We start from the raw sequence: 60,948 nt of genomic DNA, 5'->3' as shown, positions 1-60,948 counted from the left end.
GGGTGCCCACTGTGCATGCACGAGTAGTGCTGCGCTTCCTGAATGGCCGTCTTCTGGGACCTATCACGTGTCCCACAAGACTACAGGGAGGGAGGGGTAGGAGGACAACTTCCACTTCAGATCACCTAGGTGATCGCAGCAGAAGCGGGTACCTGTCAATTTCAGGTACCTGCTCCCCAAGGTGCCAATCCTTAATGGGGAGCAGGGGACCAATCGTTAAAGCGAAACTTCCCCTTTTTAGGTGGAACTCCGCTTTAAGTTAAAAAGTTAATTCTGCTTACAGTGAGAGTGGTGTGAAATATACACCTGTCTTGTTTCCTGTATTGCTGTGTTAGACTGCAGCTTCTTATCACATGAATAGGGTGTGTGAAACTGCCCTTCTCTTAGTGTGTGAAAAACATTGGGTGGGACTGAACACCTGGCTTTGATATTCATGACTGAGTAGTTTGTGCTCTCCATGCACCAAACTACCTGCAACAAGGCAATTTTAAGCAGTAGGACAACGCATCACACTGCGGATATGCTTGCTTAGGAAAAAAAAACAAAAAAACAAAATTATATATGTGCTGGAAAGGTACATGTTTCTGGGATGCTTTTAAAAACGTAAATTTTCAGTTGTGGGTGGTGCATACCTTTGAACTTTTTACTACTAAACACACTTACCTGTTAACAGTTTAACCAATAAACACTGTAAACAAATCTGATAATGTAGATTTAGGCATCTTTATTTCATAACATACTCAACACAGAGTCCCGCGTTAACTAATCCCAAAGTAAACAAGTCTTTATTTCCATGAGAGAATGGAAATCAAGACGGCATCAAATGGAAGAATAGGTTTAAATAAAACGTCATTCATTCAGTAAAATCGCCATCGGAAGTTCATGAAACAGCGGTAGGCAGGTTGTAGAACTGTGCACAAGATTTCAGGGCTAGTAGAACAGTTCACTTGCTTGGAAATGTGCAGGTTGATGTAACTGGGATGATTCTTGGTAATCCATTGGTAGGACTAAGGAAGGCGTATCCATAGCACCAGTCTTTTACTAAAAGTGCTGGAGGACACTTCACTGGCTCTTTACTGCCTCGTGGAAAATTAAGGATCAGAGCACAGGAAGTATCAGAAAAATTCATAAGTCAGTTTGTTGCTCACATTACTATAAGTATTTTCGAGCCACATAGTTTAATATTCCTCCTTGCTTATAGAATGTGATTTCTGCCTCTTTATCAAAGGCGGCAATGACATTGAATAACTTTCCACTGGTTGTCTGAAAGGAAACAAATGCACAAGTTTAATGAATGTTTGAGCACTGTCAGAAGGTTATAAATCACAGGTACCCTAAGGTTGGAAAAATGACTCACAGTTAGTGTATAGTAAAGTTCTTATTCACATTAGGCTTTTGTATGTCTAATGTGACAATCTGTGGTGGAGATAAGTTGTACTGGAGAAGAAATACCGATTCATGCGAAGCAAGGCTCGCAGTAGTAAAGAAACTCATTCTACACCTATGCATTATACTGTAACACAAAGTTATCTGGTAAAAAAAAACTCTGATGGCAGTGGGCAACAACATCCAATTATTAATAAGTCTAAAATAAACCACACCCAGTTTATAAAAGAAACATAATCAAAATATTCACCTTGATTTCCATTGTGTCCCCAGGAGCCAAACTGTCAGGAATAGAAAAAGAATACTGCTCTTTTCCTGAAAGGCCAAGTGATTCGGCACTGTCTCCAGGTAAGAACTGAAGAGGAACAATGCCAATTCCAACCAACTGGTCTTTATGGATCTTCTCATAACTTTCAGCTATCACAGCCCGAACACCCTGTTGCAGATGATAAACATTAGGAAGAACACTCAGTTCATCCTGGCATTTCACATTTGAGCTTTCAAACATACCTTAAAAGTCTTGGGGAGACCAGGTAAAATGTATAACCTCACTTTCTTACCCAACCACTTTTTACCTAGTACCTACAGGTAAGGCTATAATAATTCACACTTGAAGCAGCCAGTGAGGTCATCGATGAATGCGCACTGAACTCTGAAATGATGGCTTACTCAGTGTGCTGTCAATTCAGAGTGCTGTGTCATGGACGTGACATCATCATGGCCTGGCCATTCAAAAGGCCAAAGCCTGTGAATCTGGAAGACCAGGTGAAGATGGAAGCCTTGTCAGTGGTGACAGTACTCTGATGGAAGGCTTCATTTTAAAACACGTCTGTCATAGCTTAAACTATCCAGGGGCCCACATTTTTTTTTTCTTCCAGGAGTTTACTACAGCTTTCATTTCCTTTTTCTCACCTGATACAGTATGTGCAATTTTTTGCAAGACGTAGTATACAATACCATGAATAACTAGTTAATATGACAACATAACACTAGAATAAACTATTCCTAGAATGACTGACCTACCATATAAAAATAAATTTTCTAAAACATTCCAAATTTAGAACATCTGAAAACATACCAACAAAAATGGTCCTTTGGCTGCCCAATCTCTTGAGTTTCCTGATCCATACTTTTTGCCAGCTATAATAATAACTGGAATATCTGCTTTTTGGTAAAGTTCTGCGGCATCAAATACATCCATCTGCAACATAATATCCAATTAGCATATTATATATGTACATGAAAAGCATTAATGAGTTCCTCACATACAACTGCTCACTTTGCAGAGGAAAAACCAAATACTGCAAATACATTCAGACACAAGACAACGGTTAAGCAAGTCAAACCAAACATAAATGCATCAACATATATATCTCAAGTACCCACCGTCTGTCCAGATGGAAAATGAATGGTCTTAGGCCCCATTTTGACAACAAGTTTATTCTGAAGCTTCATGTTTGCAAATGTGCCTCTAGTCATCACTGCATCGTTGCCTCTTCGGGCTCCGTATGAATTAAACTCCCTGGGTGCCAGGCTTCAAGAAATGATAAACAATGGTTTGTCAAAATATGAAATCAAACTAGCACAGACAATAAATACAGAGCATTACACAAAGAACAACACTTCATAAAACAACTCACTTCCTTTGTGCTAGGTACTTGGCCGCTGAGCTGGCACGAGGGATGCTTCCTGCAGGAGAAATGTGATCAGTAGTCACTGAATCTCCTAAATAAAGCAGCACATGGGCTTTCTCAATTGGCTGAACAGGTGCTGGGATATTGTCCTAAAAAAAGCAAAGGGCAAAACATACTCAAAATTCTACACTGGAAGAAAGGATGCATGAGTTGAATGTGAAGGGACAGAAAGTTAAGTTGAAAAGGTTTTAAATTTTGCTGTATATACGCTTTTTTTCAAAGTTTGAATTTCCAAACAGAAATCAAGCAGTCATAATAAAAAAACCCACAAATTTTATTGAATATGTTTTCTAGCAGAAAGTAAAAAAATGTTTTTACATTTTGGTCTTTCGTTTATAGCACAAAAAAGCCTATAAAGCATTGCACCCATGATCAGCAGATCAAAGGTTCAGTGTCAGTCTCCTGCTGACTGTCAGTGTAGCGGCCTGCCTGTACCTCTGATATGAACAATGACAAGAAGCTCAATGGACTAAAAGAGTGCTCTCCAGCACTTTTGCAGTTCATTAGTTCATTGAGAATTAAAAGCCATCAGCTGCAAAGGTTGACAGTACTTGTAGGCATTCATTCACAGATCTCTGTGAATGAACGACATGGCTATGTGAGGAAAGTCCCCAACAGCCGTGCTCTTTTCAAATTGTGACAGCGGATGCAGGGGATTGCTGCAGATGAGGGAACAGGTCGCGTTGCACCCTAAAAATGGGTGGAACATGTTAAACACATTCTCAAAGGTGAATTTATTCCTTAAGCACTCATTCAGGAACTGCCTGAGCAACAGATGCTGTTTCTAGCAGCAGGATCCGCAGTGTTTCCTAGTGTCCATGACTTTCCAAGAGATCCGGAGATTCTTAAGGCTCCTTTAGCTGCACCCCCATGCCCCTATTTCCAAGTGACTTCACAAGTGGAATCTCCATACTCCGTGTTACCCAGCCTATTCCTAGTGACTCTGTTTCTGCCTGTAACCTGTATCTTTGCACCTATTGTCTCCTCTGAGCATTCCAGCATACGTACAGCTTTGGCTGTACTACCTTCTGACCTTTGATCCCAGCATTTCAGTGCTGCAAGGACCTCTTACCTGTAGCCTTAACTTCCCAGTAGCAGCTTGCTCGGGTGAGTCAGAGGGCCGCAACTTGGGGACTCTGCAGTGTAGCCAAACCCCACTTTCAGGAGCTCTGGAAAAAACAAGGCTGTTCCTTAGACTCTGTGCCTTGGCACATCCAAAAGGTCCCTCATCTTCAATGTGCGAGTGTGCTCCCCCATTGGTGCCATAAGGTATCGTCTCTGTTCTAGACCAACTGTATCTTGTGTATCTGCATTCTCTCCGACTCCCTTCTCCCAGTGAGCCCAGAACCCTGTGCTGAAAGCCTTTATTTACTAGTACGCTTACCTGTCTGTAAGGCCAACACTCCCGCACAGACCTGCACTAGCCTACTGCCATTCCTGAGTCTAGTATTTTATGCTTTCCCAAATTCTCATCCCGAGTTTTCCCATACTGTGGTCAGCTGTAGCCTGCATGGGTCCACTCTATGAGCACACTGCGATCCAGGGTGCAGGCTGCATGGAGGTTCCACGATCCCCAAACATATGCAACAGTTGGTACACAAAACAGAGTAACTTTCAAAGACTTTACATATAATTCCCTATGTCATTAGGCCCAGGCAAGCAAAATCTCTAGAATGAAATTTAGGCATTGCAAAATCTGCCATGACCTTACCAAATCATATCTGACACTATTCCAAGTGAAGGTGATCTAAGAACAATACCACTTAAAGGTTGTAGTGTCAACAAGGGTAACCCAACCATCTGCATTCAATCTGATATGAAGCAAGGACAAAGTCTTTCCTAAGTATTGATCTGAAGTTCAGATTTACTCACTAGTTTGTAGAAAAAAGGTGGACTTCTGATATAGGTGGATCTGTGATCCCAAGGGAACACAGTGCTATCAGGTGCTTCAAGAAGGTTCCACCTTGTATTCTGCTTCTGAAAGATAAACAAACATACTGAATGTTACCAGTCCATAAAGACAATGTTCTACACACAAATACAGCAACAGTCATTTTAAAATACTCAAAATCTTCTGCTACTCTGATATGAACCACAATAAATATCAAGTTTCGCTTAAAGGGGTTGTAAACCTTACACATACCCAGTGAAGTGACTAGCCTCAGGTGACAAACAGATGAAACAAATAATAATTTGTACCTGTATCTGCAGTCTTCTCTTCTCAACATTTGTTTAAAGTCCAGAATTTACAAAGTGTGCTTGAGAGTTCAGAAAAAAAAGGGGGAGGAGAGCTTAAATTACACTCTGCAAAGCTCAGCCAGGACAGCTCTGAGAACTTACTAGCGGAAGGGACACACACCCCTTGACACCGCTCACAGGAACAGAGCTGAGGCTGTCAATCTGCTGGAGGTCCCTCCACTGTCACCATTTTTCTCTTGGTGTCAGGAAAACTTGTCAGAAGGGATTCATGCTGATAACAGGAACAAAGCAGCAGACAGAAATTGAAACAAGTACACACTAGAAAGGGATATGCTTTAATATTTCATGTCAGAGGTTTACAATCACTTTAAGCGTTCATATGCACATAGCCATACGCGGGTCGTACAGCATGCAAAGCCCCAGTAAAGTCTCTCCTGGGACCTAAAGCCTCCCATTGGGATGAATCAGATGCAACTGTATACGTGTTTTTCCCCAGGATTTGCATAATGCACCCTTATGCACACTGATGTGTCCAAATGCAGATAGCGTGCAACTGGAGCATATGTCAGTACGCATGGGGGTGCCTTACACAACACCCACAGCATAACCCTCTACAGCTGCATGTTAGAAATCTCAATAGACAACTGTACGCGGCAGCAGCAGGTCTTGGAGAGTCATTAAGCAAGATCTGCATGCTGTAAAGCCATATGTATTAAGTCAAAGACTGTCCTTTCGTACCTCTATTTTAATTTTTAATTCTTTAAACATAGATGGAATGACTACATTTTCCTCCACTTGTAGAACCTCCTCACGGCTAGGCCAAATGTCCTGCAGGAAGATCTTCTTGCCCTGAGCATTCTCCCCTAATACAAAACACAAATAGAAAAAAAAAATGATTTCTCACAGCAATTATGTGGCTGTCTGCATATACATTTGATCCACTATTCATATCGGATATATGGTTGTGCCCTAAAGGGACACTGTACCCTGTAAAGTCCCGCAAAGATCAAACTACCACCCTTTTTTTTCCATTTCTATGAGATATGTAGGGGTAGTAAAAAGGGAGGTAACATGCTATTTATGTGTGTATAGTAATCCTTTAAAGCTTTAAAGTAGGGATGCAGCGAGATTTCAGTGGCTAAAAATACCCCTTTTGGCCGTTGGCCGAAAAAAAAAAAAAAAACCTCCGCCCCTCACTGCCATCCGTCGCTCGGTAGTTCTCAGCCTTACCTGGGAAACCATCGATTCCGGGGCTGGGCATAGAGATGAGTGAAAAAAAGATGGCCGCCACTCATCTCTATGCACTTGGAGGACCTGAGAGATGCAACTTCCCGTCCATTTTTTTTTTTTTTTCTTATTAAAGCACTAGATCAATGCTTTTTTTTTTTTGATCCAATGCTTTACATTGTAGAGGAGAGATGTAGGGTCTTATTGATCCCATAACTCTCCATAAAGAGGAACTGTCACTAATTATTTCTATCACAACAGATGCATGCAATTCTTGTGATAAGAATAAAGGTGATAATTTTTTTTTTCTAAAAAGGGACACTGCAAAAAACAAAAAAACATAAAACAAACCCTTAAAATACATTTTTTTAACCACCTCCCGATCGCCATATAGTACAATGATGGGTGCAAGGTGGTTCTCTCGTTCTGGGAGGACGTCATATGACGTCCTCCCATTCTCACCGTGCATGCGCAGCTCAGGGAGCGCGCGGCGATCAGTGGTGCGCTGTGTCCCTCGGACACAGCGGATCACCGATCACGGAAAGAGCCGAAGATGTAAACTCAGTCATGTGATCAGTTGTGTCCAATCACAGCTGATCACATGTAAACAGGGAAATGCCGGTTATCGGCATTTCTCTACTCTCGAGCTGCCACGTTGACAGCTCGAGAGGAGAGCCGGTAATAAGCTTTCCGCGGAGGGGACATGTACACTGATCATCAGGGTACTGATGATCAGTGCCACCTGTCAGTGCTCATCAGTGCCTCATGCCAGTGCCTACCAGTGCCCATCAATGACATATCGGGGCCCATCTGAGCTGCCTTTCAGTGCCGCCCATCAGTGCCCACTACCAATGCCTCATCAGTACCCATCAGTGCCACATATCAGTGCAGCCTATCAGTGCCTACCACTGCAGCCTCATTAGCGCATATCAGTGAAGGAGAAAAATCACTTTACAAAAAATTTTAAAACAAAAACTAAGAAAAAATGTTTTTTTTTTCAAAATTTTCAGTGGTTTTTGGTTTGTTTAACCACTTGCCTACCAGGCACTTATACCCCCTTCCTTACCAGGCCAATTTTCAGCTTTAAGCGCTGCCGCACTTTGATTGACAATTGCGCGGTCATGCAACATTGTACCCATATGAAATTTTGATCATTTTTTTCTCACAAATAGAGCTTTCTTTTGGTGGTATTTAATCGCCACTGGGCGCTTTACTTTTTGCGCTATAAATTAAAAAAAGTGCAAAAAATTTGAAAAAAAAAAAAGTTTATTTGTTTCTTTTATAAAATTTTTCAAACAGGTATTTTTTCTCCTTCACTGATTTGCGTTGATGAGGCGGCACTGATGGGCAGCACTAAAGGGCACTGATAGGCAGTACTAATGAGGCGGCACTGATAGGCGGCACTGATAGGCGGCACTGATAGGCGGCACTGATGATTGGTACTGATAGGCGGCACTGACTGGCATCACTTCTGGGCACTGACTGGCGGCACTGACTGGCACAACCCCTGGGCACTGACTGGTGGCACTGACTGGCAGCACTGCTGGGCTGCACTGGTGGGTGGCACTGGTGGGCAGCACTGGTGGGCGGGCACAGGTGGGTGGGCACAGGTGGGTGGCACTGCTGGGCACATGTAGGTGGCACTTCTGGGCACAGGTAGGTGGCACTGCAGAGTGGCACAGGTGGGGGCACTGCTGGGAACGGGTGGGGGCACTGCTGGGAACGGGTGGGGGCACTGCTGGGAACGGGTGGGGGCACTGCTGGGAACGGGTGGGGGCACTGCTGGGAACGGGTGGGCGGGGCTAGTGGGCGCACTGCTGGGCGGAACTTGCGGGTGTCACTGCTGGGCACCGATCATCAGGGCACTGATCATCAGTGCCCTGATGATCAGTGCCGATCCCCGCTCTGACAACTGCCGGTTCTCGGCAGTACTTTCCTCACGATCTGACAGCGTGAGGAAAGTGCAGCCGAGAACCGGCACTTGCATTTCCCTGTGATCAGCGTGTCATTGGACACCGCTGATCACGTGGTAAAAGGCTGGTGGGATCGGCCTTTCACCACATCACGTGATCAGCTGTGTCCGTAGGACACAGCGATCACGGAGATCGCCGGGTGCGCGCCCCAGAGCGCGTTCTGGGAGGACGTCATATGACGTCCACTCAGAACTGGCCGGCCGCGGTGAAGCCGTCATTCGGCTATGCGTGGTTGGCAAGAAGTTAAGAAAAAATAAAAAACCCAAAGGTGATTAAATACCACCAAAAGAAAGCTCTGTCACAAAAAAATGATAAAAATTTCATATGGGTACAATGTTGTATGACCGCACAATTTTCATTCCAAGTGCAACAGCACTGAAAGCTGGAAATTGGCCTGGGCAGGAAGGGGGTATAAGTGCCTTGTAGGCTAGTGGTTAAAAAAGGTTTAAAGTGCCCCCGTCGCCCTGTGCTCGCACGCAGTGGTGAAAGCATACGTAGGCCATGCCCACATATGTAAATGGTGTTTAAAGCACACACGTGAGGCATCACCACGAACGTCAGAGCAGGAGTTCTTGCACTAGACCTCCTCTGCAACTTTACACTGCTAACTTGTAGAAATTTTTAAGACATCACCCATGGAGATTTTTAAGTATCGCAGTTTCACGCCATTCCACGAGCGTGCACAATTTTAAAGTGTGCTATGTTGGGTATCTATTTACTCACTGTAAAATCCTCTTTCATATTTTACTAAAAATTGGGATATATATATATATATATATATATATATATTTATTATTTTTTTTTTAAACAGTGTATTTTTTTCCAAAAATTATATTCATTTTTAAAAACTGCGCATTTCGGTGTCGGTTTTCGGCCAAGTGCATTTTGAATTTTCGGTTTCGGCACCAGAATTTTCATTTCGGTGCACCACTACTTTAAAGTTTAATGTAATTGTTCTTAACCAGGCAGTAAATGAGCCAATTGAAGGCTGTTCACAACATTGAAACATGCTCAACAGATCCCATAGTTTAACCTCTTGCTGAATGGCATTATTGGCCCATCTTGGTGAAGGAATAAATTAACTCCTATGCGTATGTGTAGGAGTTATGTCGTTCTGGCACCTGCTAATCAAGATGGCTGAAGATGCCAAACCCAAGGGAAGACCAGGTGAAGAGGTTTGTGCAGGGGAGCTTGCGGATATCACCTAACTGGAGGGACAGCAAGTACTGGCGATTTTAGTTCGGATTTAAAATTGTTTCTCTGAAATGCAGCACAATTTCTCTCTCTTTCATAAAAGCCGCCATTACACAAAAATTCCACACATGGTTGACAGACTCTCCAAAATGATGTCTTCAGGTTATTCTACAGCAACCAGCTCTGTCCAACACAGAGCACTTCTGTTGTCTGACCTCTCCAAAAACTGAGGCATCTCAAGAAGGTAGAATTCCTGCCTAACACCATAACTAGCCTAAAAAGTCACCTCCCCCCTCTTGGTACAGAAGAAAAGAAAAGAAAAAAGAAAAGAGAGAAAGAAAGAAAGAAAAAAAAAAGGAAAAAGAAACAAAAAAAAAAGGAAAAACAAAAAAAAAAAGTGTGTACTTAGCTATTTTTAGCATGTTCTGATGTGGTCACGTGAACCTGTGTCAGTTAGTGGCGACTGCAGGGGAGAGGATAGAGCGCTCAACAGCTGAAAATTCCAAGCATGGTGACGTCACCCATAGGCTCCTATGTCCCAGCTGTTGTCTATGGTCCTGCCTCTCCCCTGCAGCTACCATTGACCAAACCAGAGCAGGATGAAGTGTAGATTATTTTTTTTTTTTAAACACACAAGTTAGTCAGCATAGGTACCAGGAGGGGGAGGTGACAAACATATTTTGATAATGTAGAATTTGAAAACCAGTAAATGCCTGAAGTACATTTTCCCCATACTTTGCATGGCCTATTGAAGAATCATGATCACTTGATGGCAGAGGTTAGAAGCTTAAGCTGGAAAGGGACATTTTCAATTAATACAGTAAAGTGTACATTGTAGATAGTAATAACTTTTTTAAGGCCTGAGGTGTGCACTTCCACAATCTCACAAGGTGCCACATACAGATGTATGTACAGCATACTCTTCTACACATAAAGCAGATGTACTAACCATGTGTTTTAGAAATATGCATACTTTTAAAATATTATAGGCTCACCCAAAGCTTCTGTTTGCAGATCTATATTTACAGTGCCTGCTAGAGCATAGGCAATAACCAAAGGTGGAGAAGCCAGGTAATTGGCACGAATGCAACTGCATCGGCTGCCTTCAAAGTTTTTGCTTCCAGAGAAAATGCCACAGGCTACCAATTCCCCCTGGAAGTTAAAATTAAAAAAGTTTGAGAATATCTAACATTCATGCAATTCAAATTTAGCTTTATAAAATTTACAAACACATAATCAACATACCTCTTTAATAGCAGTGACAATTTCCTCCGGTAGCGGACTGGAGCTGCCCACACATCTTGAACATCCATAACCAGTAATGTCAAACCTGGTTCAGAGGTTATATATATATGTATAAGTAGGTGTAATATCAGCTATTAATTCAGACTATATATCTTACAATCCTGCTTTGTTCCTCAAGTGGATATTAGGATCTACGTTATGTATAATTGCGCTTGTCTCTGCAGATGTGATTGCCAATGTTGGCTGGTCTGATGCAGGTACCGCCAAATGAAATTACAAGGCTTAAAGTATAATTTTAGCCAAAATGTTTTCTTTTAGACCAAAGAAGGATCATAACCTCTCATGTTTATACTACTGTGTGTGCCCCATGTGGGGAGACAATATCATTGGGATAGAAAGGGTAATAATACACACACGCTTTTTTTTTTTCCAGGATGGAATTTCTCGAACATACAGAAAAACAGGTGCCAAGAGCAGCCAAGCATTTATCTGCAACTAAAACATTCACCAACCAAGTAAGAGACAGCTTTTTTGAAGCTGTGTGTGCCTTGTCTTTTTCCAAGTCTGAAGTTAAGTAAAAGAAATAACTTACCCTAATTGGTTTAAGAAATGCAGCACACCACTAGCAGTGAGGTAATGAGTGACGGTACCACTTCCAGGAGACATGCTTGTGTTTATATAGGGCTTCACCTTGAGTCCCGCTTCTACAGCTTTCTTCGCTAAAAGCCCTATCAGAAATCAGACTACATGTTAACCTGCTGTACCTTACCACTACTATTTCAATAGCCAGCAACCAAGTAAGTACGCAGTGTTCATTACACAAGGTAAATAAGAAATTAAGAGGCATATTCAATATGTGGTTCAGGGTATACCTACACCAATTTATCCAAAGGATTTGGGGATATTACTGTGTATATATACACAATTTATTACATATTTCATCTTCCATGGATGAACAGGAATTTTTGTGCTTGCCATAAAATCTGTTTCATCGTGAGCTCAGTGGCACACAGAAGACCTATGGGGTACTAGAGTTGCACAAACAGGGTCACAAATAGAATGAGCCTTCCAGAAGTGAACAGAGATGTCAAGATACATACAAGATTGTGGATAAACACCACCAAGTTGAAAGTCACCCCATAATGGTGAGTAGGCGATACACAATGAATGTAAAGCAATGTCCTCGCTGATATGGAACGAAGAAGCAATTTTCAAGAAAAAAAAAAAAAAAGATGACTAACAGCCTTAAAAATGTAGACCGACAAGGTAAAGCTGGGTACACACGATTCGACTATTGTCCGGTTCCTGTTGAACAGGCAGAGATTCAGACCATGCATGCAGCTGTCCTTCCGACAGAAGCCGGTCTAAGGACCAGGTTTTGTTGAAGGGACAATCAAGAAGACCAGAATTTGATCAGCGCTTGCAGCCAATGTCCCCCTGTCAGAACATAATGACACAGTGGGAACGATCGCTGTAATAACATCGCTTGCTTAGTACCGTGATGGTTTTTTTTTTGCTATTTTGTTTTTTCAGTCAGCCTGCTGGGTTAAACAGAGAAATAAAAAAAAAAAAAGAAAAAAAAAGAAAAAAAAAAAAAAGAAGTGTGTATCAGGCTTTAGACCGTTAATTTACACTCCCCACAAGGCTGAAGCAATTGTCACCAAAAATATGACCCTTAAAGCAGAACTAAACTCTCTTAATAAACATTAACTATTTTTAATTCATATGCTACTAACATTAGTAAATATATAGGAAGGTATATTATATTTACTTGTTTTAAAGTGTTACTAAACCCATGACCCTGCATTCACTAAATCTGGTCTCCCACAGTACACGGAAATGCAATTATTTTAGCAAATCTCTGCTAAATACCTTTTCTCCCCAGCAGTATATACAGTGGATATAACAAGTCTACACACCCGTTAAAATGTCAGGTTTCTGTGATGGGAAAAACACAAAAAAAAAACACCACAAATATAAATCATTTCAGAACTTTTTCCACCTTTAATGTCACCTATAAAACTGTACAACACAATTGAAAAACAAACTGAAATATTTTAGGGGGGAGGAAGTAAATGAAAAAAACTAATATAATGTGGTTGCATAAGTGTGTACACCCTCTTATAACTGGGATGTAGCTGTGTTCAGAATTAAGCAATCACATTCAAAATTATGTTTAAATGACAGGAGTGTACTGACTCCTATTTTAAGTGCCTCAGATAAAGTTCAGCTGTTCTAGTAGGTCTTTCCTGACATTTTCTTAGTCGCATCCTACAGCAAAAGCAATAGTCCACAGAGAGCTTCTGAAGCATCAGAGGGATCTCATTGTTAAAAGGTATCAGTCAGGAGAAGGGTACAATAGAATTTCCATGGCATTAGATATACCACGGAACACAGTGAAGAGTCATCAAGGGGAGAAAATATGGCGCAACAGTGACATTACCAAGAACTGGACGTCCCTCCAAAATGGATGAAAAGACGAGAAGAAAACATGTCTGGTAGGCTGCCAAGAGGCCTACAGAAACATTAAAGGAGCTGCAGGAATATCTGGCAAATACTATATCTTTCAGCATGACAACGACCCAAAGCATAATTCCAGATAAAACAAAGGAATGGCTTCACCAGAAGATGATTAAAGTTTTGGAATGGCCCAGCCAGAGCCCAGACCTGAATCCGACCGAAAATCTGTGGGGTGATCTGAAGAGGGCTGTGCACAGGAGATGTCCTTGCAACCTGACAGATTTGGAGTGTTTTTGCAAGGAAGAGCAGGCAAATATTTCCAAGTCAAGATGTGCCATGCTGATAGACTGAGTGCTGGAATAAAATCAAAAGGTGCTTCAACAAAGTTTTAGTTTAAGGGTGTGCACACTTATGCAACCATATTATTTTAGCTTATTTTTACTTCCCTCCACCTAAAATATTTCAGTTTGTTGCTCAACTGAGTTGTACAGTTTATAGGTTACATTAAAAAGGTGGAAAAAGTTCTGAAATTATTTATTTGTCTCATTTTTGTTACATCACAGAAACCTGACATTTTAACAGGGTTGTGTAGACTTTTTATATCCACTATAGTAGTCTTCTGATTTCTATCAATGTCTGGCCAAGCACTACTTAGAGGAGAATGAAAACTCCTCCTACAAGCTTTGATTGTCCTATTACAAAAAAAACCCCTCTAGCAATACACACTAAACTGAGCATGTGCAGAGTGACTCCTAGAGCCCTGTACTATCAGGAGATGGATTGTGGACAGAAGGATCAGGAAAAACAGGATCGAAAAGGCTTTTTACACAATGCGGAGGATTAACCCCTTAAGTTCCACAGCGAGTATAACAAGCTTGCTTTACTGCATACACAGACTGATTTTACGGTTGTGGGTTTAGCAGCACTTTAACTTCTGTTTTTGTTTTTATTACATTTCTTCAGTTGCTTCCTGGTTTTTGGTGTAGGCCAAAATTATGCCATACAACCTATTAGTCTCCATGTTTTTTTATCCGATTTCATCTGGGAGGACAGGAGAAGGAGCTCTCTCAGCTAAGCACACCCTCCTGCCTGCATGCTCAAGCTAAAGGTAGATGGATTCTAGGGAGTATGAATGCCCTTACTCAAGATGGCCACAGCTGGAAATGCTGGGGGTGCTTTTCCAGACATGGATAGATAGGCGAGTTTTCTTTGAATATTAAATGACATAGAATTTTTAGTTTGTGGTGCTCAGATACAGTTAAGTTCTGGTTTAAAGTAGGTCTTAAGCTGATAATTTATGATGTAGTTTTGGATGGAATTAGTTCTCCACAGGACAGAGAGGGAAAATAAAAAAACAAACAAAAAACACACACATAAAAGGAGATGCAGCCTTTCCCTTCTTCATCCAAAACTAAAGAAAGTTTTGGCTACACTTTATGGTAAACAAAAAGGGAGAAGGGTAGAACCAAATAATCCCTAGCTGCAATTCTTCAATAACAGAAATAAAATTGGCCCTTTACACCACTTCAGCCAATATAGGGAAATGCACCTATAGTGGCTAAAGTGGTCAAAAGGACCGATTTTGTGGAAGTTATCTTAAGCCCTTTTGTCGCCCCAGGAGAAAGGGGTATGTGCATCTTACCTATAATGTTTATGGGTCCTCATTTGAAGGTGAGGGCATATTTTGCACAAGGTGGAGCAATTTGAGTTAAGATTTGCTGTGCAGCACTGGAGTTGTGGTGTCACAAGTTTGATACACTTAGAGGACTAAGAGGACTTTTTTTTTTTTTTTAAGTCACAAATGCACATTATATTTGAATTGCTCTGATTTACATACACTATAATATTGTACCAATTTGGTTTATTATTTACACATTTTGCTTGTCCTTGTTTCTCACATATATGGTTTGTGGTGTATTGGTAAAATACAGTATATCTTAGCAGCGTGTCACCATGTTATAATTACTAAAAAAGAGAGAAGCGGTTGAGGGGTGGACCCTTTAAAGACAAAGGACTTTAAGGTCTAAGGGCTAGTTCATGCCAGATGCAGTTCAGTGTGTTTTTTTTTCTGCATCAAAAATGCATGCACAGTGCTTTCCATGTATTCCAATGGCCCTAGTTCACACTAGTGCAGTCAGTTTCTGGTGCAGAAAAATAAAAGAACATTCTGAATTTTTTTCTGCACAGAACTGTACTGGAATACAGCAAACTGCATCAAAACTGGACCAGAGTGGAGTGTGGTGTGAACTGTAAGCAAAAATGTATCCGGAATGCATCAGGGTGCATTTTTGTGGTGTGAACTGGCCCTAAAAGGTGATGTTTTAGCCTTGCAGGAGGAACAAGTGGTGCACCTTATGCATAGGGATTTGGTCAGGGCACACTAGAAAAGCACAGGTGAAGCAGAAACTTGACAGTTAATGAAACGAGAAAGCCAAAAAAAAAGGAGTAAAATTGGCCAAGACACCTCCCCTGGGATGAAGCTGTAATTGACTACCTGAAATAGGAGTACCATTTACAATGGTAGACTATCCTGCATAAAGGTCTACAGCAGGGTTTCGCAACCAGGGTTCTATGGAGCACTATGGTTCCTTGAGCAACGAGCAATTTCTGCCTGTCAGATAAGTTACCACTGATCTTTTCAGCTATCTGCAAGGGGGTTATTCTCCCCAATGACCACAAGTGTAAGAAGAATTCTACCCACTGACCATCACACTAATTTTTCATGGGTTGTAGATAATTTTTGGCAGGGGTTCCGTAAGACCGGAAAGTTATTTCAAGGGTTCCTGTTTTGAAAAGGTTGAGAAAGGCTGGTCTACAGCCTCTATAGCCCCAAAGCATAATGTAAAAAATTGTGTTAAAAGTGTCCTCACTTCTTCAAAACTAGGACGTTACCAGTTATGCCATTAAATTTAAAGAATGATGGAAGTGATGCAGCGGTCCTTGAGTGTAGCTCAAGACAGTACAGGAAAGGCCAAGGGAAGCCTGCAAAATTTAAAGTACTAGGAAAGCCAAAGCCATTGCAGGACCACTAGGATCCTATTTTGTCCATATCCAGGATATCCAAGCAGCTGTATTCATGGTGGAAAACATCTGGGAGAAAAGTCCATTATACTCATATCAAAAGGTTTAAAGTGTAAGGTCCAAAGAAGTCTGATAGATAGCAGCAGTGAGGCCTTAGTGCAGTACTAGCAGAGGTATTCCAACCTTGAATCTGTGAGTTAATATAGCCAGCAGGAATAACCCCTATAGCTAACCCAGGAGGGTTGCTTAGCATTTACTTCTACTGGGGAACATTCTTTAGTAGATGATCTTGATTTTTTTTTTTTTTTTTTAAGCAGCAGGCAGGGTCATGCAGCCACTTAGGTTACTCAGCTATACATGGGGCTTCAGCTATATCAAGGGGGGAGCCGATTATAGAAGGAGGAACTTTCTACTTACTGCACTACACTTTTTCTTTCTCTCCATTCTAAACGTGGTCAAAATGTTTCACACGAAACCTATCCATATTTTAAATCTACATTTAACCCTATAGAAAAAATACAATTTTACAAAATAACAAAAAAAAATAAATAATCTGAATTATCTGGAGTATTACGGCAAAAGCATTTCTATTATTCCCCAATAAACACCAACAGTATACAGATTGAGCATTTCCTAAATTTTAGCAATTGGGAACTGGTGAATAATTACAGTATTTTGATCTTTGTTGTATGCATTACCTGCAGTTAGCATGACAGAAGGATTGCAGTTGTTGGTGCAGCTAATCACAGCAGCAATAAGGACACAGCCATGTGACAACAAGTATTCAGAGCTTCCATAGGTAACTGGGATCACTACTTTCTGCTTTTCAGGTGGAATTTGGAATGCTTTAAAGCCCACCTAGAAAAAGAAAAAAATGTGTTACCACCATCCAAGATTATCAAGGTATTGCCAAATGAATTTTTAGGTAGTAAATATAGTTGTTCCCATGCAAACCTGCCAACATACAAAACCTACCCAAACATAGTTTATCCACAGTTCAGCTTGTAGGCCATCTATTAACATTAAAATTACTGAACACTGACAATGCTTAGTAACCACTTGCCATTCGCCCTATAGCAGAAGTACAGCTACAAGGCAAAATGGATGCGCAAAATCACATGCATATACGTGATTTGCATTTCCGGTAAGGGGGCACGCACGCCGGCCTGCCCACGCAGCTATTGGCGACTGGGATGTCAATTATTGGGTCCTAACTGGCACAGCTGACAGGGGAGAGACCTGTACGCAAATACGTCTCTTTCCTGTCAGCATGGACATGCTGCTTTGTATCTCTCTGCACAGCAGAGATACAAAGCAGCATGTCTCCCAAGTAAAACAGCACACAATGTAAAACACACACAGCACACAGTTAATCCTTTGATCGCCCCAGATGTTAACCCCTTCCTGCCCAGTGGTTTTGACAGGTACCCTCTCCCACTTCCGGCTCACTTTGCCGCGGCGAAGTGAGCCAGATGTTCGGCCCCCTCCTTCCTCCTGCAGTCTCCTGGGAACTTTCATAGGTTCTAGAAGACTGCCAGACCAATCAGGATGCGAAGCGCAACTTGCAAGCGGTCACAACCTGGTGCCCACAGTTCAGATGCTGGCGCCGTGAAGAGAAGGAGAGAAGGGACGGCACGAGTGAGCACATTGCTGGACCCTGGGACAGGCAAGTGTGTGTTTATTAAATGTCAGCAGCTACAGTTTTTGTAGCTGTTGACTTTTAATAAAACACGAAAACAGCTGGAACTCAGCTTTAAATAGATGTGCAAGGAAATCAAAAAGAATCTATGTGCTGGAGTAAAAATTTGTCAGTTTTACTCAAGTAGGGTAAGAGAAAGAAAAAAAATACACTGTAGCAATGACCAAATGAAGCTGCACTTTTAAAGTATACATGTACCCTCGCCTTCATTAGAATGGGCATCAACTGCATTGGATCACACCAAAAAGTAGTGCAAACACTACCTTTCAAAAACGCACTGTACCAGATCGCATGGTTCTGTGGAACCATGCAATCCAGCGCAGAGAAATGCACTGCATTTGTGATCTGCATTTCGAGTGTCATCAGGGACACACTGACACTTGCAGATCACACACCCAGTGCATCTTGAATGCACTGAGGGCAACGATTCAGTGATTTATTTGCCAAGTGTCCAACCTACTAAGAGCTTATACAACCAAAAGGGATCCTTCAATGAACGAGAAAAATTACACTAATATCTGTAGTCTCACGCACCTTTTCACTTAGGCATGCTTCAAAATCTTTTTTCATATCAACTATGGATACCCGGTCTTGAGGTCTCTTGGGGCTACTCACATACGGCACAATGGAATTCAAGTTAATTTCTATGATCTTGAGGGGAAAAGAAAAAAAAAATATATATATATTATTAGTTCCTTAAAAACCTAAAAAAGTTTGCATCTGACACATTCCTAGAGCAGAAACAATTGAAGCATACCTATCACACAAAATACAAATATTGCATATTCACGACAGCCGATATTATTGTATTTGCTCCATGCACAACTTTCATAATAAAAGTATCTGCAGTAAAAGTCTATCCCATTTAACTGTGTAAGAAATGAAATTCCACTGCTGTATGTTATCATTCAAAAATCAGAGAGGAGTAAGCGGAGCATCCTTGAAAAAGTATTTATACCTCTTGAAATTTTCCACATTTTGTCATGTTACAACCAAAAACAAATGTATTTTATTGGGATTTTATGTGAAAGACCAACACAAACTGGCACATAATTCTGAAGTGGAAGGAAAATGATTTTCAAACTTTTTTTTACAAATAAATGTGAAAAGTATGGCGTGCATTTGTATTCAGCCCCCCGGAGTCATTACTTTGTAGAACCACCTTACCCTGCAATTACAGTCTTTTTGGGTATGTCTCTACCAGCCTTGCATATCTAGAGAGCGAAATGTTTGCCCATTCTTCTTTGCAAAATAGCTCAAGCTCTGTCAAACTGGATGGAAAGCATCAGTGAACAGCAATTTTCAAGTCTTGCTACAGATTCTCAATTGGATTTAGGTCTGGAATTTGACTGGGCCATTCTAACACATGAATATGCTTTGATCTAAACCAGGGGTCTCCAAACTATTTCTAAACAAAGGGCCAGTTTACTGGCTTTCAGATTTTAAGGGGGGGTCGGACTATGGCCATTGGGAGTAGAAATCGTCCTGTGTCACTGGGAGTAAACCATGCATCTTTGTCATTGGAAGGGGGGGGGGGGGAAATGGCACCCTATTCTTGGTGTAGGTTGGATAAATAGTGCCCCATCATTGGTGTCAGCGGGAGGAATAGTGCCCCATCATTAGCGTCAGCGGGAGGAATAGTGCCCCATCATTAGTGTCAGCGGGAGGAATAGTGCCCCATCATTAGCGTCAGCGGGAGGAATAGTGCCCCATCATTAGTGTCAGCGGGAGGAATAGTGCCCCATCATTAGCGTCAGCGGGAGGAATAGTGCCCCATCATTAGCGTCAGCGGAAGGAATAGTGCCCCATCATTTGTGTCAGTGGGAACAGTGCCCCGTTGTTGTTGTCAGTGGAAGGAATAGTGCCCCATGGTTTGTTTCAGTGAGAGTAATAGTGACTGTTGATGTCAGTAGCAGGAATTACACCCCCTTGTTGGTGTCAGTGGGAGGAATAGTGTCGTGTATCAGTGGGAGAAAAAGTGCCACAAGGGCAAGCAGTGGGCCACATCTGGCTCCTGGGACATAGTTTGGAGACCACTGATCTAAACCATTCCATTGTAGCTCTGGCTGTATGTTTAGGGTTGCTGTTCTGCTGGAAGGTGAACCTCTGCTCCAGTCTCAAGTCTTCTGCAGATGCTAACAGGTTTTCTTCTAAGATTGCCCTGTATTTGGCTCCATCCATCTTTCCTTCAATTCTGACCAGATTCACTGTCCCTGCTGAAGAAAAGCATCCCCACAAAATGATTCTGCCACCACCATATTTCAGTGGGGATGGTGTGTTCAGGGTGATGTGCAGTGCTAGTTTTCCACCACAAATAGCATTTTGCTTTTACGCCAAAAAGTTACATTTTGGTCTCATCTGGCAGAGCACCTTCTTCCACATGTCTGCTGTGTCCCCCACATGGCTTCTCGCAGACTGCAAACGGGAATTCTTACGGCATTCTTTCAACAATGGCTTTCTTCTTGCCACTCTTCCATAAAAGGCCATATTTGTGGAGTGCATGGCTAATAGTTGTCCTGTGGACAGATTCTCCCACCTGAACTGTGGATCTCTGCAGTTCCTCCAGAGTTACCATGGGCCTGTTGGCTGCTTCTCTGATTAATGCTCTCCTTGCCCGGCCTGTCAGTTTAGGTGGACGGCCATGTCTTAGTAGGTTTGTAGTTGTGCCATACTCTTTCCATTTTCGGATGATGACTTGAACAGTACTCTGTGAGATGTTCAAAGCTTGGGATATTTGTTTTTTTCTTTTTATAACCTTCTCCACAACTTTATCTCTGACTGGTCTGGTGTGTTCCTTGGCCTTCATGATGTTGTTTGTTCACTAATGTTCTAACTAACCTCTGAGGGCTTCACAGAACAGCTGTATTTATATAGAGATTATATTACACACAGATGGACACTTACTAATTAAGTGACTTCTGAAGGCAATTGGATCCATTAGATTTTAGTTAGGGGCATCAGAGTACACTGGGCTCAATACAAATACACGCCACGCTTTTCAGATATTTATAAAAAATTTTGAAAAACACTAATCATTTTCCTTCCACTTCACAACTATATGCCACTTTGTATTGATCTATCACATAAAATCCCAATAAAATACATTTACGAATTTGGTTGTAACATGACAAAATGTGGAAAATTTCAAGGGGTATGAATACTTTTTCAAGGCACTCTATATTGTTTGTTGCAACAATCTCAGTGGGGCAGGGTTCTTTAAGATGTAAATTCACTGTTCACACTACCACAAATATATCTTTGCCTAGCTGAGTATTAAACAAAACAAACAAAAAAAGGGCTGCCACAGATCATGTTAGTTTTGTATTACCTTGGAATACTCAGGTCTTCCCACACACTTCTCATCTCTAAACAATTGGACTGCTCTCAAGTAGGCTTCACATGTTTTTAATTTTTGAGCATCAACACCTGTGTAGACAAAAATAATTGGGAATTTTTTTGGGCTGTACACTTTAAAGCTCAAATCCAGGTAAATAGCTAAACAATATACACGTGCCAAAGAACATGTAATGTGTAGACAACGTGCAGCATAGACAAGAGGTTGAAAACATTTTAACTGTTACAATTAAATTTTTTTTTACTCCCCATCTAGAGGCTTCTGATTGGACAATTCAGAAACAGAAATAATATAAATATATAAAGTGAGCACTACACTGTGTGCACAACTAAGCAAGTTGTATTTTTGAGGATAATTTCATTACTGAACAACTACAGTGCTCTCGGTCAATCCAAAATATTAAACCTCAAACCTGAATATTTAAGAAGGTAAAAAAGAGGTTTTGGCTTTCTTAGGAGAATACCTATGTATGCAAAATTATTGGGCAGCTATTAATGTGCACTATGGGTGGAACTGCACATAGGGGTGCATACTACAAAGGTAATCAATGGAGTTTGTTATAGGCCTCCCAGTGTTAATGAGGAGATGGAGACTCCTTGCACAGATCAAAAGGGGTGCAAGGGCAGGGACAGTGATAATAATGGGGGATTTTAACTACCCAAAAACTGACTGGAGTAATGGTACTGCAGGAACAGTTAAAGGGCAAAACTTTTTAGACCTACTACAGGACAATTTTATGGTACAGTTCATAGAGGCCCCAACTAGAAATGATGCTCTGCTGGACCTGGTAATCTCAAACCATGCAGAGCTTATTATGAATGTCCATATAAAAGTACATCTGGGTAGTAGTGACCATAACATGATTTCATTTATGGTTAGCTGTAAACATCAAGCACAAACGGGAAAAATAAAAAACGTTCAACTTTAAGAGAGCCAATTTTCCAAGGGTGAGAGCTCACTTAGACTGGGAGGGAATATTGGCATCGATGAACACAACACAGAAATGGGAGTTCTTTAAAAAGACTGTATGTGAACACACTGCAAAATATGTTCTCATGGACAAGTTTAAAAAGCTAAAAATCAAACCTATGTGGCTTACGGCCAAAGTTAAAAAAAAAAAGCTATTGATAATAAGAAAAGAGCTTTTATTAAATATAAAATGAAGGAATGCTATCATCATTTAAACATTACAAAAAATATAACAGACTATGCAAAAAAGGAAATAAAGACCACAAAAATTGAAAACGATAGATTGCAAAAGATAGCAGGACAAACCCCCAAAAATTCTTCAAATATATTAATAGTAAAAAAAGGTCCGGTCCGAGCATGTAGGCCCTTTACAAAATCTAGAGTGGGTGACTGGGGACAAAGAGAAGGTAAATTAAATACCTTCTTCAGCTCTGTGTATACAAAAGGAGCATGGGGGAGATCTTGTCCATAATGGGCATGGTATTGACACAGCTCCAGATGATCCACATTGGCTCACAACTGATATGATCCAAAAATATTTAGACAGAATAAAGCACCTGGACCAGATGGCATACACCCACGGGTCCTTAAAGAATTTAGCTCTGTCATTTCAAAGCCATTGTTTCTAATTTTTAGGGACTCTTTAATGACTGGCATACCATCTTTGGATTGGCGTAAGGCCAATGAGGTGCCTATATTTAAAAAGGGGGGACAAAATCTTTACCAAGTAATTATAGATCTGATTAACTTCTATAGTTGGGAAAATACTGGAGAGTTTAATTAAAGACCACATAGATGAGTTCTTGCTGGAAAAAAATATTTTAAGCAACAGCATTGATTCATGAAAGACAGAAGTTGTCAAACAAATCTGATTTCTTTTTATGAGGTGAGCAAAACCTTGGACAGAGGAGTGACGGTGGATGTGCTATACTTGGATTTTGCAAAAGCGTTTGACTTAGTTCCTCACACACGGCTAATGTGCAAGATAAAATCTACAGGCTTGGAAAAATCTGTATGTAAATGGATAGAAAACTGGCTAAAAGATTGTATTCAAAGAGTAGTGGTTAATGATTAATACTCTGAATGGTCTAGGGTTGTCAGTGGTGTACCCCAAGGTTCAGTGTTGGGACCCTTACTTTTTGATATATTTATAAACGATATAGGGTCTGGGATTAAAAATCCCATTTCAGTCTTTGCAGATGACACCAAGCTGTGCAGTGGAATATCGTCCTTACAGGATGTCTCCAACTTACAAGCCGACCTCAATGCACTGTTTAATTGGGCAACTATGTGGCAAATGAGGTTTAATGTTGATAAATGTAAGGTTATGCACTTGGGGCTAAGAATATGCATGCATCATACATACTAGGGGCATCATTGGTGGAGAAGGATCTGGGAGTTCTGGTAGATCACAAGCTTAATAATGGCATGCAATGCCAAGCTGCAGTTTCTAAAGCGAGCAAAATCCTCTCTTGTATTAAAAGAGGTATAGACTCCAGAGAGAGATATCAGATTTCCCCTGTACAAATCATTGGTAATACCTAATCTAGAATATGCAGTTCAGTTTTGGGCACCAATTCACAAAAAGAACATTAGGGAACTTGAGAGGGTACAGAGAAGGGCAACCAAACTGATAAGAGGCATGGAGGAGCTCAGCTAGGAGGAGAGATTAGAGGAACTGAATTTATTCTCTCTTGAGAAGAGGAGATTAAGGGGGGATATGATCAACATGTATAAATACATCAGTGGTTCATATAGTGAACTCGGTGTACAGCCATCCTGAGGCCATCACAGAGGACAAGGGGGCACTCTTTACGTCTGGAGGAAAAGAAAATTTAATCTCCAAAACAAGGAAAGGTTTCTTCACAGTGAGAGCTGTGAAAATGTGGAATAGACTCCCTCAAGAGTTGGTTCTGGCCAGCTCAGTGGATTGCTAAAAAAAAAAAAAAAAAAAGGCCTGGATTCTCTCTTAGATACACAGAATATAATTGGATAACATTTCTAGGTAAAGTTGATCCACGGTATATCTGATTGCCTCTCGGGGGATCAGGAAGGAATTTTTTTCCCTGCAGGAGCAAATTGGATCATGCTTTGCTGGTTTTTTTGCCTTCCTCTGGATCAACTGTGGGTATAGGATTATAACTTTTTTTTTTTTTCTTTTTTTTCTTCAATGGTTAAACTGGATGGACTTTTGTCTTTTTTTAGCCAGACTAACTATGTAACTATATGTAAAAATGCTAGCGTATAGCAATTTCACTGCGATATGCAATCATGGTGTGTAAAAAAAAATACTGATCACAATACTGGTAACATTACATTACTCTGGTCAGTGTGGCGATTTTCTTTTGTTTTTTTTTTTTTTTAAAACAGTAAAAAAACATTTTTTTTCCCTGTATGGTCACCAGTCAGTGTCCAAGATCACCACCACACCAGTTATTGGATGATGCTGTACTGCACTGGGGCCGGATTTTTAATAAATGCTGAAATTTCATTTTAAAAAAAAAAAAAGACAAAATTACTAAAAAAAAAAAAAAAAAAAAAAAAAAACCCAAAACCTTGCCATGCTTCTTACTAAATACTTCAGACCTGCCTACTTTCCAAAAAGGGGTAATTTGGGGGATATCTGTACTGTCCTGACATTTTTGAGCCTCATGAAATGATAGGTCATCAGGATTAATCAATTTTCAGATATATACCATAGTGTGTGGACTATAACTTTCCTACAGACTAAATATACACCGATTTGGGTTACTTTCACCAAAGAAATGTAGCAGTATACATTTTGGCCTAAATTTATGAAGAACATTTATTTGCAAAATTTTATAACAGAAACAAAGAAAAACTTGTTTATCTTTTCAAAATTTGTCATTTTTTCAATTTAGCAAAAAATAAAAAAACCCAGTGGTGATTAAATACCACCAAAAGAAAGCTCTAGTTGTGTGAACAAAATGATAAAAATTTTGTTTGAATGACAATTTTGCAGTCATGCAACACTGTACCCAAAGTGTGACAGCGCTGAAAGCTGAAAATTGGCCTGGGCAGGAGGGGGGTAAAAAGTGCCCGGTATTGAAGTGGTTAAATCTGAGGTGCTTTTAGGAATGTCTAGGACTTTTAAAAACAAAAAGGGCTTTATGACAACTTAAAACGTTTAATATTGTTAACATTGAACTGTTCATCTTCTACTCATCTTCCTGTCTGTCTCCATCACTGCACCAGGGAACTAGCAGGGAGGGGAGAGACCGTGCAGTAATGAGCACCAATTGGGTGCTAGTCAGGAAAGGGGAGTTACGGCTCTTTTAATGCTCAGCAAAAGCGTATCTGCTGAGCGAGTAAAGTTGGTGCCGGCCCCAATGAGGGGAAAAACACAAACAAACAAAAAACTCACCTTTAGTCCTTCAGGTTGTCGTTGCACATGGAAGCACTTGGGTGCTCAGTATTGGCGCCTGTTGAGCAGCAAAATCAAGCTCTGGTGTCCGCTCCATTAGGCCCCGTTCACTCCTGAGTATTTTGGGATTGCAGCACAATGGGTGCGATTCTGCCTCCAATCTCAAAATGCAGGTTAAGGTGTCATTTTCAGTGGCACCCAAAACACAGTGCAGTTTTGCTGTGATCGTCTTGTCAGCCAAAAATGAGCAGGAGCCACCAAGTTTTAGGTGCCATTGAAAACAATGGCACCTGAACCTGCATTTTGTGATCACAGATAGAATCGAAGTGATTCTGCAGGTATCCCAAAACACCCAGGTGTGAATGGAGCCATACCCTAGTTCACACTTTTCAAAATGCACAGATTTGCATGACAGGCTAGATATTATGTGTTCCTATCAAGGTGGTTCACACAGATGTGATCCACACACATTGGGTTTTGAATGCCATTACGAAAAGGATCCTGTGCAAGTTTGTAGCGGTGTATTCTAGACTTGCAAGTGATAGAGTACATTGGCATGCGGAGGTAAGTGTTTACATAGGATTGCTATTGACAGGAGTATTTGCATTGAAGTTAATAAAGGGCGTTTTCGCATTGAAATCAATAAGAGGCGTTTTTGCATTAAAGGCTGTAGTCACACATAGGCGTTTTAAATCGGGGGCAGAATTGCCCTGATTCTGTCTGTGATTTCAAAATCGCTCGGTTGTGAAATCACACATCACCGTGTTCAGGTGCTATTCATTTCAAATGGCACATGAAAAATGTGGGGTGATTCTACTGCAATTGTCAGGCAATTTTTTCACGAGGCGTGCTGCCCAAAAGATGTTGTGGAACTTCTTTTGAGTGACACACATCGCGTGATTTTGTTTGTGCAATTGCAGCACAAAGTTAAACGAAAAAAAAAACCAAAAACAACAGTCTTGGCAGAAGAGCCCCGCAATTTTCAGGTGCCACTGAAATAAATGGCACCTGAACACACTGATGAGCAATTGCACATTTTAATAAATTCATTTTGAATTCGCAGGCAGAATCTCAGAGATTCTGCCCACGATTCAAAATGCCTATATGTGAACGATGCCTGAAGTGAATGGGAGGCGTTTTTTTTTTGCACTGAAGTCAATGAGAGCAGGGTACCGAAATCACATAGAAACCAGAATGACATTGCAATTTCAGTACACATATCTGTGAACCCAGGCTAAAGAGGCTGCCCAACACCTGAAACTGTATATCCCAGGCGTCGAACAATATAAAACTTGCATCCCTGTATTCAGTTCATTTTTATATCTGCCAGAAGCTCGGCTTGAAAGAGTAACTCTACTTTTTTCAGATTCTGAATGGAAATAACATTCCTTTTAATCAGCTGGTACACTCAGTGTTCTGATGAGAAAATTTGCAATATCTGCATCTCTTTAGAAGGGATTAAGCCTTAGGGATTACCTCACCAAAAGAAGAAGAGAGAAGGACAACGCCGCGGAAGTGGGAGCGGGTACCTGTCAAATTCAGGTACCCGCTCCCCCTCCCTCCCCAAAGGTCAGCAGTCTCTGGTCATCCCCTTTACTGTCTGCAGTCTCTGGTCATCTGTACTGTGTCCCTGGTATTTTCCCTGTACTATGTCCGCAGTCTCTGGTCATCTCCTGTACTGCGTCCGCAGTCTCTGGTCATCCCCTGTACTGCGTCCGCAGTCTCTGGTCATCCCCTGTACTGCGTCCGCAGTCTCTGGTCATCCCCTGTACTGCGTCCGCAGTCTCTGGTCATCCCCTGTACTGCGTCCGCAGTCTCTGGTCATCCCCTGTACTGCGTCCGCAGTCTCTGGTCATCCCCTGTACTGCGTCCGCAGTCTCTGGTCATCCCCTGTACTGCGTCCGCAGTCTCTGGTCATCCCCTGTACTGCGTCCGCAGTCTCTGGTCATCCCCTGTACTGCGTCCGCAGTCTCTGGTCATCCCCTGTACTGCGTCCGCAGTCTCTGGTCATCCCCTGTACTGCGTCCGCAGTCTCTGGTCATCCCCTGTACTGCGTCCGCAGTCTCTGGTCATCCCCTGTACTGCGTCCGCAGTCTCTGGTCATCCCCTGTACTGCGTCCGCAGTCTCTGGTCATCCCCTGTACTGCGTCCGCAGTCTCTGGTCATCCCCTGTACTGCGTCCGCAGTCTCTGGTCATCCCCTGTACTGCGTCCGCAGTCTCTGGTCATCCCCTGTACTGCGTCCGCAGTCTCTGGTCATCCCCTGTACTGCGTCCGCAGTCTCTGGTCATCCCCTGTACTGCGTCCGCAGTCTCTGGTCATCCCCTGTACTGCGTCCGCAGTCTCTGGTCATCCCCTGTACTGCGTCCGCAGTCTCTGGTCATCCCCTGTACTGCGTCCGCAGTCTCTGGTCATCCCCTGTACTGCGTCCGCAGTCTCTGATCATCCCCTGTACTGCGTCCGCAGTCTCTGGTCATCCCCTGTACTGCGTCCGCAGTCTCTGGTCATCTCCTGTACTGCGTCCGCAGTCTCTGGTCATCTCCTGTACTGTGTCCGCAGTCTCTGGCCATCTCCTGTACTGTGTCCGCAGTCTCTGGCCATCTCCTGTACTGTGTCCGCAGTCTCTGGCCATCTCCTGTACTGTGTCCGCAGTCTCTGGTCATCTCCTGTAGTATGTCCGCAGTCTCTGGCCATCTCCTGTACTATGTCCGCAGTCTCTGGTCATATCCTGTACTGTGTCCGCAGTCTCTGGTCATATCCTGTAGTATGTCCGCAGTCTCTGGCCATATCCTGTACTGTGTCCGCAGTCTCTGGTCATCTCCTGTACCGTGTCCGCAGTCTCTGGCCATCTCCTGTACTATGTCCGCAGTCTCTGGCCATCCCCTGTACTGTGTCCACAGTCTCTGGTCATCTCCTGTACTGTGTCCACAGTCTCTGGTCATCTCCTGTACTGTGTCCACAGTCTCTGGTCATCTCCTGTACTGTGTCCACAGTCTCTGGTCATCTCCTGTACTGTGTCCACAGTCTCTGGTCATCTCCTGTACTGTGTCCACAGTCTCTGGTCATCTCCTGTACTGTGTCCACAGTCTCTGGTCATCTCCTGTACTGTGTCTGCAGTCCATTGGTTCAGAATTTTTTTTTTCCTGTTTTTCGCCTCTAAAACCTAGGTGCGTCTTATGGTCAGGTGCGTCTTATGGAGCGAAAAATACGGTACATTTTATGCTAAAACAACTGTCTAGCAGATGCAGATTTCTTACCGGTCTGCTGTAGATGACTAAGGGTCACTTGGTCCACTGGAAAAAAGGCCACTGTGGCCCCATACTCTGGACTCATGTTGGCGATTGTGGTGCGGTCAGCTACCGAAAGAATAGAGACACCATCTCCAAAGAATTCTACAAATCTCCCAGATATCTCTGCTTTTCGTAGATGCTGTATGGAAAGATAAGCTAGATGATCATAAAAAGCAGACATAAAACGGGTCTAATCCTACCTAGGGAGAGCCACGTACAAGGACATCCTAATTTTATTAGAACCTGCATGTGACCTCATTACAAATAATTTTGTTCACTTTCTGTACCTGAGATGCCCATACAGTACATTGAGGAGTGTGGTTGTCACCAGAACAGCAATAAAATTATTGCTAGAAATTACAACTATTCCTCACTCTGGGTCTTTTAGTCTATGTTCCAATTCCTGCTAGGTAGTGAAAGGAAAATTCCCCAGTACAGAACTGACAGATGGTTTAACCTAACCCATGTAATAAAAACATTTCAGCTGGAATTGGACTTTAAAGTGGTTGTAAATGCTCAAGGTTTTTTACCTTCATGCATGAAGCCTTAGCTCCCCCAATACTTACTGAGCCCTATCACGATACAGCGATGAGCACAAGAGCCTCGAGGACTCTCCCCCTCCTCATTGTTTGTCAATCACAGCCAGTGAACTAATGAGGACAGAGGCGGAAGGGCCATGCTGTGACCGTGTGTGAATGGACATGCAGAGCAGCAGCTCGGGATGGAGCCTGCTTGGGTGCCCCCATAGCAAGACACTAGTTCTGAGTGCACTCACCAGGGAAGAGGGGCCAGGAGCACCAGTGCAGGACCTGAGGAGGATTGGGGTTGCTCTGTGCAAAACCACTGCACAGAGCAGGTAAGTACAACCTATTTGTTTGTTTTTTTATTATTGCCTTTAATATCACTTTAACCGTTAATGACATTGTGAAATATCTTGTGATGCGATTCAGGATAAAGGTATTAAATCAGTAGTTGCAAGAAGTTATTCTGCTTGCTAAAAAAGGAAACAGAGTACACACAGTATTCAACATCTCTCACCTTGGTGATGCTTAGAACAACATCTATAGAAGTAGCAAATGGACTGATTGAGCCAGTCAGCTCACATCCAACAACTTCAGGCAAGGTTAATGTAACGGGTATCCCCAACATAGCAGCTTCAGACTCTATTCCACCCATGCCTGAAAGATAAATATGTTAAAGTGCATCTATAGCCATAACGTTGAATATATTTAGTTTATTTTTAACTGAGGAAAGTGTGGAAAAGGATTAGAATTTCTGTCAGGTTTCACTGCTGTCCATGGCCCTGCTAGAGAAATTTACCCTCCCTTTCCTGTCAAGGGGAACAACGTTTTTACCAAACAGGAAGTGAAGGAATCTCTCCAACAGTAACACAGACAAAACTAAACATTCTTTTAGTAAATTAAATAGGGGACTGCTGGGGACCAGTCAGTGTTCTCCAGTTGCAGATTTTTCCCTCACTTCCTGTCTGGTAAAACGCAGTCCCCAAAACAAGAAGTGAGAGAAATCTCTCTAAATTAATCCCTGAATAGCAGTAAACCCTGGTGAGGGGTTCTCAACTTTTCCCATTCTATCCAAAACAAAAATAAAAAACAAACAGTAAGGTTTTGGGCATAGAAACACTTTAAATATATTGGTGTACTGAAAAGCAACCAAATGCAAAATTTAAATGCAAACCTCTATAGAACGTGTAAATGACATTTATGAAGTGCCTGACTGACAACCAGCCTGTTCCATTCTCTCTCAGTCAGTGTCTCTTACACATTTAAGCTTGGCCTAGTAACTTTACACAAATGCTAATGTGCTTAAAGCGGAACTTCACTCTCTCAATCAACATTTTAGTGCAAATTTTAACTTATTTTTTCACATTTCTTTAGTCATTTCCTGGTTTCCGGGCCTAGGCAAAATGATATCACACATCCAAGGAGGTATTTTCTCAGCTAAGCACACCCTTCTGCCTGCACAAAAGGACAGATGCATTCGATGAAATCCTACATTAATCATCTACCCTTACTAAAGATGGCCATTAGGAAAGGTTTTTCAATTGATTTGTCAGAAAAATACAGCATTGAGAAATGAATAGGTGGTGGAGTGTGCATTGAATATTAACTAAATAGCGTTTCTGGTTTGTGGTGCTCAGATGCAGTGTGGTTCTGCTTTAATGTAAGGTCTGGATCACTTATATAGTGGCTGTATCAGCACAATCCCACTGATGAATCAGGAATATTGCTAACAAACCTAGCTTATATCAGGCAATCCGTCTGCCTGAAAGCACTAAAATTTTTATATGAATCAAAGTTGCTTACTGTGGTTAAAATTCCTGATGTCTAAGGAGCAGCACTTACAGCACACATATGTACATGACCATGCTCGGGGTAAATGCAAATGGTTCCTGCAGTAAATTTTTTCGAGCAAGCATGTACGATACTTCTCCCCAAAATGTGGCAATTTCACATTTAGGAAGAAGCACCATGCGCAAGGTAGTGTACAGATATTTGTATTGACAGCTGTATGTGGCACACACAGCTCCCTAGACACCAGAAAGGGCCAGAGATGTCACACCTCAGCACACAGAACCTGCGAAGAGTCTGCATGAGGCCTAAACATGAAAGCCCACTGTAATGCTAGTACACACTGTACTGTTACCTATTGGTAGGGAATCAACCACATTCACCAGGCCAGTTAAATTAAGAACAAAAAACATTTGATTTAAAGCTGAATTCCAGGCATTCATAAAAGCACAACTTACATTTAAAAATGTATTACAAAACAAAAAACACAACAACATACAACTGAATATCAGATGTGTATTGGTGGTGCTTTGCATTGTAATTTTTGTTTTACTTTAATAAAATGACATTTGACCAACAACTTCGGGTGATGGTTTCTGGTGTGAATGGGGAACATAGAAACAACTGTCTTCTAGGGGAGTTTGTAGTGACTCACCTTCAAGTGCAGAAAAAAAAAAAAATGCAGGTTTCAGCACAGGGTGAAAACAAGCCCTAAATGTTTTTGAATGCAAGTATTTTAACCGGTTTTGATATTAGCCTCATGCAATCCACTTTATTAGGTACACCTGTTCAATTGCTTGGTAACACAAATTGCTAATCTGCCAATCACAAATGCAGCAACTCAATGCATTTAGGCATGTAGACGAGGTGAAGACGACTTGCTGTAGTTCAAACCAAGAATCAGAATGGGGAAGAAAGGGGATATAAGTGACTTTGAACATGGCATGGCTGTTGGTGCCAGATGGGCTGTTCTATTTCACAAACTACTGATCTACTGGGATTTTCACACACAAGCATCTCTAGAGTTTAGAGAATGGTCTGAAAAAGAGAAAATATCCAGTGAGCAGCAGTTGTGTGCACGAAAATGCCTTGTTAAGGTCAGAGAAGAAATGTGCAGACCGGTTGCTGCGACATTCAGATGTAGGGTCAGAATTTGGAGTAAACATGAAAGCATGAATCCATCCTGCCTTGCAGCTGGTGGTGTAATGGCGTGGAGGATATTTCTTAGTATTAAGTGCAAGGTGTACCCAATAAGTGGCCAGTGAGTATAGGTCAGTCAGGCTCTGCTGTGTGAACATGTGCCAAGAACAAGCTGGAGAAGAGATGATTTAATTTGCCATTCCTTGAGCTTGTCCTCTAAAAGCTGTGCGAGTGTGCAATCACCTGAAGGTACACATCTATAACCCTACGGCTATGAAAATTCTGCTTCTGTTCTGTACAATTAAGATAGATGGGTATTGCATACCTCATACAAATCAGTAAAGACCAAATCAGTGGTGTCTTGGAGTAGCACAAAAAACAAAAAAAAAAAAATTCTTACCCAAAGCCAAAATTCCAAGACCATTCACCATAGTAGTGTGAGAGTCAGTACCAAGTATAGTGTCTGGATATAAGAGATCTTTCTGATCCATCACAACTCGGGATAGGTACTCCAGATTCACTTGGTGCACAGTTCCAGTTTCTGGAGGAATCACAGTCACATTCTGAAAGGCCTTTGAACACCACTGAACAAATAAAGCAAAACAGACACACATTATGTTAAACCAATACAGCATATAAAAATATTAAAGCAAATAGTCAAAATACCAAATTTTTCTAAAGTGAACCTGTACTTTAATCACGCAGGGCAAAGAAACAATTTTATTTTAATGTAGCCCCCACTTCCAGTAGGATATACTCTTCCCCATCCTCCCAATTTTCTGTTCAGCCAATGGGTGCTATTTGCCTTGCACAAGGGTATAGACTGACACGTGTCAGCAATGACTGGCCCAGCACTATCACATGTTCGTCCACACCCATATATTCAACCAACATATTCTTGGTCGCCTGACACTGGACAGAGAGTTGGGACAGTAGAGGAAAGTTAAGTATATGCTGTAGGTATGTGTGAGAAGAAAAGAACAGGCTTGCTTTAAGTATATCTAAAGCCAAAAACTTGCTTTTCATTTTGGATACATTGGGGGAGAGAAAACCCCTGACAGTTTTATTTTGGCCATTTGTGTCTCATTGGGGAGATTCCCCTTCACTCCCCTGTCCTGTTGACTCAACAGGAAGTGAAAGGACAGTTATGTGTACAAGTGTCACCAGTGGAAGTTTTCCCCTCCATCCTCGTTTTGGTGGCAACCCAACATTTTGAATATACCCCAATTTTCATTCTGGATGACATTAGTTATCAAGGCAATTAGAGAGTGCAAATCTCTAATGGGCACCCAGGCAGCAATAAAATCCTTACCAGGGAAATATCCCCTCAAACCTAAAACAAGTTATGCCTTAACTAGTAATATGAAAGAGCAGCAATAAAACATTTGTCATGTCACCCCCTACAGCGAAAGGCCTATGATTTATAACTTAATTTTGACGGTTTTCCCAATACTGATAGAGAGCAGAGAGTGACCCTCTAAACCATAGGTCCCAAACCAAGTCCCATCATGCCTCTGACTTTGGGAGTCATGTTTTTAACTGTCAGCCTTGCAATGCCTCATGGGACTCATGGTTACACAACAGCTGGAGGGCCGCAGTTTGACACCCCTGCTCTAAACCCTTCTGCACAGGTTACTTAGGTTTGTCTGTGCAAGAGTCATCATCTTATCTCCAGTGGGTCATTCACTGGGATCACAGCTTTTTAAACATTTTAGGAATTCTGCTTCACAACGCTATAGGGAAGACATGGGGCTGACAATCTGGTCACACGTCACACATAGTACCATCTCCCTTCTCTAGAACCACATTTGATGCAACTTGTTCACACTGCCTGTCTCTTTTGTTTATAATAATTTAGCAGAATGCATTATATGCAGTAAAAGAAAGTTACTAATAAATAAAGCTAGACAGTTTTACCTTTTGTTTAATACAGCTTTAAATGGAACATGTCAAAACAACAATATGAGTATTGTTAAGGCTGACTTGGTACAGAAAGTGCAAACTGCAAATCCGTAATCTCACTGCTACAGACAACTATTTGTATATTTATGGCAGAATACACAAGCTTGTTCTAGGTCACTGGTTATCATTGCTGAAGGCTATATTCTTCATGATGTGCCATAAAATCTGGATACTGTAAAAGATATTTTAATGGAGTATAAAAATGTAGACGTTTGAATTTAGGGCGATACCATTTATTGCCCAACTAAACAGCTTCCAGTAAATCGTTTATTATACCTTTAAAAACTGAAGTCTCTCTTTATTCCTGTTAAATTCAATCTCAAGACTTTTCAGTGCAGCTTCAGGCCTATGACAGCACCAAGGAAAAAAGTGTTAACATAACGATTATGCTTTCTGGAAACAAGTTTAAATTAGGACATATGCACAAAGCCATTCAGACTTACTCGGGAATGGGTTGTAAATGAAAAGGACATAGCATTGGTGTGTTTTCAATCTGCTCCTGAGAGCTCCTGTTCGTTGCTCCAACATTACAGGCTGCCCTGCATCCACTCTGTCCTCTACAATGAGATTTAGAAACTGACGATTTGGCTGGAGAAAGCTTGGATGTGGGTCTGTGTGAATCCGCAGAAGCTACACTTGGGGCATTCTGTGCCACACTGGAATAAAGAAAGAATTTATAGAGGATTAAAACAGTATGCAATTTTAAAGTCTCAGCCTCAGCTCCATCATTAGGATAGCCTTATCAGAATACTTACATTTACCTAAAGCAAACAACCAATTTTCTGTACTGCAGGATAGTCTGAACAAATTTAAATGGATAGTTATTGGAGCTGCACTAAAACCTATTTTCAATAACAGAATTGTACTATTGTGAGAGAAGAAGAATCCTAAAGACTAAGACTAGAAACAGCTCTAGACCTGCTTTTCAGAACATAAAACACAATATCAGTACCATATTGACATGGATTTTCACTGTTGCAATATCTACGTGTCCTTCATTTTACACAAAACGTTTTCCCAAGAAGTTCTCACTCTACCCCTCTCTCCCTGTCTGGACAGTGCTGATTGGCCTTGTGCTGATCACATGCACCCTCCCAAAGAAAAAAAAACAAAACAAAAACTCCAGCAATACATGTGCAGAGTGCCTCCTATGGCTCTGTACTATCAGCAGATGGATTGGGGACGGTTGAAGAAGGGAATGATCAGAGAAGATAGGATCAAGCAGCCATTTTAAAAGATTAACCCCTTAGGTTCCACAGGGAGTAGCACAAGCATGCTTTACTGCATATACAGACTGATTTTACGGTTGTGGGTTTAATAACACTAAGTTTCACAACTGTTAGGCAGAATTGACACATGGAAAAAAAAATTCCCCCTGGAAGCTAAGAACATAATGTGCTAGTATAGATACAAATCAAACAGGTGATTTTAATACTTTAACAACATCTAACACCACCCCTTTCTTACCTTCTGTATAAAACAGAATGTAATAGTACATTTTGGGAGAAGAGATACTTTAAAACAGAGCTTGCATCCTGTGAATCTTCCTGCATATTCAGAGTTAATTTTTATTTTTAGGGTGTCAAAAAGAAATATTGATAACAATATAAATGTCAGAGGTTTTCAATCAACAGCCCTTTATTAAATATTTGATGAACAGCTAATCAAGAAGAGCCCCTAGAATGATTTCAATATCTTGGAAAAAAAAAAACCTCATAAATGTAATTAACATACACATAGAATATTTACACAGAAATGTGCAATACCATTTAGTAAAATCCAGCTGTAAAGAATGGTCTGCAATGAGGTCTGTGGCACAAACTGGGTTGATTAATGCAGGATCTCTATTCATTTTTTTCACAGCATCTCTCATGGCAGCAAAGTCAACCATAGCGGGAATACCCCTAGAATAACAAAAATACAACATTTTTAAAAGGAGGTATTAATGAGCAATGAGAAAGAACAAGCATACTAGTTTGTAGACAAAAAAAAATACCTTAGGAAATATTTTAGCTGTTACTTAGCAAATGCGTGTCAATTCAAGAACAAGAAAAAGTTTGGAATATGAATGTTAGGTTGAGTTTCATCCATACACATGTTATGATGCATATTCATAAACACTGAAGAAAAAAAACAAAAAAAAAAAAAACAACCCTGAAATCTTTAAGTGGAACTAAAGTCTGCAAAGGGATGGGTGGACTTTTGTCATAATGTTCAAATATGAATCTGGAATGTAGTTAAAGTGATTGTAAACACCGGACATAAAATACGAACAAAGGATATCCCTCTATAGCGTGTACCGATCTCAATCCAGAGCACTAAGTGTTTTATTTCTTTCCACTGCCTCGCTCTTCTGCTATCTGCATGCGTCACTTCTGACAATTTTTCCAGACACCAAGAGAGAAATAGTGACTGGGAGGGCACAGCCTGTGATTGACAGACTCAGCTCTGTTTCTGTGCTGTGTGGAGGGGGGAGAATTGTGCCCCTTTCCGCCAATCAGCTCTTGGAGCTCTGCTTACTGCAATGTGTAATTTAGCACTCTGCCCCCAGCTCTTCAGAGACAGAAAACCTGTGTAAAATCAGCACTTTCAACAGATGTAGAGAAGACGTCAGATAGACAGGTATAACCCAAGTAGCAGGGTTTGTTTCATCTCTGTGTATCACCTGAGGCCAGTCAATTTACTGGGTGTACGTAAGGGTTTACAACCACTTCAATTTAAACTAGGCCTCACTTACACAGAAGCAAAATGTATTCCTATTTTGAAACTTTTTTTTCAGAAGTGTAACAGGTGTTTTTGTATTGTTTTGTTTCCTGGGCTGGGCAAGAAATAAAAAAAACACCTAAAATATGCTCAAGAAATAAAAAAGCTCAAAGTTTTTTGAGCATAGGGCATACTGCACACAAGTGTGAACAGGTGTGAACAAATACAGTTAGAAAGATTAGGGTTCTGCATAATCACAGAGGAAAACTAGCAGAAAAATGTTCGTGAATGGGGGCTAAGGTTTTACTTGGACTTAAATGTATAGCCATATCAAAATATAGAAGAATTATTTTTTCATGTTCAACTTGAAATGCTATGCTTACTTGGGGATATTGACGAGAAGAGCTTCCCTCCAGAGACTAGAATTCCTATAATATGTGCGGTTTATTGCCCTCAAACTGATAGCTATGAAGTGGTGCATACAAAGTGAATAATACCCTACATAATTGAAAAACAGATCTATATCAATACAGGGGCACTCATTTTTTTCCCAAAATTATGGGAACCATGGCTTATGGTACCAGGACTTGCCCCTTTCTCCCTGGTTTAATTCTGGTTGCTACAATGTTAACTCCAATAGCTGGGGTGGTATCATTACAGAAGTAGGCAGGTTTCACATTTCCTTGGCTTGAGTTACACACCCTCCTGAATAGTGGTGAGAGCTAGAGGTTTAGGCACACGTGGGTACTTACCTACAGGCTTTTGGGTGTATGCAGACACTTTTTTGGTATTGGTTCTATTTTGGTTGTTTGACTGTTATATACAAGTAATGTTGAACTTTGATAAAACCCTTATATGTACTTACTTGCTGTTGGAACAGAGATAGACTCCCTGTGTGTGCTTTGTGTGTTTCAACATGATACTCTGCCATGTATAACTAACATGCTTCTATTGGAAGTACTTACATTCATACTACTTTTCTTTGTGATATATTTTTGAATCACAAGAAAAAAAAAACAAAAAAAAACTTTTCTAATAAAAATATAAATTTGATTTAAAAAAAGAAAAAAAAATGCAAATAAAATATTAACGTTTTGTTTTTTTTTTTTTATATTTATTCATAGTGAGTGGATACCACAGTACTTTTCCCCTTTGAAGGATCAGAAAAGGAAGACTAGCTCTCTACTGTGAAATGCTGTAATTATACTATAGAGGCTAGCTCCTTTTTAAATTGAAACGCCCATAAAGCAGTTATGTTACTTACGTGAAATCCTGCAAAACTACACGAGCTGGAAGGAAGGGCACCTCTTGATTTTCACATTTACTCTTCCATTTCAAGACTTTGAAGACATCCTCTTCTTTTACCAAGACACCATCACAGTTTCGCACCATAGTTTCCAGCACCACACGTATACAGTATGGCAAAGTGTCTGCAGTGAGGAAATAATATGCACAAACATTTCACTTTTTTTCTTTTAATATTTGTTCAAATAATGAAAAGATAAGAAAGGCCTTCAAAATCAAGAAAAAAAAAAACCTCAATTGTAGAAACCAACTTACCATAATCTGATGTCTGCAGTTTAGATACATTAAAGAATGTCTTGTTAGGACTGCAATCAAGAGATTCCACCAAGTACTTGAAAGGATTCTCTAACGAAGTACAAACCCACAGTCAAAATTATTGGCAAGTTTAAAGTGTATTTACACAAAAACATTTTTTGGTAATTATTTTGATAGAATTGCAAATAGATAGAACCCATCAGATTTTACTGCTATCCATGATTTTGTTAGATTGCCCCTTACTCGCTGTTCTGGGGACAACCTTTTGACCACTCTACCTAACACTAAAAAAAATGTTTTGGCTATATGTACATTTTAATAAAAGCCTTTCAAAATAGGATATAGGAGCTACCATTGCTGATGCTGACAAGTTTTAGGGCTGTCATATTTACCCTTGGAAACACTGAAATCAGTGCTGAGTCTTTGTTCTAAAAGAACAGTAGCATAATTAATCAGTACTTGTATCCAGAACAAACGAAACTGCAGCTCCCCCACACCACATACAGAAGTTAGACGCATAAAATGAAAATAATAATAAAAAAAAAAACAAACAAACAGCAAAAAGATTGGGAAGGGCACCAATCTGGTGCAATACATACTAACACTTTATTAAAGTATTGACCACTCCCTGCCCATTGTCAAATGATGACCATGCAGAACTTTCATCTTTTCGGGTGGATGTCATATGATATCCTCCTGCAAAGTGGCCACACTGCACGGCCAATGGACACAGCAGATGACAGATCGCTGTACCGGGCAGCTGCTGGTACCATGTGATCGCTATCACTAATCACAGCAGATCACATGACAACTGTAAACAATGAATGGCTTCAATTCATGCCATTCATTGTGTACAACTGTGTTGCTAGCTGTGATTTGTCACAGTGGGCACATGATACAGACAGGGCTAATCACAGCCCATCTGTACCATGCGATTAGCTGAGGCCAACCACAGCTGATCACAAGCACACACACTGAATCAATTCTATTCAGTAAAAAATGGTTGCTTATACCAGTGAGATTCACTGGTACAAGCAATCAACTTGTAAAAAAAAATTTTCCCCTACATACTGTCACCAGTGTCCCTGATCACCACCACACCAGTTATATGATGCTGTATTGCATTGGCGACAGTATGTAAAAAAATAAATACATAAACAATTGTGAAAAATAAAAAAATTAATTTCATAATTTTCCAAAAAATTACAACTTCAAAAACAAAAAAAAAAAAAAAAAAAAAAAAACTTGCCATGCCTCTTACTAAATAACGTGGACTGTCTACTTTCCAAAAAAAAAGGAGTCATTTGGGGAATATTTGTACTGTTCTGGCATTTTTGGGCCTCAAGAAGTAGGACAGGCTGTCAGTACATCAGAACTGATGGATTTTCAGATATATACCATAGTCTGTGGACTTTGCTACAGACTAAATAATAAACACGGATTTGGGTTATTTTCACCAGAGAATTGTAGCAGAATACATTTTGGCCTAAATTTATGAACAATTAATATTTTGCAAAATTTTATAACAAAAACAAGAAAAACGTGGGGTTTTTTTTCCCCAAAACAAACGTTCATTCATTTTTCGTTCATTTAGCTAAAAAATAAACCCGGTGGTGATGAAATACCACCAAAAGAAAGCTCTATTTATACCCATATGAAATTATCATTCCCCCCCCACACAGTGTTGCATGACTGAGCAATTGTCAAACAGCGACAACTGAAAACTGGCCTGGGCCAATTTTAATACTCTATTAAAATAGTATTCGTGTTTATTGCACCAGATTGGTATGCATCCCCATTTTCTGTTTACATGTTTATCCTTGCACCGTATTGACCTCTGTGAGTCAATGATCATATGTATATTAGGCATCACAACACCTTATCGTCTGCATATTCGTTAAAGACTAGAAATGCAGGAAAGCAAGGATTAGGAAAAAGTATGCAGCTTAAAAAACAAACCAGCAGTTGTAGCTCCCATTTCCCTGTCCTGATAGGTTCCCCTTAAAGAAGAACTATAGTCAAAACTTTCTTTTTCATTTTGGATAGAGTATAGGAGGGTTACTCCCGTCAGATTTTTTTTTTTCGTAATCTGTTCTGATTTCAATTCACTTTCTGTCATAAGCAAAAAGGAAGTGAGAGGAAATCTCTGCATATTAAGGGAATTCCTTTAAAATCTTCCGTAATGGAAGTTTTCCCCTTTATTACTTTTCTGGGGACAACCTAACATTTATGTTTTTCTTTTACTTTCAATATTAACGGTAAACAGAAGGGGAATCTCCCTAATGTGGGAACAGACAGCAATAAAACTGACAGGTGTTCTAATCCATCTTCACTCTATCCAAAACCTAAAAACAAGTCTTGCCTATAGTTATATATAAGTACACAAAGAAAGGCCATCATGTTTTAAATAAAAAATAATGCATCACATACCTGTCAAATTGGTTGTGAAATCCATCATCTTCTTATCTGTCTGCTCAGATCTGCTACCAACCTAAACAAAGAGCACACAGAATGCTTACATTGAAGTATTCATTGTATAAGCCTAATACGTAACACTTCACTAATTAAAGTGGTTCTAAAACCTTCAGGTTTTGTACCTTAATGCATTATACACATAAAAAGGTAAAAACAAAAAACCACCACACCTTCTGTTGCAGAGGATCCCCCTCTCCAGCCCCCTTATACTTACCTGAACATGATCACAATCCAGCAATGTGCATGAGAACAGTGGCTCTCCCAGCTCGGTCACTCCTCACTGGACAGATTAACAGCAGCAGGAGCCACTGGCTCCCACTCCTGTCACTCAAACCCTGTGACAAGGGAGCAGGGGTGAGCAAGAGTTTGTTCTGCTGCCATAGCAAAGCAAAGGAGCCAAGAGCATCAGCAGGGAGCCCCAGAAGAGGAGGATTGGGGCTGCTCTGTGGAAAACAAATGCACACAGCAGGTATGTATAACTTTTCCGATTTTAATTTTTTTAAAATTGGAAGGTTTAATATCAATTTAACCACTTGCCCTCTTAAGGCTTTACCACCCTTCATGACCAGGCCATTTTCTGTGTTACGGCAATGCGTTACTTTAACTGACAATCGCGCAGTCATGCAACGCTGCACCCACATGAAATTTACATCCTTTTTTCCCCCCACGAATTGAGCTCTCTTTTGGTGCTATTTGATTGCCTGTGCATTTTTTATTTTTTGTGCTATAAGCAAATTAAAAAAAAAAAAAAAAAAAAAAAAAAAAAAAAAAAGCACTGACACTGTACTAATGGCACTGGGCAGGAATGGGTTAATGTGAGGGGCGATCAAAGGGTTAACTGTGCGTTTTACTAGGGGGCGTGTTCTTCACTGTAAGCACACTGATTGGGATGGCTTTACTGTGCACAGCCATACCGAGCAGTGTGCTTGAGCTGACGGAGGAAGATTGTTTTGTTTACAATCTTCCTCCCCGTCGGAGATGCTCAGTAATCACCGGGCGCTGGCGAGTAATTACCGGCCAGGACCCGGTGATTGACATCCGCGGCCCCGAATGGCGGCGTGGATAGGGCTCGTGCACCCCCTACCCGTAAATGCAAAATCACGTATATATGTGATTTTGTGCACAGGTGCCGCCCTGTAGCAGTATATCTTAAGCGGTTAAGTACAGTCTTTAAAAACAATATTACATTCCTTGGTCTAGAAGCATAGTGCTTACACCTGTTGAGCGACAGCTAATTGTTACACTAATCTTGAAAGAATGATGGTTTGTAAACAGGAGTACCAAGACAAAGGGCCTTGAAACAGACAAAGAGGTTTTAGAAATGGCCTTGGGCGTGCCTGAGCTATTGTGAGCAATTTCTGCTCATCTAAGAAGAATGTCTGAAAAGCTAGCCGAAAAGTAATTTTACCCGATATATAGTCTTCTGCCATTAAATCTCTCAAATAACTTCTGTTCACAAGTTAAAGTAGTAGTCAGTTCCATCACCAATTCATCACTGGATAGAAAGAAAACAAAACAGAGGGCACACTAGCCTAGGGCATTACCTAAAAAACATTTATTGAATCAATAAAAATAGGTATTGTACTCACAAACGACAATTTTGTCAAAGGCACATCATGAAAGAACAGCTCTGTCCAATCCACACTACGTGTCTGTCCAAGGACTTGCCTCTTCCTCAGAGCCAACTTGGTTCTGAGGAAGAGGCAAATCCTCAAAATGCGTTAGCCTGTTGGAAGTCCAGGGTTCCCATTCCACACAGACATAGTGTGGATTGGACAGAGCTGTTCTTTCATGATGTGCATTTGACAAAATTATCGTGTGTGAGTACAATACCTATTTTTATTGCTTCAATAAATGTTTTTTAAGTAATGCAGTAGGCCGGTGTGCAGCACAGAGTGAATATTTCAGGACATCCAAGATGTGGTCATAGCCTTTATCAAGTCCATTCTCAAGCGCAGGAGTATTTGGGTCTGTTTTTACCAATTCATCATTACCTAATTCATCTGCTAAATAATCGAATATGCTGCATAGTCATAGGTTTTCCTATGTTAAGTTAACTTTTCTAGGATTCTAAGTCATGTTCTTTTTTCCCAAATGGAAGATGATTAAAGTTCCAATATTGTATTTTAATTATTGCTGGCCTACCCATATTAAATCTGAACAATCTTGAAGTTTGTAAAAGATTAAACAGGTTAGGAGAAAAAAAAAAAAAGAAGAAGGGGGAGGTACAAACAGCAACTGCCCCAACCTATAACTGGCCTTCGCAGCAAGGAGCACATGGAAGGGCAACGCATGTCGATGCTCAGCTCAAAATTACCAGCCAGTCTGCAGCAAACCAAATTGGCCTAACAGTCCACATTAAAAACGGGTTTAGTTTACACACATTTGCAAATATGAAGGAGTTCAAGTCAAACTGGGACTTTTAATTTTCCAAGTATAAAAAGGGATGCTAGCATGGTGGTACTACACGCAGAAGTAAGTGGCAAGTGTGTCCATTTACTGATATGCAGCACACATGTAGTGGGCCAGTCCAGAGATCGTTACTCAAGATAGCAGACAACAGTGTTAGTGCGTGCATGGAACACCGTGTGGTGATGAAGCTTCTTCTGAACAAAGGCGTAAAGCCTGCGGATATCTACAGAAGACTACATGCACAGTACAGCGATGAGCTGCAACAAGACATTTGAATGGTGTAAACATTTCAAAGATGTCCGTACGTCCATCAGTGACGATCCCAGTCATGGTGGTTCCCAACCCACAGCAGTCATTCCTGTGAACATTCAGCGTGTGGAACACCTGATCCTGGATAAATCGATGCATAACCTGTCATGAAAATGCACAAGAAAAATCTGTGGAAAAAAATGACCTGGTTTGATTAATAAGGGCATCTGGTTTCTCCAGGACAATGCACGAGCTCATACTGCTCACTGTGCTACATGCCCATTACAGCAACTTGGCTTTGAGGTATTGCCACATTCCCCCTTACAACCCAGACCTCACTCCGAGTGATTTCCACCTGTTTGGACCCCTAAAATAGTTCCTCAGAGGTCAGCTTTTCAGCACTGATGACAAAGTGAATACAGGCTGTCCTAGGATGGTTCAGGTGTATTGACAAATCTTTCTATGTCGAAGCTTTCCAGGTATTAGTTAAACACTGGGTTGAGCTGGGAATTTATCTTTGTTGTTTTTTGACATACGTCGCATTTCCATGTGCTCCTTGCTGCAAAGGCCAGTTTTAGGTTGGGGCAATTGGGAAAATGGTGAAGGTGTGCACTGGACACCTTTTCTGCCATTGTACAAATATGCTGGGTGTCCAGTGCGCCCCTGTGTCTACGCAGGGGTGGGCTCCCTTCAGGCACAACTTCCCTCAATCTATCCATTATGATATATGTGCTCCTATTGTGGAGGCTCTCAAAATTTATAGTTAGGACTGCAGACAATGCTTGGGTGCCGTGAAGTGGCCTCTGCAGCTTACGCATTTATTTGCAAATCTGTGCAAACTAAAACCCTGCTTTTAACATGAACTGTTAGACAGGACAATTCTTTTCATTGCAGGCTGGCAAGTTAAGCTGAGAATATTTCTTTACTGTTGTATGACAAAATGGTGCCTGACTAAAAGGATAAGTTCACCTTTACAAAAAAAATAAATAAAAAATTAATAGCAAATTTTGGGGAAGTAAAAAATTATGCATTTGATAGAAGTCTGTAAAACATTGCACCCAGAAGATTGTGGATGTAATGCTACGGTCCTGCAGATTGTGTAGCTGTCTGCCTGCCGTACCTCCAATACAGGCAGGTCGCTACACTCAGAGGAAGAATCAACAGACTACCAGAGTGCTTAACAGCCCTAGAAATTCATTGGGAACTACAAGCAGACAGTTACAAAGGTGTGTTTTTGGTTTTTTTTTTTCAGATTGCGACAGCGAGCAGGGGGAGAAGATCATCTGGTCTTTGTCAAAATGCAGGCGCGGGGGGGGGGGGGGGGGGGGAGCGGAGGCTGGTGAATCTAGAACATGTTACACCCTGAATATTGGTATAACATGTTACAAAAGGTGAACTTATCCTTTAAACAATATGCATAAATTATTGATAGCCGTGGCCACAATTAGTCAGATATCAGGTAAAACTTAGGCGAGCCATAGATGGTTCAAATCTCGGCTGGTTCAGCAGGAACTGGACGAGATTCGAACCGTGTGTGGGCAGGCTGAATGTACCAAGTTGATCGATAAACCTGGGTACAACCAGCCTGCCGGATGTACCTGCGATTATCGCTAGTAGCTGCTATACCCACTAGCAACAGTCACTGTCTTCTCCCGGCAGGGACAGATTTCCCTGCCCACACCCCTGCCGCGAGAAGACAATTGCTTAGCATGAGGGATTCCCCTATCGGCATGGTCTGTGTTGATGAGGGAATCATGGTTGCAGGAAATTTGCATCATCTATGGCCTGCCTTAGTCTCTTGGATATAGAACACAAGCTTAAAGAGCAACAAGAGAAAGCAATGAGTGAGCCATCTAGGATATTCAAATACGGCAGCTGTGCTAAAATCATCAACTGCACACTGAATTCTATGTAATAAACTGCAGCAAGAATGCAGAGAGCATTCTGTGGGTCTTTCTTCCTATATCACCTCAGAAACATACACATCAAGCAGCCTGTAGTGGATAGTTTCGGGATATCAACCCCTATACATATCACAAGTGGGGGTTTCTTTGATAACCAGATTACTGACAATGAGAAGCGTTGTGAACTGATGCATTGCAGCAATGCCTGGATGAAAAACTAAAGTACTGAGCAGATACGCGGTTTCAATTCTGAATGGATACCTTAAAGTGAAACTTAACTGCTGCACCAATCTGTTCCATCTGCCCCCCCATTCATACAGCCATCTTCAGAAATCCTTCACATATTCACACACAGGGGATTTCTGCAAATGCGCACAAATGTTGTTAGCTTCTCGTACGTGCACGCTAACAGCCGCAGTATCAGATAAGCTGCACAGTCTGCATATGTGCCATATCTTGCACTGCGCATTTACCTATGGTAACACTACCACAAGAGATAGGTGTGACATGGCAATCCCTGGAGACAGAAGGGCCCAGCTGGAAAGCAAGAAGCGCTGCCTTGCAGCACAAGAAGGTACTACAAATCAAAAATAGAATACCTTTTCCCCCATTTTTGTAAGACGGAGAAACAAACAGAACAGGTTGCTGGGTTCAAGTAGAACTAAAGGCAAAACTCCCCCCCCCCCATTTTGGATAGTGCAAAGGAGGGTTATAACCTAATTATTTTGCTATCTGTGTCCCAATGGGGGGGGGGGGGGTTTACCTTCATTTCCTGTCCCATAGCAAAACAGGAAAAGAGAAGAAATCGCTGTCCCCATTGGAAGATTTCCCCTCTATTGCTTTTCTGGAGACAACCCAAAAATTAGAATTTTCTATCACTTTCAATGATAGGTAAACAGAACAAAGAGCGAATCTCCCTAACTGGGTGAGAGGTAGCAGTAAAAACCACAGTGATCTAATCCCTCTCCACTCTATTCCAAAACAAAAACTTTTGCCTTTAGTGTCCAGTCATACTCGTGATTTCAGGTGCAATTTCAACTCACAAATTGCACCTGAAATCGCACATCTAATGAATGTGAATGTCAGTGATTTAACATGTGCGAGTTGCTGCAGTGCGATTTCTAAAGTAGTCCTTGCATTACTTTTTCTACAGTTTTGAGATTTCACATACATATAATACAATGGAAATCATACTGCAAATAGCAAGAAATTATTGAAAATCTTCACAAGTAGCAATAAAGTCTTCAGAAATTGCACGATTTTAAATGGTAGCGGTGCGATCGGTGACTTCTTTATACTACAAGTTTTGCTTTAAGCCCCCAGTCACATTGGGTGCGACTTGGCATGCCATGAAATTTGCAAATTGTATGCCAAGTTGCACCCTATTGTCCGCTATTAGAGCGGTCATATCGGTGTGGTTCTGACTTGCTCGGAGCCGCACCAATTTCTAGAGTAGTACTTGCACTACTTTTTTTGCGATTTGCATAGACATCTGTGTCAGATGGCTTGCAAATAGCAATGAAACTAGCAGGTCACCCGATTTTTAAATCATGCAACTTCTCTGTAAGTCGCACGATTTCAAAATCAGCTTTGATGTGACCGGGTTGTTAAGGTACTTAAAAGTAGTAACGGCTTAAAAATCAACTATTTTACCATGTCATTACATATTCCCCAAGTTCCATATTCACAAATAATTAGTGTTCTTACAACCTCTTTACCAACTTTTAGCCTGGGTTCACACTTATGCGTTGCAGCATATCGCATGTGGTTCGCACAGGAACCGCACCGTATTCCTGTGCAAGTCACATGAGAAATTTGTGCGGTGCAATTGGAGCCATACATACATACAGTTGTGTCCAAAATTATTCAACCCCCACTGAAATTGAGTGTTTTGGCCAGTTTGACATTGCTTTTGATCATTCAGTCATCTTGCTTACATTTACATTAAAGAGGCACTTGTAGGTCAGACAAATATAACATAACAGTTATAATGAAATAACCACAAATGTCTTTTCTGTGCTCACAGCATTATCAGTTTTATTCAACCCCCAAGTGACATTCAATCTTAGTACTTAGTACAGCATCCTTTTACAGTTATAACAGCTTTTAAACGTGAAGCATAGCTTGACACAAGTGTCTTGCAGCGATCTACGGGTATCTTCGCCCATTCTTCATGGGCAAAGGCCTCCAGTTCAGTCACATTCTTAGGCTTGCGCACTGCAACTGCTTTCTTTAAGTCCCACCAGAGGTTCTCAATCGGATTTAAGTCTGGTGACTGCGATGGCCACTCCAAAATGTTCCAGCCTTTCCTCTGCAACCATGCTCTAGTGGACTTGGAGGTATGCTTGGGATCATTGTCCTGTTGAAAGGTCCAACGTCTCCCAAGCCTCAGGTGTGTGACGGACTGCATCACGTTTCCATCCAATATCTCCTGGTACTGAAGAGAATTCATGGTACCTTGCACACGCTGAAGCTTCCCTGTACCTGCAGAAGCAAAACAGCCCCAAAGCATGATTGACCCTCCACCATGCTTCACAGTAGGCAAGGTGTTCTTTTCATCATAGGCCTTGTTCTTCCTCCTCCAAACATAGCGTTGATCCATGGGCCCAAACAGTTCTAATTTTGTTTCATCAGTCCACAGAACACTATCCCACAACTTTTGTGGTTTGTCCACATGGCTTTTGGCATACTGCAGTCGACTCTTCTTATTCTTTGGAGACAGCAAGGGGGTACGCCTGGGAGTTCTGGCACGGAGGCCTTCATTACGCAGTGTGCGTCTTATTGTCTGGGCTGAAACTTCTGTACCCACATCTGACAAATCTTTTCTCAGTTCCTCAGCAGTCACACGGGGACTTCTCTCCACTCTACGCTTCAGGTAGCGCACAGCAGTCGAAGTCAGCATCTTCTTTCTGCCACGACCAGGTAGCGTTTCAACAGTGCCCTTTGCCTTGAATTTGCGAATGATGCTTCCTAAGGTGTCTCTTGGTATGTTTAACATCTTTGCAATCTTCTTATAGCCATTGCCCTTCCTGTGAAGAGAAATCACCTCTTCTCTTGTCTTCCTGGACCATTCTCTTGCCTTCACCATGTTTGTAACCACACCAGTAAATGTCTAGAAGGAGCTGAGTATCACAGTCATTTTAAAGCTGCCTAATTGGTGCTTATTATGCTTGATTGCTGCTCGGTGACATCCACAGGTGTTTTCAATACCTGATGGAAAGCACCTGTATGAACCTCTGTTCTTCAGAGTGGTAGTCTTTAAGGGGTTGAATAATTGTGGCAATGAAGAAACCACATAAGAACCATTTACTACTGTATTACATAAACAATTGATGTCATTTTAGTTGCATTTGGGTAGTTACAACGTCCTTGTAGGATTTGATTCTGAATACAATTCCAAATGTACACTATAGTCCCTAAACCCCTTTACAGCATTGGGGGTTGAATAATTTTGGACACAACTGTACATACCTTTTTTGGTCCGCAATAGAATCAGACTGCATGGGTATTCACCGATTTTGGGGTGTTAACATACACACCTCAAGTGTTTCGCATGAACGGGGTGCAATTGCGATGCAGTGCGGAATTCACACAAACATTTGACTCAATATTACTTGCTTTTTTTTTTTTTTCTTGTAAATTAACACTGGAACATTTTACTTAGGGCTGCAGCTCTTGTGTCAGTCGTGCTGGAGGGCATTACTACATTTCAAGGTAAACAGGAACAGCATGTAAACTAAAACCCGTGTAACCACATGACACCTCCATCTCCCAGTCAGAACTGTATAATAAAGCGATTTCCAAAGGTACAAAACATTTTGATTTTGAGCCATCACAGAGAAACATAAGGTTAGTACATGAATCATGACATCATACATAGAGGATGTGTATGTGGCTCTGAACAGCCAGCAGAGATACACTACACTGCCAAAAGTATTGGGACGCCTGCCCTTACATGCACATAAAATTTAATGGCATCCCAGGCTTAGTCCGCAGAGTTGAATGCTGAGTTGGCCCACCCTTTGCAGCTATAACAGCTTCAACTCTTCTGGGAAGGCTGTCCATAAGGTTTAGGAGTGTGTCTATGGGAATGTTTGACCGTTCTTCCAGAAGTGCATTTGTGAGGTCAGGCACTGATGTCGGATGAGAAGTCCTGGCTCACAGTCTCTGCTCTAATTCATCCCAAAGGTGTTCTATTGAAATTGTCCAAAATGTCTTGGTATGCTGACACGTTTAGAGTTCCCTTCACTGGAACTAAGGGGCCAAGCCAAACCCCTGAAAAACAATCCCACACCATAATCCTCCCTCCACCAAACTACACTTGGCACAATGCAGTCAGGCAAGTACCGTTCTCCTGGCAACCGCAAAACCCAGACACGCCCATTGGGTTACCAGACAGAGAAGAGCGATTCAACACTCCAGAGAACACGTCTCCACTGCATCCGACGCTATGCATTGCACTTGGTGATGTAAGGCTTAGATGCAGCTGCTCGGCCATGGAAACCCATTCCATGATGTTCTCTATTCACTGTTGTTGTGCTAATCTGAAGACCACGTGAAGTTTGGAGGTCTTTAACTATTGGCTCTGCAGAGCTGGCGACTTCTGCGCACTTCAGCATGTGCTGACCCCGCTGTTATTTTACATGGCCTACCACTTCGTGGCTGGCTTGCTGTTCCCAGTTGCTTCCACAATGTCATAATACCATTAATAGTTGATTGTGGAATATTTAGTAGTAAGGAAATTTGACGGGTGGACTTATTGCACAGGTGGTAACCTATCAAGGTACCACACTTGAATTCACTCACCTATTCACCCATTCTTTCAGCCTGGGTTCACATATGTGCGGTATATAGCATGTGATTCGCACAGGAACCGCATTGCATTCCTGTGCAAATCACATGCGATTTGTGTGCGGTGTGATTGAAGCAATATATTTTGTATGGCTCTAATAGCACCACACCAAAAACATGCAGAACCCATTTTTGGGTTCGTACTAGAATTGGATCGCATAGGTATTCACACCTACGCGATTCAATTCTGCACATCGCACTGTGTTTTGTGTACCGCTTTCAGGGTGTTAACATACACACCCACAGCAGTCTGCATGAATGGGGTGTGATTCTGATGTGATGCGGAATTCGCACTGAAACCTCTGCAAATTCTGCACAGCATCAGTGTGAACCAGGGCTCACAAATGTTTGTAGAAGCAGTCTGCATGCCTAGGTGCTTGATTTTATACTCCTGTGGCCATGGAGGTGATTGGAACACCAAAATCCAATTATTTGGAGGTGTGTCCCAATACTTTGGCAATATAGTATATCTTCTCAAGGAATAAGTAAACACAAAAGCTGGAGGTTTTTTTTTGGAGACACAGAGAAACACTGTTGGTGCATTATCTGCCAACAAACCCAACATAACCCTATTTATCTTCTGCGTTTGTTTTGTGTTTCCCCCTTTAGGCTCGTAATGGGATTTGAAACGTTTTCCAGCTATGGTTTTGTTCATAGAACTCTTTTTATAAAAAGCAGCAGTGGCTTAGTTATCCCATGGAACGTTTCTTTCATTGAAGCTGTGGAACTCTACAGCTTCTTCAGTTATCATTGACCTCCTACTTTTTCTGACTAATGCTCACCTTACATGTTCTCCGATTAGTCAGAGGGGAGAATTTATCAAAATTGGACCAGCCAGAATCTGCAGCAGCTTTGCTTGGCAACCAACCAGCTTATATCTTTCATTTTCAAAGCTTAACTGAGTAAGTTGAATATAGAAGCCAACTGGCTGCTAAGCACAGCTGAGCCAGTATCTGTCTGCTCCAGTTTTGATAAATTCCCCCCCAGAGTTGCAACTGTGTAATAATACTGTTAAATAATGAATTTAATGATGCCTTGGGGATATGTAAAGTTTTGGAATTTTTTTTATCTAATCAACCATGTGATGTTTTTCCAGAGCTTTATGGTAAACGTATTTTGACAGCGCCTTGGGTGTGTGTTTGTTAAGACAGGTTCTCTAATAAACTCCTAAGTCTTCCAGAAATGTGTATTTAGAGAAGCCATTCCCAACTAGAGTTCGCACAGAGGTTGCTAGGTGTTCCTTGTGCAGTGGCCAATTGCCCTCCCATTTCATAGTTCCTGCACTGTTCCAAGGCCAACTCTACTTGATGAATCAATGGAATGACACAATTGATCTTCTTACTATCTGTAAAGCTGCCATTTTGACCATCACTGTAAGAGGGGAATTTTTCCCTCTGACCACCAGCGTAAGGGCCATTTTTTTTTCTAATCACCCCCAAAAACTGATTTTTAGAATGGGGTTCCTTAAAATGCCAAAGGGCCGCAAGTAGGGCACCAGGGCCATGGAGGAACACTTGAATTAATTTTATGTGCAGCTCTCTGCACCCCAGCAGGCACCAATCTGTGTTTCCCTATTGCTCTGTAAAGCAGTGACTTCCAGCAGTTTTTCTCTTGCCTCATGTCCGCATTCTCTACCCATTTCTTGAGTGCAGTGCGGCGTGATGTCACTGGTTGCAGTAAATATTTCCCCTATTCAGTGCATGTTTTGGAGATATTCCTTATACTTACAGGTAAACTTTATTATACAAGGATTGGACCAAAATTGAAACACCAGGTAAAAGAACAAAATTGTTACCCAATATGGTGTTGGCTCGCCTCTGGCATCCAAGATGACCTGAATTCTCCTGGGAATAGACAAATATAAGTCTTGGATGGTGAATAATGGAATCTGATACCACTATTCATGCAAAAATAATTCCAGCTCCAGCTCTCGCAGAGATACCGGAGGCAGAAAACCAGAACGAATTTTGTGCTCCGATATTAACCATAATAGCTTTATAATATTGAGGTCCGGTGACTGCGGCGTCCAGGGAAGATTCCAGACTTTCTGCATGCTTGACAAACCACGATTTGACAACACCAGTTGTGAGAAACGGAGCATTATCATTTTGGTAAATGGCGCGGTCTTCGGGAAACAATGTCTGCACAATGGGGTGCACATGGTCAGTCAAAATTTGTAGTCACTAGCAGTGACTCTACCTTTCAAAGTGATGATGGGGCCTGCAGAATACCAAGATATGGCTGCCCAAATCCATGATTGCGCTGCCACCATGCTTTATAGTTGGCACAAGACAGTCCTGGTCGTGAGTTGTGTTTGCCACATGTAAACACGTCTGGTGGTGGGGGAACAGTGTGAAGCTCGATTCATCGAACCATATTCCAGTATTCCATTGATCGATTCTCTACAATTTATGGGTGTTGCCGCTCTCTCTCCTCTTCTGAGCATTAATACCAATCACTGGTGGTTTGGAAATCGCAGCTTGCCAGTGAATGTTTTGTTTATGGAGTTTCCTCTGCAAATTTTTTGTGGACACGGGCTTTGGAAGACTGAGATTGAGCTCTGAAGTCACTTTTGCGGCAGTCGTTTTCTCATTCCAGGTCACCATGCTGCGCAATGTTCTTTCGCCTCTTTTGGTCAGTTGACCATGTGGACCACGCTTGTGCTCATCAGACGACTTTTTTGCAGAAACTGTACATGCTGCCATAACCTTTTATACTGTACCTTATGACACGGCAAACAAATTGGCAACTTCAGTCAGAGGCACCAGCTAAGCAGGCACCAGCAATTTACCATCTTTGAAACTCCGTAAGATCTGACATGACTCCGTATTACTAGCAGCGCACACAGTGAATGACAAAAGTGAGTCTTCCCACCTGTTAGCCAGGTGTCTCATCACTTTGCTTTCAATACAAAACATGTTTTCACTTTCACACCTATAGATCATGTAGTATTTCCATTTGTGTCCAAGCCCTGTAAGATTACCTGTAAATACAAGTCACCAAGTGGTTTGTACTACCGCTTTAAAGAAGAATTCTAGGTATGTGGTCTAGCTTGGACCAATGCAACTATGCATATACCATATCTATGGATCCATCTAGAGGCTGGAAATCACACTAGTAGATAGTGATACTACACGGGTATCCACTCTCTTTAGGGTCCCATGCCAAGTGGGAACACAGGAGGTCAGCCACTTGACACTGGCATCAATCAGAGAATGCCTCATATTTTTTCAAATAACGCAAAGCATTTTCTGATTGGATTAGGCGGAGTGGCAATCCAATCACCTCATCCAATCAGAGAACACTTTGCATTCATTGAAAAAAAACGAAGCATTCTCTGAACGGTGCCCGTGCAGTTTGGCACATGAAAGCACTGCAATGATGTAAACTAGGCTCATTGGAATACATTTTAATTGCATATACACTCGTACTGCGTGTCAAAAAGGCACCTGACTGCATGTGGTGTAAGTGCTCAAGTGCCCGTTCACACCAGAACGCAGTGCAGGAAATCTGTGTTTCATGCACATTTCCTGCACCGTGTTTGAAAAGCACTTGGTGTGTAATCTGCTGTGGGTATTTATATAATCCTAACGACACCCCAAGCTCAGATCACAAATGCAATGCATCTGCCTGCAACGGATCACATGGTACTACAGTACCATGTAATCCGGTTACAATGAATTTTAAAAAAGTAGCGCATGCTCTAATTTTGGTATGATCCAGCGTGATTTCAGCCCATTCCAATGAATGGGCAGAAAACTGCATCACACAGGAACACGGAGAGTGCATTTGATGTGCATTTTGTATGCGCACTTGACGTGCATGTTTCCTAAGCTTGCATTTCCTTTGAGGTCACTTCCATCTTCTCTGGGCTTTTAGGGTCGGTTCACACTATAGAAACCCAGTCCAGATGAGTTCCGGATGCGTTTCTGCATGCATGTTTTTTATGTGTTTTTCACCCGTTCCGGTGCATTTTTTAAGCATTCCAGTTAAGTCTTTTTCTTCAATTTAAATAGGGACATGTGCATTCCAGTGCTTTTTACGATGTTCCAGTACAGTTGTGCGCAGAAAAAAATACAGCTTTTTCTACTTTTTTGTCTGCAACCAGAACGCACTGGAACCACAAGCACTGATGTGAACTATGCCATTGACAACAATATAACCTACTGTGTGCGTTTTGGATGCAGAAAAAAAGCTACCGAAACGCATGTAGCATGAACTGGCCCTTAGGCCAGGTTCACACCTGTGCGTTTTTCTATGAGTTTTGCAGGAATGCAGTGCATGTTATTTATCATGATTTCCTATGGATCATGTTCACATCTATGCAGTTTTTGCAGTCATGATTTTTGGAAAAGGTCAAGGACTTCTTTTCCTGCAGCCGTTTTTCATGTTTAGTCCAATAGACTTCAATGGAACCGCATAAAAACTTAAGTGCTGCGTTTTGCAATTTTTGGTGCATTTTTAATCTGGCCACCAACAAGTTAGCCAAAAAAAAAATAAAAAAAAAAGTCAAAAACGCATGTGCAAAAACGCAAAACGCACTGCAGAAACGGATCAAACACACACTGCATAGGTGTGAACCTAGCATTACGTGCACAGCACTGTTTCTGTGCAGAAAAATGCAGCTTGCTGTATTTTACACTGCAGTGCAATGCCAGGGTTCTCCAAACTTTATAAATGAAGAGCCAGTTTACTGTCTTTCAGACTTTAGGGGGGACGGACTGTGGCCATTGGGAAAAAGAAAATGTGCTGGTGTCGGGGGGAGGAACAGTGCCCCACCGCTGGTGTCGGGGGGAGGAACAGTGCCCCACCGCTGGTGTCGGGGGGAGGAACAGTGCCCCACCGCTGGTGTCGGGGGGAGGAACAGTGCCCCACCGCTGGTGTCGGGGGGAGGAACAGTGCCCCACCGCTGGTGTCGGGGGGAGGAACAGTGCCCCACCGCTGGTGTCGGGGGGAGGAACAGTGCCCCACCGCTGGTGTCGGGGGGAGGAACAGTGCCCCACCGTTGGTGTCGGGGGGAGGAACAGTGCCCCACCGTTGGTGTCGGGGGGAGGAACAGTGCCCCAATGTTGGTGTCGGGGGGAGGAACAGTGCCCCAATGTTGGTGTCGGGGGGAGGAACAGTGCCCCAATGTTGGTGTCGGGGGGAGGAACAGTGCCCCAATGTTGGTGTCGGGGGGAGGAACAGTACCCCAATGTTGGTGTCGGGGGGAGGAACAGTACCCCATTGTTGGTGTCGGGGAGGAGGAACAGTACCCCATTGTTGGTGTCGGGGGGAGGAACAGTACCCCATTGTTGGTGTCAGTAGCAGGAACTATGCCCCACGGTTGCTGATGGTGGGGGGGGGGATAATGCCCCAAGGGCTGGATAAAAGCAAGCAAGGGGTCGCAGTTTGGAGACCACTGGTATATGCAGTTGGAGTGCAGCCAAAATACATGTGGTGTGTACGGGCCCTAAATCTGTCCATTTCCAATGTGCTCCGTGCATGGCAGTGCAGGACACCCTCTGCGGACCGCCATGGATAGGAGAGCTGCGTATGGAGGGGAGACTGATAGATTGATAACACGCAGGACTGGACACATCTCCCCTCAGTACATGTCGATTTATTGCGGGTGCCATGTTGTTACACATCGGGAATGGCCGGGTAATAGGCGACGAGGAGGACACAGGCAGCTCAGAGGATAACATACAGATAGAGGCACAGGAAGGGGGGCAGCCGACTACAGCGCACGATGTCTGGGCGCCCCTTCGTCCCCGACACCGCCAAGGAATACCACCCAGAAGCTAGAAACACGCGAAGGCGGCCTGGAGGGCGCTACAGCCCAAACCCCGGACATACAGCTTACCGAACCGGCCGACAATTCCTCGCTTCTCCCATCACCCTCCGACCCAGCGGCCGCCATCTTGACTCCGCCGGAGCCAGCAGTGCGATGACGTCAACTTTTTTTTTTCTGAAAAACTTTATTCAAAATGTTGAAAGGAGTCATAAAGGCTTCTGAGGCACCGAAAATAAAGCTTTATTGAAAAAGTAAAGGGCAAACATTTCTAGGTAGAGTTTTATTGTTCGTCGAGACCTGAGTGGGTCACCTTCACCTGGTGTGTGATGGACCTGTAAAGGAGAGGGCTGGGCGGTGGGTCAGCTCTGCATGAGATATTCTACTGGAGGAAGTATGGAAGTCTTATCATCAGGGGTACAGACAGGAGAGAACACCTGACAGGACTTCTCCTCAGGTGACTCCACAGGAAATGCAGGCTGGGGACACGGATTGTAATGTATGAACTTTCCCCATGCTATCCAAAAAAAAAAGTTTTGTCTGGAGTTCTACTTTAACCACTTGCCTACTCTTCCTTCCTTTTACCCTCTTCCTGCCCAGGCCAATGTTCAGCTATAAGCGTTGTTGCACTTTGAATGGCAATTGCGCAGTCATGCAACACTGTACACAAACTAAATATTTTTCTTTTTTTTACACAAATAGAGCTTTCTTTTGGTGGTATGTAATTACCAGTGGGGTTTTTATTTTTTGCTAAACAAAGAAAGACCAAAAATTTTTTCTTACTTTCTGTTATAACATTTGGGAAATAAGTGATTTTTCTCCTTCATTGATGTGCGCTGAAGAGGCTGCTCTGATGGGCAATAATAGGCGGCACTGATAGGAGACACTGATGGGCACTAATAGGCGGCACTGATGGGTGCTGATAGGCTGCACTGATAGGTGGCACTAATAGGCGGCGCTGATAGGCTGCACTGATAGGTGGCACTGATGGGCACTAATAGGCGGCACTGATGGGCGCTGATAGGTGGCACTGATGGGCACTAATAGGCAGCACTGATGGGCACTGATAGGCTGCACTGATGGGCGGCACTGATAGGCTGCACTGTTGGGCGCTGATAGGCGGCACTGATGGGCACTAATAGGCGCCACTTATGGGCGCTGATAGGTGGCACTGATGGGCACTAATAGGAGGCACTGATGGGCGCTGATAGGCTGCACTGATAGGTGGCAATGATGGGCACTAATAGGTGGCACTGATGGACGCTGATAGGCTGCACTAATAGGCAGCACTGATGGGCATTGATAGGCAGCAATGATGGGCACTGATAGGCAGCACTGATGGGCACTGACAGGTATCACTGAGGAGGCACTGATAGCCAGCACTGATGGGCAGTGATAGCAAGCACAGATGGGCACTATTGGCCGCACTGATGTGGCTACACTGATCATCAGGGTACCAATGATCAGTATAGTTTTCCCCCTGAGAAATGCCGCTTACCGGCTCTCTTTCTCATACACTGTCAGCATCAGGAGAGGACTGCCGATAACCATCATTTATTATTTACACTGTGATCAGCTGTGATTGGACACAGCTGGACACATGTAAAAGGTGGCTCTGATTGGACGTTTTTTTATTATTATATCTTTTGATTTTCCAATACAAAAAGAAGAACAGTTTAATTACAAAAATATTTCACATATACAGTACATACTTCCATTTTGCCCCAACATTAACCCCACCCACCCTCCCCCAACCCAATATCCCTATCCACATCCTCCTTCCTAATCTATATATTCTCTCATAATTGTCTATCTATATCTGACTCTCTCAGGTTCTCCATTAAGGCTCTCTCCTAATTTCCCCCCTCAACCAGTTCTGTATATCTTTCAGAGGTTTCCATTTTATCCTCCTCTATGTGATATAATTCTTCCATTCTATAGATATTTTCAACTCTATTTATCCATTCATTTATTCTTGGTGGTTCCGGAACCTGCCAAAACTTGGGAATCTGACCCTTAGCTGCGCTGATTAAGTGATAAAGTCCCCTATTTTTATATAGTTTCACGTAGGGCACAATGATAAAATAGACACCTCCACAGGTCTCTCTGTACAGTCATCCCACATATTTCCTGAGTGTATTGGGTTATTTCCTTCCAGTAATCCTGTAGTTTTAGGCAATTCCACCATATATGTGCCTCTGTTCCCTTTTCTCCACATCCTCTCCAGCACAAAGGTGAAGTGTCTACTTATTGCTTATGTGCCATGCTTGGTGTAATATACCATCTATCCAGACATTTATAGTTCATTTCCACTGTGCTCATATTCATCACCCCGTGTGTTAATTTAAAAATTGTATTCCTTTGTTGTGCATTCAATTCTGTTCCAAGCTCCTTCTCCCATTTTTCCAACAACATCGGAGGATCAGTTCCTTCCATGACCATAAGAATCTTATATATCCTAGAGGTGACTCGTTTTGGGGCCCTATTTTCATTTAACAATTTTTCAAACAGATACATGTCCTTCGACGTCCTCTGTGGTTTTGGAAGCCTTGAAACAAAATGGTTTAATTGACAATACCACCACTCATCAAATGTGATAAATATTTTTTCTTCTTTAAGTTTTGAAAAGTGTGCAATTTCCCTTCATTCAATAAATCCTTCAAACGTGCATTCTTATCTTTAATCCATTTTGCAAAGGTATTAGCCTTCCCTGGGGGGAAATACTCCATTCCCACCAAGGGAGTGAATATTGAATTATATTTCCATCCTTTTTGCCTATACATTCTATCCCATACAGGCAAAACTTTTGTTGTCCGTGAATTAGCGTTCACATGCAATGTGTGAAACCTATGTGGTGTCCATACAATCTTCCATAACTGTGCCTTACTTAAAATCCCTTCCATATTTACCCATCCCTTCCCTTGTGAATTAAATGTCCAATCTGCTATTCGTGATAAACACGTTAGGCAATCCCAAACCTCCATTCCCGTTTGCTCTACTCAGAACCTCGTAACTAATTCTCGGTTTCTTATTTGCCCATATAAACCTGAGTATCTTCTTTATTATCCTAAAGAAATACCCTGGAAGCATGTGGAACTTATACAGAATTTTTGGCACTATCACCATCTTTATCAGATTTATATGCCCTATCCAAGAGGCTCCTCCCTTTGAAAGTCTGCTCAGCTCCTCTTTAATTTCATTTCTTAAGGGAATATCATTTCCTTGATAGAGACCTTTTATTGAGGGGGTTAATTTTACTCCCACGAAGCCTATTTACTTTTCCCTCCAGATAAATGGGAACTCTTTTTGTAAGCTCAACTTCTCTGACATTGAAAGGTTGATATTTACAATTTACCGGATTTATTTTAAAATTTGATAGCTCACTATACTGTTTTAATACTCTCATTAGGTTAGGCAACATTATTCTGGGATTAACAATATAAAACAACAAATCATCTGCGTGTGCAGCCACCTTATGCTTCATTTCACCTATCTTTATTCCTGCTATATACACACTTCCTTACCCTCGCCAGGACAGGTCTCAAGGACAGTACAAAAAACAAAGGAGAAAGGGGGCATCCCTGTCTAGTACCATTGTACGTTCTAAAAAACTGAGAGAGGGATCCATTGACCTTAACCACCGCTGACAGACATTATACAACCCTTTTATCCATTTTAGCATTTTAGGCCCTACTCCTAGTGCCTCTAGCGTATCAAACATAAATCCCCAATTTACCCTATCAAAAGCATTTTCAGCATCAATCGATATTGCCAGCACTTTCTGTCTCTTGACTCTCTGTACAAGAATCAAAGATCTCAAACCATTATCCCTACCTTCTCTTCCAGGAATGAAGTCCACCTGATCCAGATGTACCCGCTCCGGCATCAACTCCTTCAGTCTCGTTGCCAGCACCTTAGCATATATTTTTGTGTCTATGTTTAATAAGGATATAGGCCTATAACTGGCACACTGTGAGCTGTCCTTCCCTTCTTTAAGGATAATCGCTATATGAGCTTGCAATGACTCCTCCCTCATTTCCAACTCCTCCCCAAGTGCATTTATATAGCTACACATTTTAGGGACAAGAAGATCTCTACATTTTTTTAAATATCCCACTGTATATCCAACTGGGACTGGGCTTTTTCCTCCAACCTTATTCTTTAGGGCTGAGTTGATTTTCTCTGGGGTGATAATTCTCTCAAGAGCCTCTAGTTTTTCTTCCGCTAATCTTGGCAACTCCACCTCATTTAAAAATTTCTGCCTAATTCTTTTCTTTTCCTATTCCAGCTTATAAAGCTCTTCGGTCACCATCTTTATTTTTTTCCCTCGTGCTTTCCTTTTTCTGTTCCTATCAAAATCAGTATTCCCCTAATGTACGCTTTATGTGCCTCCCAGACCGTGGCCACCAAAACCTCCTTAGTCTCATTGAGCTCGAAAAATTGTTAAATTTCCAGCCTTAACCTTTTCTCTACTTCAGGGTCCTGTATGAGCATTTTGTTTAGTTTCCACATAG

The 60,948-nt window shown here is 41.8% G+C and overlaps 1 protein-coding gene across 1 annotated transcript; it reads right to left on the bottom strand.

Annotated features, from left to right (window-relative positions):
- Window positions 1–704: 704 nt before the first annotated feature.
- On the bottom strand, window positions 705–56,606 carry IREB2 (iron responsive element binding protein 2). The gene is made up of 23 exons (XM_089655272.1): window positions 56,507–56,606; window positions 41,201–41,261; window positions 38,771–38,860; window positions 38,475–38,640; window positions 36,274–36,411; window positions 34,951–35,163; window positions 34,784–34,853; window positions 32,946–33,129; window positions 30,135–30,274; window positions 29,064–29,235; window positions 21,427–21,524; window positions 18,633–18,749; window positions 17,098–17,257; window positions 11,511–11,646; window positions 10,919–11,003; window positions 10,669–10,825; window positions 6,018–6,142; window positions 4,953–5,057; window positions 3,027–3,169; window positions 2,773–2,920; window positions 2,465–2,587; window positions 1,637–1,822; window positions 705–1,263 (listed from the first exon to the last, which is right to left on the bottom strand). Exons 1-23 carry the CDS (start codon window positions 56,561–56,563, stop codon window positions 1,153–1,155), a joined length of 2,985 nt encoding a protein of 994 aa, XP_089511398.1. The 5' UTR covers window positions 56,564–56,606; the 3' UTR covers window positions 705–1,152.
- Window positions 56,607–60,948: the final 4,342 nt, after the last annotated feature.

Source organism: Staurois parvus, unplaced genomic scaffold, assembly GCF_062004578.1.
Source record: "Staurois parvus isolate SC_StPar_1 unplaced genomic scaffold, SC_StPar_1.0 ptg000832l, whole genome shotgun sequence".
Classification (NCBI taxonomy): Eukaryota; Metazoa; Chordata; class Amphibia; order Anura; family Ranidae; genus Staurois; species Staurois parvus.
This window is presented reverse-complemented; position numbering and strand designations above follow the sequence as displayed.

Coding starts and splice junctions, on each gene's coding strand:
- IREB2 (XM_089655272.1), bottom strand. CDS start 56,563: ATGGCGGCCGCTGGGTCGGAGGGTGATGGGAGAAGCGAGGAATTGTCG. Junction 38,641..38,770: donor ACTGCAGACATCAGATTATG/GTAAGTTGGTTT, acceptor TCCTCACTGCAG/ACACTTTGCCATACTGTATA. Junction 6,143..10,668: donor TCTGCAAACAGAAGCTTTGG/GTGAGCCTATAA, acceptor GTTTTGTATTAG/GGGAGAATGCTCAGGGCAAG.